Source organism: Arachis hypogaea, chromosome 14 (assembly GCF_003086295.3).
Source record: "Arachis hypogaea cultivar Tifrunner chromosome 14, arahy.Tifrunner.gnm2.J5K5, whole genome shotgun sequence".
NCBI classification, from domain to species: Eukaryota; Viridiplantae; Streptophyta; class Magnoliopsida; order Fabales; family Fabaceae; genus Arachis; species Arachis hypogaea.
Window position 1 is genome coordinate 120,591,933 of NC_092049.1, and position 71,408 is coordinate 120,663,340.

Below are 71,408 nucleotides of genomic sequence, written 5' to 3' on the forward strand. Positions count from 1 at the left end.
CTATCTTTATTTGTTCCTTTATTTTTTTTTCTTTCTTAACCATAAGCATCTTCTACATTGCCTTCTATTTCTAATAAATTTTTTTGCCCGTTTCACCACACACCCCATCCACCACATCCTCCCCTGTACCCTTCTCTTTCTTTTCCTTTTTCCTTATATTTTTCTTTGCTTGGGGACGAGCAAAAGCTTTAAGTTTGGTGTTGGGGCACTTCGTTTTTACATTTCCATCATCTTATACTTGGTACCCAGATCTGGAGAAACCTCTTTTAGGAAGAGAAAGGAAAAGGCTCCCACAACCGGTCCATCTGACAACAACCGATTCAGTTCCAAAATCCATGAGGATCACTTTCACGTAGTTGTGAGCAAAAAGAAAGTGATCCCGGAAGTCCGATTTGATTTGCAACCATATGAGTATCCAGAGATCAGAGAATAGATTATGAGGAGGGGTTGGCAAGTGCTATGCAACTCCGTGACTGACGTGGGTGTACTGATGGTCAGAGAGCTCTATGCCAATGCTTGGGTGACTTACAAGCATGTCAAAGGCGTGAACCCGGACTCGAAGAACTGGCGCACTATGGTCCGAGGGAAGATCCTAGAGTTCAATCTAGAGAGGGTGAGGGATGTACTATAGTTGCCACCATCCAGAGATGACCTTCACTCTTACACTCAGAGGGTCAACACTGATCAAAGACTGGATCAGGTTCTTACTGACATATGCCTCTTTGGAGCACAGTGGAGGAGAGATGCTAAAGGTCAGCCATACTAGCAGGAAAGGCATGATCTGAAGCCAATTGCTCAAGGATGGTTGGAGTTCATTCATTGATCCATCATCCCTACGAGTAACTGGTCTGAGGTTACTATTGATCAAATCGTGATGATTTACTGCATCATACTTGGTAATAAGGTGGAGGTGCATCGGGTGATCCCTCAAGAGTTATACAACATAGCGGTGAAGGCCTCCACATTTGCTAGATTGGCCTTCCCCCACCTCATCTTTCGCCTATGTGAGGTCGCCCGCATCCACATTGATAGAGAGACTCCTATTGACATTGAGCGGCCGATCATTAAGAGGGGTATGGAGTACGCTAAGGAGCTGGGGCGAGACCACCTCAGGAGCCAGTCCCCCCCTCAGCAGGAGAAGCCGGAGATGCCTCAGGGATATTATTTCCCTCTTCGTGACTATTGGGGTCAGTTGACCATATCTATTGGGGAGCTAACATCTTCTGTTGATCAGCTGAGGCTAGCGCATCAGGACCACTCTGCCCTCCTCCATCAGCTAGTGGAAAAACAACAGAGCCAGAGGCGGAAGCTAGAGGAGCTGAGGCACTATAGAGGATTCCCAAGAGGGAACAGCCACTAGGACTGAAGTGGTTGAGTTTCATTATCTACTGCTTTATTTATTTTCTATTCTTCAGTATTTTATCATGTTTCCTGTTATCTAGTTGAAAGCCTTCGCATAATCAGTAGTAGTATTTTATTGCTTTTCTAGCTTAGTTGTTTACTTTAGTATTTATGTTTATTTTAAAAAAAATGTCTCATGTATTGCTCACCGAGCTGGAAAAAAGAAAGAAAGGAAGTAGTAAAATGCATGAGACTTGAGTTATATATTATGAGTTGTAGTTACTGTGATGTGGTGGTATTATCTCCGATTCTAAATGTATGAACTGAATAGTGCATGATTGATATTGAAGTCAAGAATGTTGATTCTTGAGGTACAGGAACTTAGAGAAGTATAATGGATTCTCTAAACTCAGTAAGAAATTGATCCTTGAAGCAAAACAAACAACAAAAAAGGGAAAAAGAAAATAAAAAGCAAGGTCCAAGGCTCTAAGCATCAATGGTTAGGAAGGTCAAATATGATTAAAAGCTCAAAGTGTTATTTTTCTAACCATATGCTTGTGGTGTGAATGTGTCAAGTAACCCTTGAGACAAAGCACTAAGAGTCGAGACCAAGTGCAAATGCGGAGTATGCCAAAGGTTCTGAGCACCACTGACTGGGAAGAATTAAAAGAAAAGAATTAGAACTCAAAGAGTTTCCCAGTTAAGTACTCGTGGTGTTTGTGTGCCAAGTTAAGCTTGAGGACAAAACACTAAGAGTCACGGCTAGGCTCAAGGTGCAAAGCACCAAAGATAAGCTAAGAAAAAGCTGTGTTCAAGGATCAATCAGAGCTTAAAAAGAAAGAAAATCCATAATATCATCCGAGTTCTAGTTCTGAAGGATATCAATACTTCTAAATTTCAAAGGATAGTGACATGCCAAACCTATTCAGAATCACAGTGTCATTAACCCCACTCAGTAATTGGGCACGAGCTTAAATGAACACTCAAGTCTTGGACAATTTCTCTTCTCAGTCCTATAACTGTTTTTAGTTGCTTGAGGACAAGTAACAGTTCAAGTTTGGTGTTGTGATGCGTGAGCATCTTTCCCTTATTTTCTGTTTATCTTAAGTTAGAATTTAATGAGTTTTAATCTTATTTTAGTGTTCGAAACCTCTTTGGATACTACTTTGAGTTGCTTTGGTATTTTAATTATTTCAAGTGAAAATTGGATCAGTTTGACAGAATTTTTGTGCAAAAAAAGAGAATAATTCAATCTGCCAAGCTAGCGCTAAATGCGGACCTGGGCGTTTAGCGCCAGCAACTCAGCAGCGCTAGGGAGCTTCCTACCTACTAGGACGCTAAACGCCAAGCCTGGCATTTAGCGCTAGCAAGCCAGAGATGAATGGAAGCTTTCTGCCCACAAGGGCACTAAACACTGCAACTTGCGTTTAGCGCCAGCAATCCGGACCACATTCTCACTAATGAAGCATCTTTAGTTGGATTTAGCTTTTAATTTTATTTTATTTTAGTTATTTTTAATTACAAACAAAATCATTTAGGTTTAGAATTTATTATTTTATTTTAGTTTCAAATCAAATTAGGTTAGATATAAAAGGGATAAGATTCTACCGTGAGGGAGATCTTCTCTCTTCCGCACTTTCGCATTTTCTAAACCCTAGTTTTCTCTTTGAAACATGAGCCACTAAACCTCCTCGGTTAAGGTTATGAGTTTTGTTTATTTATATGGATTAAGACTATTATTTTCTATTTTAATTAATGTATTGATTCAGTTCAAGGATTATTTTCATTTTTCATCTTATGAACCTGGGTAGATCAGAAGAATAACCCTTATTCTATATGCGTTCTTGTGATTCTTGTAAGAGTTATCTCACTTGAACACCAGCTTGAAAGTAATTCCTTCTAAATTTCTAATTACTTAGACTTAATGAGATATGTGACATATAATCCTTTTATATCTGGGTATAATTATAATTTTTGTGGCCAATAAACTAGAATTGAACCTAACCCTCTAATCACAATTAAGTGACCAAGACATTGGTGGTTAACTAGGTTAGAGGAGACTAAATCACTAAGACATTAGAGTCTAGTCATTGACAGTTTGCCATGAAATGAATATTACATGATTAAATTAGTTGGTAAGAAAACTAAATCCAGAAGAATAAACATCTCCGATACCTTAACTGTTTTCTCATATATATTTCACACTAATTCCACTGTCTGACTTCGATTCTCTGAATTTACTGTTTAATGCAATTAAACTCTCAAAACATCACTTTCTGCTTGCCAGACTAAGGAATCACTATTGTTGCTCAGTCTATCAATTCTCGTGGGATCGACCCTCACTCACCTGAAGTATTACTTGGTACGACTCGGTGCACTTCCCAGTTAGTTTGTGGACTTTGAATTTCTGTAACCATTAGTTCATATCAAAAATCTAAATTCTAATATTCTATATTTATTTAATTTACCTTTTGGATTTAACATAAAATCTGATTTTTTTTCTATTTTAACTAGGTGAGTCAAGGTAGACAAAATGTTAAAAGTTTAGTTTAAAGTTACTGTAATTATCTTATGCATATCCAACTATTAAAACCCTAATTTTTTTTTCATTTTTTGGTGTACAAAATTTACATATATAATTTGCAAATAGTTATTGGGAAATTATATAATTCATTTCATGTACCTAATGACCAAAACAAATTTGAATAGAATAAGGTATGGTTCTAAAAACTGAATAAAATTGACAGGTTTAATCGGGTTAATTGGTTTTTTTTAGTCAATTAAATTGAAGTAAAAAATTATCTAATAAAAATCAATAAAAAAAACGATCGAATTGACAATTAATTGGTAAATCAATTGAATTGGCTGATTTTTTTAAAAGATTTTTGGTAGTTTAAATTCCTAAAAAAAAGATGTATACTGTCTGTGTAAAACAGTTTTATACGTGCATTCAATTATATAACGGCATAATGCCTTATTAGCAAAAAATAACTACCTTTTATATTGATCGCGTGAATAGTCATCTAAGAGAACAATTGTCATTGCACGATTGTGTAAAATGTTACACCGTCAGTACATCAAAATTAAATTCTATTTTTTATCCTTGAAGTTTAGCAAAAGTTTTAAAAATATTACTAAGTTTTATTTTGTTTCAATTTCGTCCAAAATTTTTTCGATTTACAGCAAATATATTCTCGACACCTAAATTTTCAAAAAGTTTAAGACCAATCCAACAAAAATGCATAAAAATTATGCTTGGTTTGCTTGCATTAAAGGTTGTTTTTAAAAAATTATTATTGAATTGGTTCTAAATTTTTTAAAAAATTATTTATTAGGAGTATATTTAATGCAAATAAAAAACTTTTGAAACAAAATTGAAATAAAATAAAACTTATGCGTATTTTTAAAATATTTACCAAATTTCAAAGGAAAAAAAAGGGGTTAAGTACGATTTTGGTCCCTAATGAATAGGTTGAAAATTTTTTTTGTCTCCTACATTTTTTTGCATACAAAATCGTCCCTAAGGTTCGAGTTGATTTTAAAATCATCCTTTGAGAAAAAAAAACTTTATAAAGATGATTTTGCCCTTGATGGTTTCTTTTCCTTCGTGTCATTCCCGCGAAATCATTTTGGCTTCCTCAAATAAATCACAATGTTTGGGAATACACTTGGTGTTTGAAACATTTGCGTCGTACCCTACAAAAGCGTTCTTGCGAGGACGATCTACGCTAGTGGTTGAAAACATTGTGTTGTTGGGAGTTCGATCGAGGTTGTGTTGTCGCATTTGTCACTCATCTTTATCGCTACAAATAGCCGTTGTTGAGGTGAGCTTGCTATCCATGCACTGTCGCTTCACCTCAACTATTTCTTGCATTTTTGTGGTTTAAGGTTTAGAACAATGTTGATACATCTAAGCTGTCTAGAGTTTAATGTAGGCTGCATTGACTGTGGATAAAGCTAGAGTTTGTGATGGTCTATTTTTTTCCTTGTTTTTTTTAGTAATGTATTGTATTGAATAATAGGGTTGTTTGAGTAGAAGATGGTGTACTTTAATATGAGGGTGCATCGTGGGGGTGTATTCGGATATGAGGACGGGGTATTTAAGTATTTAAAGGGGCAAACTATAATCATCGAAGAAATTGATGCTGGTCGGTAGTCTGTGTTTGAGGCATATGAAGAGTTAAGGCAGTTTGGATACTTAGAGTCCACCATTGCAGCATTATGGTATAAAGATCTAACTGTGGATGATTCTGAGAATAACTTGAAGATGTTGAAAGGTGACTCAGATGCAACTGCAATATGCAAAATAGTTGAGATGAGGGGCTTGGTGGATTTGTTTGTGGTGCATGATGTTGGGGATGCGGGTGAATTTCCGAAAGTTAGTTATATTGACGTAGGGGGAGATACTGGGGCATTGAAAGTGAGAAACTTAATGGTGGTGGTCTTCAGATAGTGGTATTTGAAGGAGAGCAAGAAAAGAGTGGGATAGTAAAGGATGATAACCCTGTGTGATGCAGTTGGGGATGCAGTTGAAACAGAATTTCAGAATAAGGGTGTTTTAGTAGGGTTAGGCGATGAAGGACAGATTGGAGGAGATCGCCATGAAAGTAGTAATGAAGACAGTGACGACCCTGAATATTTTCCATCTAATGAGGAGGGGGATAGTGCCAAAGACATCCACTTCATTGATAATGAGGAAGAGTATAAATATGATAGTGAATTTGGGAAAATCATTCTGTGCCAAAGCGAAATAGTGCCAAAGGTAAGAGGGTTGTTACAAGTGAGCTAAGTGATGAGGAAGGGGCAGATAGTGATGAATTGGAAGTATACCATATGATTAGTGGAGATGACTTGGGGGATGATGATGCAGAGGAGGATGCTGATGGTAGATCAGATTGTGGGGGCCAAAGATTTCCAGCCCATAAACCTCAAAAGGACATGACTAACTACAAATGGAAGGTGGGAATACTTTATGAATCTAAGCAAGAGTTTAAGGATACTATGGCAACTTATGCAGTTCAAACAACTAGGAATATCAAGTTCAAGAAGTGTGACTTAATAAGGGTGAGGGTTGTTTGTCACAAAGAGTGCCCTTTTTGGCTTTATACACACAGGGTTGTGGAGGAGTCAATATGGCAATTAAGAAGCATGAATTTATAACACACTTGCATGCAGACACACAGGGTTAGTATAATGCACTCCAAATGGCTAGGCAACCAGTTTAAGAAGAAGGTGGAATCCAATCCAAGAATCAAGATAAAGAAGTTGGTGGCAAAGGCACACAAAAAATGAGATCTGACTGTGACTAAATCAATGGTAGAAAAAACAAAGTAAGAGGCATTGAGCCAAATTCAGGGTGCATTTAGGGAGCAATATAAAAGGATTAACAATTATTGTGCTAAACTTTTAAGAGCAAATCCAAGATCATCTGTCTACCTGAAAGTGATTCGGTCTCCGGATTTTGCTCAGGAGATCCAGAACCTAAGCTTGATAAATTACTGTATATTCCAAAGACTGTATGTATGTTTTGATGCATGCAAGAAAAGCTTCCAACATTGTAGACCGTTTGTTAGTTTGGACGGATGCTTCTTAAAGACTTCTCAGGGTGGACAACTGTTGACTGCAATTGGAAGAGACCCGAACGACCAGATTCTTTCAATTGCTTATGCAGTTGTTGAAGCCTAGACAAAGGACTCCCGGGTTTGGTTTCTGCGCCATCTTGCTGAGGATTTAGGACCGGAGAAAATTACAAAATGTACCTTCATGTCTGATCAGCAGAAGGTAATGATACATTTTACACTATTGTTGTGCTTTAACAAATAATAGTTATTTGAAATTAGATGCAATAATTTATGGACTAACCAAATGCATGCTCACCTTCATTTCTTAAGGATTGTTACTGGCGTTTGAAGAGGTCATACTAGGGATGGACAACAGATTCAGCATGAGGCATCTGTATAGCAATTTCAGAAAGAAATTTTCTGGTTTGGAGCTGAAGAACATAATTGGCAATGTGCAAAGGCAACTCATTGGAGGAATTGGGAGGAGAAAATGAAATCTTTGAGACTTGTGAATGAGGGGGAATTTTGACATCTAAACGACATTCTCCCAGGTTTCGGTTATGTTTTAGATTTACTTTTCATTCAAAATGTGACACCCTTATTAATAACATGAGTGAAAGTTTTAATGTTGTCATAGTAGAGGCAAGAGAAAAACCTATTGTAACCATGTTAGAGGACATTAGAGTGTATCTGATAACTAAATGGACTGCTAATAGAGATAGGATTCAACTTTACCAGGAAAATATTATGCCAATAATTAGGAAGAAATTAGAGAAAAGGGCAAGATTAGCTAGGGATTGGAGGTCATACTGGTCACCTGCTAATAAGTATGAGTTCATGTGTGGATTAGATAAATTTGTTGTGGATCTGACTGCTGCTCAGTGTTCTTGCAGGAAGTGGCAGATGAGTGGTATTTCATGTCTTCATGCCATCAGTTGCATTAACTTCAAAGGACTTGATTTGGAATCCTATATGGATGACTGCTATAAGAAGGATGCTTACCTGAAGTTCTACCAGAAAGTGATACACCCTGTGAATGGACCGGATCTATTGGAGAGAACTCAATATGATGATGTCATGCCACCTCCATATAGGAGGCCAAGTCACGGATCTATGAAGAAGAGGAAGCGATGGCCTGGAAATAAGGAGAACAGAAACCAAAATCACCTATCACGGAGGGGTCAAATTTAAAGATGCTCCGACTGTGGTATTGTAGGACACAAGAAGGGGGCTGTACAAAGCCTAAAATGAGTATATGTGCCATTATATTCTAGGATTTAGTTCATATTATGCTATGTATATATTTTACTATTTGCTTATGTATTTAATTCTGATTCTATCTATATAGTTGTCATTACCTTCATAGGCCTAAATCTCAACACAACAAGCTGCCAAAGCTCCTAAGAGAAGGAGAAAGTCTATATCCAAACAATTTCCTGGTCAAACAGTTCAAATAGGGAGAAAGAGAAAGAATTCATCCTCACAACCCAACCTTCTAGCAACTCAACCCAAGAAACCAGCTTTTAAGCCCAAAAATCTGTTCAACTCAAGAATGCATCACTCAGCCCAACAACCAACTCCAGCCCAACCCTAAAGCACCTTCAACCCAACCATTAGATAAGAACAAGAGTGCAGTAGTAGCAATCTCTTCCAACAAGAAACAGTCACTGAGTCAACCAATTGAGAGAAAGATGTATTTTTCTGTCATCCAAATTGGTGCACTACATATTCCTTTGCAGAAGCTCAAATTAATGGCAAAATTACCTCCTAGTGAATGAAAAAATCTTTAGGTATTATTGTTTGTTATATTTTTTTATCACTGTGTTACTTAGTTGGAAACAATGTTTAGTTGAAAATAATGCTTTACGTACACTATCTTGAATCCTCTTTTTTGGTATTAGGTGTTTTAGCACACTATCTTAAATCCTGTTTTTGTCAGTGGCATGACATCCACTATAAGCTATGGTATCAACTTAGAATTGTGTAATCCATAAGTTGAATTATGTTTGTTTTAACTTGTCTTTAATTGAAATTGGCCACTAGGTCATTACTGGAGTTACAAATCTCATTTCTACATATTGGTTTACTAGTTTACTGCATTAAGATTGCAAATTAAAACAACACAAATGATACATTATTAAGGTTCAAAAAATGATACACTCCTAAACATCACTTTCCTTCATTCCTTTAAACATGTTCACAAATAATACACCATTAAACCATTATAACATCACAATTATCCTCAAAATTTACCCATAGAACACAACAATCTCCTAAAATTGCCTAACTAATCATCTATAATTTAGGTGCATTCCATATGGTTTGCCTTAACTTATATGAATTCTGCAGCAACAAAAATAAAAATCCAATCCAACCAACAATCCCTAAAACAACAACAATCCTAAACTTCCATTCAATATCCTTCAATCGTGATTTTAAGCTTGTAATTTTTTTCCTGATTCTTGCAATTTCAGTGTCTTGCTGAGCTCCTCCAGGTTCTGGATCTGCTAAAAAAAAAATCACAGCCATCCTGAACCTGATACAAGTCAGAAACGTAGGTGAAAAAACCTCAAATCTCCAAACTCAGATCGCAAATGAGGAACAACAACATACCTCATAATATACGCAATCCCAAAATCTTCGTCCTGAATTATCCTTCGTTGATGAAGTTCACAAAATTGACCTCTCTCCATATCCTCATAGCAACTCCTTCGCGGGTGAACGAAATCGAGAAGATCTTAAAGTCTGGGAAGCCATGGACGACTGAGTGTTGAACCCTATCTTTGTTTTGTTGAACCCTAACGCTGCTATTCTCAGTTGAGCTTCTGAAAAAGACAATCGTGTTATCCTCCTCTCAAACTGCTCCCTTATTTATTTGTTTTATTATTTATCTATTTATTATTATTATTATTATTATTATTATTATTATTATTATTTGTTAAAAAAAATGAGTAATGGACACTAACAAACTTAGGTCAGACAATTTTAAAACTAACTCGAACCTTAGAGACAATTTTGTTTGTAAAAAATAATTAGAAACAGATTTCAGCCTATACATTAAGGACCAAAATCGTAGTTAACCTACTTTAACCAAAAAAAGCAAAACACGCTCCCCTGGTCGCCTGGTCGGCTGCTCCCCTTCCTCTAAGGCTCTAACTCTAAAGGTTTTGAAAATCGGTTCGGACTGGCCGATTGAACCAGTTGAACCGTGAACCTCTGGAAAAAATGATTCGGACAAATGCCAAAACCGTAGATTCCAAAAACCGCAATTGAACCGATAAACCGGTTGGTTGAACCGAATCGTAACCCGACCGATTTTTTGAAAAGGCAACCAAACGTCGTCGTTTCACTCACTGGGCAGAGGCAGAGCCCTAACTCCATCCTCCCTTGCCAGATCCAGCATTCTAGACTCCAGAGCGCCTCTCACACACACTCAGTCCAGGGAGGGCTCCTCTCAATCTCATCGAGCTCCTGATCGTCCTTTACCTCTGTCCAGCCACCGCCTCGTGCCACCGCCGTCGTTTCTTCGAACAGCCACTATCTGCTCGCTCACCTCCCCTCCATCGCGCAGCAGCCATCGCAACCTTCGAAGCCACCGTCTGCTCCACCATTCTTGCATGCTCTGTCTCCCTCAGTGTCTCTGTCTCCCTTGGTCACTCGGTGTCTCTGTCTCTGTCTCTCGGTGTCTCTGTCTCCCTCCGCAACCACTGTCTCTTGCATGCTCTCTAGGTAATTTTTTTTATTAACTATGATTGAATAATTGTTTGATTCTGTGAAGTTCTGTGAACTCTGATATAGAGATATGTGATTTAGTGATTTACTGATATAGTGAAGTTCTGTGAACTCTGATTCAAGTCATTCAACTGTGAACTGATATAGTGATATAGTGATATAGTGATTGAATAATTGTTTTTCTGTGAACTGTGAAGTGTGAACTGATTCAACTGAAGTTACTGATTCAGAACTTTGAACTTGTGAACTACTAAATTTTGTCGTTTGTTGAATAATTTTGAATAATTTTAGATGTTGTTTGTTGAGAACTTGAGATTATTGGGTTGGAGTGGATTGTTGTGATATTGTAATTGAATTGCTGGTAATATTTAAGTATGGATGAAAGTCAATCACATACTTATAATTGTTGATTTTAAACTTTGTTGTTGATTATTTGAAGCATGAATAATTGTTGTTGATTAATTTTTTGGTGTTGGTTGTTAATTAAAGCATTATTAACTATTAAGTGATTAATTGTTGAAACTAATTGTTTGAAATATAATTAAATAATTAATTTTTTACTATTGATAGCTTGAAGTATTATTAAATAATTAATTATTGAAGCTGATTGCTGGAAGCATAATTAATTGTTTATAGTTAATTGTCGGACCCTCTGGTATTTGTTGATAATTGTAGGCATTCGGATAGTGTAGCTTCAAGTATTAGTAGAGATTGGAATCATAGCTACCTCCCAATGGAAATTGATTGTATTCAAATGTTTGTATTTCTGTCGTTTAATTTCCTGCTATTTGATTTGTTTAAATCTCATGACGGTGTCTTCGTATTAATATTGTTCTGTTAGTCTCAAGTCATATGCCGTTATTGAATCTGTTTATAATTTTTTCAATCAAAATTGAAATATCAAGAATATTTTGCTTGTTTTAAAAATTAAAAGGAATAAGTTCGTTCTAAGCTCATGGACATAGTATTAACTTTCAGAATGTGTAAAACTCACAAAACTCATGTATTAAGGCTTAGTTTGGGTAAATAACTTAAATAAATTTTTTTGAAAAAAAGAGCTTAAAGCATAAAATTTTTTATTAATAACAGCTTATAAATAAGTTATTTTGTGTTTGGATTTTTAGTTATAAAAGTACGTATTTTAAAGTTGTAGCGTTTGGATAAATAACTCAAAAATAATTTTTTTTACAGAAGAGAATGAATATTAAAATAACTATGATAACAAATATTTTTCAATATTAAATATTGATTTTACATAACCTAATCACTGATATTGTGTATGATATGGTAGGTGAAAATAAAAAATAAATATAAAATGTGTGTCAATATATATTTTGTTGCTGTTTTTTATTTTTTTTACTCCTATTAGAACTCCCTTCTCCTTCATTGAGGTCAAAAATTTGCTATAATTAACTATGAAAATAATAGCAAGCTATATGAAAAAAATAAAATTAAAACTAAAATTTCATACCACAGTTAAATACAAATTTAATAATAAAAATAGAGTGATAAAATGATAAAAAAATATTTAGAAGGAATATATGTAGTAAGTTGTTCAGATGCAATATTGTGTGAAAATGGTAGTGGAGGATCAATACTTCCATCAGATGAATCATTACATGAAAAAGAGGAGGTTTGGAACATCGCGTGACAATGACAGTGCTTCTAGCAGACTTTGCGTGAAAATGGTGGTGATCACAGAGTCAAGAAGGAAAGTAGATTTTTTTTTTGTTTTGAAATTAATTTTTTTTAAAGAAGTGATAGAATGACTTATTGAGAAGTAGAGAAGTCATATATTTCTACTTTTTTGAAAAACTGTAAATTAACTTTTCGAGAAGCTAAAAATTTTTCTATAATGATACAAAACACGCATATTGTGACTTCTCATAATCCAAAAATAAAAAAAAATAGCTTCTGCTACTTCCCAAAAACAGATTCTAAGTAAATTATGCTTCAAAATAATATAAGTAATAGAGAGAGCACGGTGAAGTAGTAAGAGTGCAATAAACATATTAAGGAGCTTACATTGTCACAATCCAATTCGGCCGAAAAAAACAAATAGAATTTCTCGTAATAATGGTGATGATATTAACAAAGCAAATCTGCGGGGAATTAGATGTTGGTATTTTATATTTAGTTGGTTATTGTTGTTATTTGATTTTTGAGTTTGTATTTGAATGAGATCATAATATTTTGATTTATGTAGTACTTTTAATTTAGATGATATTTTAAAGTTTATATTAGACTATAATTATATTTAATGTGTTCATTTATATTTTATTTATTATTTTATTATAAAACGGTTTTTTCAATTCAACCACAGTTGAATCGGTTAAACTTATGAACCAATAAATCAGTAACTAAAGCGATTCGATTACCGGTTCGGTTTTCAAAACCTAACTAAACCCACTCATCATCATCAAAAGTTGAAAACTCATTACCCAGCTCCCACCATCGCCCGAAGGCAGCAGCCCCCACCATCGCCGAACTCCTCTCCTCGGCGGCATTGTGACAAATAGAGGGTGTTGTCTCACCGCCGAACGTCTCTGCCACTCACCCTCTTCTCCTCGCCGTGAAACCTTTGCTTGGAGATCTTCTCTTGCCGTCGCGAACTCTGCGCACAGCGTCACTGTCTTCAAGGTCTCTGTTACCCCACCCCGCCCCTTTCTCTCTCTCTCTCTCTCTCACTGCGACAAACCCAACCCTAACGTCCTAAACCCTTCTTGGAACCCAGCCACCATCCCATCGCTGAACTCTTCTCCTCCGGTAGAGGGTGCTGTTGCCGCCGGCGGAGACAGACTGTGGGTGCCGTCGTCGCCCGTGAAAGGTCTGCTCGCTTCTCCTCACCGTCCTTCTTCGAGCTCACTCTGTCTCTCTCTGCTCGGCTGTGCCGCGCCAGCACCTTCCTTCCTCCCTCGCCGCCGGTAAGCACTGCTGCCTCAATTTATTTTTGGTTATTTTGTTAATTTTATTTATTCTGATTTCTGAGTTGCGGGTTGCTGAATTTTTTTTTATTTCTGAATTGTTGACGGTGCTAAGGTGCAATGCTTCATTACATTGTTTATGCTGGAATTTCTTATTCTGAGTTGCTTATTCTATGATTCTGATTCTTAGTTGTTTATGCTGATTTTTCTTATTCTGAGTTGTTTATGCTGACTTTTCCGATTCTGATTTGTTGAATTTGTTGAGTTGCTGAACTTTTTGATGTTGATGGTGCTATGGTGTAATGCTTCACTGCATTGTGCATTTTGATATTTGTTAGTTATAAACGTTGATATTTGAAGTTGGTTGTGAATTTTTAATGATAAATTATGGACAATTTATTATGCAAAATTGTAAAATTTTGAATTTTATCAGTTTAGAAATTGACTGGTTCGAGTCTCGCAACCTGAAAATAAGAATAAGGTCTTCACAAGCATAGCGATCATAAATAAATTTGACAACAAATTTGGATGAAGTTATGTTGAGTCACACTCTTCGCCATGCAACCTCACGTTATCGACGACGCTTCTTCCCCACCATCATCATGCAACTCTTTAGAACACACTGCACCGCCACCACCAACCTCATCTCCCACTTCGCACGCACCGGTCAAATCTCCCACGCCCACAAGGTGTTCGACCAAATTCCCCAACCGCAACGAACTACTGCTTCCTGGAACGCCCTCATATCCGGTTACTTCCAAACCCGCCAACCCCACTTGGCCCTCCAACTGTTCGACCAAATGCCCCAACGGAACACTGTGTCCTTTAACACCTTAATTTCCGGGTTCATAAAGAACAGGATGATTGTTGAATCCAGGAGAGTTTTTGACACAATGCCAGACCGGAATGTGGTTTCGTGGACTTCGATGGTCCGTGGTTATGTTCAAATGGGTATGCTTGAAGAGGCTGAAGCATTGTTTTGGCAGATGCCAGATAAGAATGTGGTGTCTTGGACTGTGATGCTTGGTGGGTTGTTGCAGAGTGGGCGTTTTGAGGATGCACGTGACATGTTTGATATGATGCCCGTTAAGGATGTTGTGGCATATACGATTATGGTTGGTGGATACTGTGAAGAGGGGCGTCTGGATGAAGCGAGGGCATTGTTTGATGAGATGCCGAAGAGGAATGTGGTGACTTGGACTAGCATGGTTGCCGGGTATGCGAGAAATGGGCGTGTGGATGTTGCAAGGAAATTGTTTGAGGTGATGCCCGAGAGGAATGAGGTGTCATGGACGGCAATGCTTATGGGGTATACTAGGAGTGGGAGGATGAGGGAGGCTTGTGAGATTTTCAAGGCAATGCCGGGGAAGCCTGTTATTGCATGTAATGAGATGATCTTGGGATTTGGACTTGATGGGGATCTGGATAAGGCAAGATGTGTGTTTGAGCAAATGAAGGAGAGGGATGAGGGGACTTGGAGTGCCATGATCAAGGTTTATGAAAGGAAAGGGTATGAGTTAGAAGCATTAGATTTGTTTGCTAGGATGCAGAGAGAAGGTGTCGCATTGAATTTTCCCTCATTAATCAGTGTTCTTTCTGTGTGTACCAGCTTAGCAAGTCTTGATCATGGGAGACAGGTTCATGCCCAGTTGGTGAGATCTAAGTTTGATCAAGATTTGTATGTTGCCTCAGTGTTGATCACAATGTATGTTAAGTGTGGTGATCTTGTGAAAGGAAAACAGATTTTTGACAGATTTCCTTTGAAAGATGTAGTTATGTGGAATTCTATGATCACAGGTTATTCCCAGCATGGTTTGGCAGAGGAAACTTTAGATGTCTTCTGTGACATGTGCTTCTTGGGAGTTCCACCAGATGATGTTACCTTTGTTGGAGTTCTTACAGCTTGTAGCTACAGTGGCATGGTAGATCAAGGGATTGAATTTTTTGAGTCAATGAAATACAAATATCAAGTGGAACCAGGAATCGAACACTATGCTTGCATGGTTGATTTGCTGGGTCGAGCAGGCAAGGTAAATGAAGCAATGAAACTAATAGAAAAGATGCCAATGGAACCAGATGCTATTGTTTGGGGTTCACTGTTAGGTGCATGCAGAACCCACATGAAGCTGGATTTGGCTGAAGTCGCAGTGGAGAAGCTTGCTCAGCTAGAGCCCAAAAATGCTGGGCCGTATGTCCTGCTCTCGCATATGTATGCCACCAAAGGAAGATGGAGGGATGTTGAAGTCCTTAGGGGAAAAATAAAAGCCAGGAGTGTTATCAAATTGCCTGGCTGCAGTTGGATTGAGGTGGAGAAGAAGGTACATATGTTCACAGGAGGAGACAGCAAGGGCCACCCCGAACAGCCAGTTATTATGAAAATGTTGGAGAAGTTAGGTGGATTGTTAAGGGAAGCCGGGTACTGTCCGGATGGTAGCTTTGTGCTACATGATGTGGATGAGGAAGAGAAGACACATAGCTTGGGTTATCATAGTGAAAAACTAGCTGTAGCATATGGTCTCCTAAAAGTGCCTAATGGGATGCCAATTAGAGTCATAAAAAATTTGCGGGTTTGTGGCGATTGCCATTCTGCAATCAAATTGATTGCTAAAGTCACTGGAAGAGAAATTATTTTGAGGGATGCTAATAGATTTCACCATTTTAAGGATGGTTACTGTTCTTGCAAGGATTATTGGTGATTCCTGGAAACAAATCTTTACATATCGCCTTGAACTTGAGGAGTCTATTGGAATAGCAAGGCTGCTTTTTCTTTGGAGGGCTTTCTCGATGGTCTGTATTTCTGAGCCAAAGAGAAGCTTTGCTACTCAGTACATTTAAGCCTTTACCTCATCTTTAACATAATAGGGGTGAGTATTATATTGCTACTTTCTGGATATTCTGTTGATGATTTCTTGTTAAAAAGGGAATTAATGCTTATATTTTCTTGCAGCTCCAAGCCTTTGTGTTGCTATTAAAATGGATGGCATGACAGTGTTCACTTTCAAAAAATTGGTCATTGATACTGAGGACCAATAATTTTAGCTGCTCAAAGAGGTTATGCATGATGTTTGTTACTGGTATGTGTATGCTATTACCCATTTACTGCTATATTTTGGGTGATCTGGCTTGTGATTATGGAGTTCCTGATGGGGTTGGAACCCTATATCATACAGGAAACATTCATTGCAAGTTAACTGTTTAGTAGCCCCTATGATACTCATCTTGTACTAGCTACGTTTTGGAGGGAAAGTGATAGAAGGGAAGGCCTTAAAATATAAAGCTTAATCCATTTTCTAATTCAAAACTTTTTCTTCCCTCTTCCCTTTTAGAATAAAAAAAAAATCATGAAGTTAAAGGATAAGAAATTGATATTTGGGTAAACCAGCATTTTGTCACTTGAAAGGTTTTAGTTCGAACAAAATAGTCCTGGAAAGATAAAAAATGTTTGACAAATTTATTCGAATGATGGTGTAAAAAATCTTTCAAGTGTCAAAATGGTGGTTTACTCTTGATACCTTGGATAAAGAGATCATAAATAGTCTTAGTGAAAAGAGTAAGTAGTTTTCCCTAGTCTTTCTTATTTTCTCTTGTACTTCAGCCACATAAGATAAAGGTTTTTTACAGTGATATCAATTAGACTGAATTAATTTTCTTACTGAAAGAGGTTGTGTCCTGTTCTTATTTCCACTCTTAAAAACCAACATTTCAAGCTACCTACGACTTTTATGTCTATTTTTCTTCTTAGTTTTGCTTGAGAGATAACTAACAAATCGGATTGTTCATTTAAAAAAGAAAAGCACATTGGATTGTTAAGGTGATTCTTATGGCTAAGAACTCGTCCTGAAAGCTGCAATTAATCTCTTGCAAAATGATCATAAAGGAATAACTTAGATTAAAGCAAATATTTTAGTGTATATAAAAGCCTAAGACTTCATTGTAGAAAATTATGTAAGGTAAATATGGCTTGTTATTTTGACATGAAGTTAGTTTTCCATTTTAGCTTTTTATGTGCGAAATCATATGTTGGTATGATAGTGTCATTAACATGCTTGCTTTCCATCTGATTATATTAAGAGATTTGACTTTGGAAACAGAGTTATTTTCATGTCAATAAAGAGAATTTGGGAGAGTCTACCATGATAGAGTGATCAGAAATTAAAAAATCTTTATGCTTCTAGAAAATGAATTGGTTATGAGATTTTCTTTATAATTTTTCTTGGTGCCAGAAAATTAATTATAAGTTGACATTCCATTATTATATTAAGCAGTTGTTTTGCCATGAAAATTTCCAAATTGTTACAATTACATACGAAATGTTTTAACTCAGAGACTTTGTCTTCTGAAATAAAAAAGGGACAGAGGGAAAACCATAAAATTCAGCACTTCAGGCAGTGACATCTCTGAGGCATCATTCCCATTGCAGAAAGTAGAAGAAGCAAGATGCCTTTTGGTTTTTCGGAATATATTTTATGATTTTATGTTGGCTGTCTCCATTGTTTAAGGTGAAATCTGTTGTGTTGTTATCTAGAAAATAGGAATAGGTAGCTGAGTTTTGAGGTCTTGCATTGAATTTATTCAAACTTCAACACATGCTAATTGAATTTATGTGTGCTTCAGATGTGTATGGTGTGGGCCATTGCTGTAGCTTTGTCGTCTACTTGTTTTATTTTCTTCCTTTTTGATAAGGGTAAATTATTTTAAGGATAAAACTATTGGCAGAATGTTAGGATAGACTTGCCAAAAAATTGTAACTATGTGATATTCTCAATAGAATATCCATTTAATTATTCATTCTTATCAAATTTTAATGAGATTTGATTTTTGTATCCGTGTAATATAATATCAGTATAAATAATTATTTTTTATATCGTCAATGTAAATAGTTGTCTAAAAAAAAGATGTAATTGGATGATGGAGTAAAACGTTTTATATTGTTTATTTGGATTAAGAATAAATTCATGTTTATTGGGATTTTATATTTTGTTTATCTTTTTTATCAATAGTAAAATACTAAAATTAACAAAAACAATGTCATCTTCAAATGAAAGAGGAACTTATTTTTCTTTATTTCATTTTGATTTTATTTTCAAGGAAAATGGTCAACTTAACTAGTGGATGTTCATTCACGAAGTTATTAATAGATAAGGATAAGAAAGAATTTGATTAAATTAGTGCTAACTATTGTTACCATTTCACACACGTTTGCATGACTTTAGTCGACCGCTGTGATTCATAGCACACGAAGAAAGTCAAGGTCCAATATATGACGGCTTGCATTGATTCAATGAATGATTTGCTTACTGCACTTGTTTGCCCTCCAACAAGTTGGGATTAATTTTGTATTATGTTTACTTGATTGAGCCACAAATATCAACATAAATTATCCCATGAGCTTATAGCTATTGGGTTTTCTTTACCCGTTTGATACCCTTCCATTACATTTCTAATCATGATAAGATGTTCTGTTTTAAGGCTTCTTTTATATATATTGATGAAGGTGAAAATAGAGCGCTATTCATTGTTATTGGAATGCTTGGTGTTTTTTTTAATTGTTATTAAGTAAACCAAATGGTCAGATTTTTTTTTTTGGTCAAGTGAATTGGACAACCCACAATTATAAGTATTACAATACATTCACACTACACACTTATCTACACAACACTTAAGGGTTCATATTCAATACTTGATAAATTTACCAAAGTTTGAATCCGGATACAACATATTAAGTGCGATAGTCAGATTTAAACGGCAAAGAAAGGTATGAAATCAGACCTCTAATTTTAGTGCATTCAATATTTTTTTGGACACTACACAAGTTGATAGGTCCGATTTTAATACTTTAAATTTTTTTATTTTTTAAAAAGTAAAATTGGATGATCCGATTTCAATATTATAAACTTTATAATTTTTTCATAACAAAATCAAATGCACCGATTCGTGGAATAGTCATATCATTGAGATACACTTTAAACTGAATATATGTGGGCATTATACGTTTTTTTCCAATAAAAAATTACTTTGTGGATTTTTAAACTCGTTTGTTTAAATTTTTAGATTATTTTTTTAAAAATAAATATTTATTTTACTTTTTGAGTCATTTGTTTATACTTTTTGAAAATGTATAAACAAAAAATTAAGTTGATTTGGTCAAAAGCAAAAACAGTTGAAGATAACAAATATAAACATTTATAATCAATATTTTTTCAAATCTAAAATATTTTGAAAAGACAAGTCTAACTTTTTAATATTAAATAAATAAATTAAAAAATATATAATAAAAGATTATCTTAGGTTGAGTTAAATATTAAATATTACTTAAAACTATTAACATTATTAGTTTTTAACTAAAATATTTAGATTATAAAGTTGTTATTAACTTTTATTTATTAATAGTTATTTATATGATTACATTATTTATCATGTGATATTAAATTGTAAAAGTATTAAATAATTCATTATTTAAAAATAATTATATAATGTAATTTTTTTTCCTAGCATAAGTATGATACATGTTGTAATCTTATAAAAAAAAGTTGTTTGTATATTATATTATATCTAATTACTTCGGTAGGAAGTATTTTTATAACAATCATGCAATGGGTACACAAATAATCAATAAGTTAATTATAGTATAAAGTATATATTAAAATATGAAATATATAAGAATGGACTTGGTAAGTAATTTTTTTTGTTTACACATAATAAATTTGTTTTCTGTAATTTCTATTTTGAATGAAGTACTTCTTTTAACCACACAACTAACATTTATATTATATGCACACTGAATTAGTTATTTATTCGTATAAAATATATATTAAAATATAAAATATATTTAAAAAAAATAAAAATATATATTTACATATAAATTCATGGTAAGTTTGGTAACTGTTTTTATATATAAATATTTTTACACAACTAAATAAGCAAATATTAAAGTCCTTGCCACTTTAATAATGGAATTTAGAAAAGCTAAAATTTCCTTTTCAGCCTCCGTCATGGAGAAAAATTGCTAGGTAGTTGATGGATACCGGAATCCAAAAAAATAGGTGTATATATTAAGTGCAACTAAATTTTAGTTAAGAAAACAATCATGCTATTTATATATAAAAAATTAACTATAAATTCAGTTCTCTATATAGAATATATGTTAAAATATAAAATATATATAAAAAATAAGTTAAATATTATATCTATTTATACTATATATATTTATACATAAAAATAATAAAGACTAATCTAATGATTATCTTTTATGTATAAATAATATTTTTAAATTCAAAAATGTTTTTTTTTTTTTTGCTTTTTCGTTTTTTTATGGTTTTTTTAGGAGTATTCATGAATTGGATTCAATTCGCATATTCGCGGTATTTATCCGAATTCGATATGAAAATTGCGAATATAGATTCGATCCACACACTAATAGAATTAGATTGCAAATTTTATGTATATACCTGCATATCCGATCTGCATATTTGCAGATATGTAAAAATAAATAAATAAATATTCTTTTATATTTTATTTTAATTAATTATAATATATGTTGTATTATTTTATTTTTATTATTTAACAAAAATATGTTTAATGTTATTTTAAGAATAAACATGTTTAAAAAAATAGAAAAAGAAATTTTATTAATTTTTTAATAAAAATAAACTTTTAAAAATATTTTTTATATTTTGCAAATCGGATCAGATTTAAGCTTAAAAACTGCATATATTAGATCTGATCTGATGATTTTAGTGTAAATCAAAAAAAAATTTCAAAGTTAAGAGTGAGACTCGAATTTGAGATTTTTAAGTGAGAATGTGGAGACTATGTCATTTGAGATATAGCTCGTTGGCCTAAAAATATTGAGAATTTAGTGTTATTAATTTTCCCATTTTCATTTACAGTTTTAGGAGAAATGAAAAAGAAACTTGGAAATATGCTACGTACCATTATTAACGTTTTAAATTAGAAATTAATGTTTTAATGCGTAAAAAAGAGTAGTTTAATTTTCATATACTACGTACCATTTTTCAATCATACATGATCATATATAATCATTTTCATTAAGATCAAAAGTTATATAAAAGGTTGATAGTGTAAAATATTAAAATATTATGCAATACTATATATTGTGTAAATTATTCTATAAAAAAAAGAGAGTTTTGCTAGGGAATTAATTTTTTTTTATTAATAATCATCTAACATAGTAACAAATAATGGATAAAAGAAGAGAAAAAGAAAATTTTAAAGAAAAAAAAATAAATGTTGACTGATTGTATGGTTCTGATATTTTTTCGTAAGAGACATATACTATGATTTGACACACAGAGAAAAATATCTAGATATATTTAAAAGATTTAGAATTTGATTTTTGGTAAACTCCAAAAATAAAAGAAATAACATAAAATAAATAAAAAAAGACTTATACAAAAATTAAACAAATTCAAAAAAAACTTTTATTTAAATAAACGTTAAAGATATAATTATTTATGTTATTTTTTATCAATTTAAATTTTAAAAAAATATATATTACGACAGTTATATATACAAGTTTTAAAGACTAAGCAGTGCTGCAAACTCTCACTTGTGCTATGAAAACTTGTAACCGTCTCAAGTAAGAGCCTGAGCTTCTGCTTCCTCATTTGAATTTTCCTTTTTTGTTTTTATATACATTTTTTTTTTCGCTGAATAAGTTATCATTGATTCAGTTCTTTATGGCTTCATGCTTTGCACCCCTAAAAGAGAAGCGATGAGCACAACCAACATGGGTACGCTATTAAACTTCACAATCATCTTTAAAATGTATATAAATTTCAATAGTTTCTTTGTACATCATAATCATTAACTAACTACTTATAGTATGAGAAATTCCTATATATTAAAGAAAAATTTCAATAATTGAATAGCTTTGAAATTTCCTTTCCACAAGCTTTGGTTTAGCTCTTATTCTATTTTGGTTAATACTATATGTTCCTTCTGCAAATAATACTGCATAGCTTGAGCTTTGGCATTTTTATTTGGTTGATTATATTAATCTTATCATTATTCAAATGTTTTAATATACTATATATTTACATGTTATTCATTTCAACTACAATTCTATTATTCTAGGTACTATGATTCCAAATTGGAGAAGGATATATGGATATGTTTTGGCTCTTTCATTTTGTTATTTAATTTCCACAACAGTGGCACAGAGCACACACCCCTCAGAAGGTGAGTTTGCAGATTTAATTATATATAATTTCAATGCGTTGACTTTGAAAATTTTCTACGTTTGGCTTCTTGCCTCCTTAGATAAAACTATGCTTGCATAACATTGAAATTAGTTTCCTTTATTTTTGGTTAAATTATTCTTCCAGTCTTTATAATTTTATTAAGTTTGTAATTAAATCTCTATAGTTTAAAAATTTTCAATTAAGTCATTATATTGTTTTGAATTTTGTAATTAGGTCCTTATATTAAAAAAAATATTAGACTTATCATAATATTCTAAAAATAGGAAGACGTTCAAGTTTAGAAATTTAGCTAGTAAGTGTGGGTATTTTTAATTTGGGGAGGAATATTCTTTTAACTCTGATATTTTTGGCACGACAAAGACTTAATTATAAAATTTAAAACAGAATAGGAACCTAATTAAAAATTTTTAAACTATAGGAACTTAATTATAAATTTGGTGAAATTATATAAATTGACAAAGTAATTTAATAGCCTCTAATTCAAGTGTCAGCAAAGTGTTTATGGTGATTAGTTAATTTGAGTGTGTTTTCTGAACTGTATATTATGACTTCTCAAATCTCAATTGAGTGAGTTTTCAGTTTATACACAAGAGCGAGATAACTTGTAGGGGAAGCTACTCCAAGGGTAGTTTAGTATTTATACTATTTAGTTACAACAGTCATTCTAGCTGGCAGAAGATAGTTACAACTATTTCAAATATTAACCTTGATCATTGGTATATGTTTGTTCCATTTGCAGTGAATGCATTGTTACAAATCAAGAAAAGTTTGATTGATCCCTTAAACCATTTGTGGAACTGGAACAAAGGTGATCCATGTACATCAAATTGGAATGGTGTCTTGTGTCCTCTAAATGTTGGGGCTGATGGTCATTTCCATGTCAAAGAGCTGTAATGACTCTTTCTTTTTTTTTCTTTTTTTTCTCCATTTTCTAATTTTTATAGATAAACTATGTGTTCTTCTAACTGTACTTCTGTTATGTTAATTTTACTGAAGCTACTTAATGACTATGAATCTCTCTGGAAATTTGACACCCCAACTTGATCAGCTATCTCAACTAGAGATAATGTAAGCAATTTAAACGAGTCGTTTTATTTGTACATATTGTGTATGGGATTTTGTGCCACGAGTTAGCACGGCGTTCTATGTCATATATGTACAAATAACATTTTTTTTATGGTAAAATATATTTTGTCCCTGAAGTTTGTCAAAAGTTTTAAAAATATCCTACTAAGTTTTATTTTGTTTCAATTTTGTTCTAGAAACTTTCGATTTGCATCAAATGGATCCTAGCAGATAATTTTTCAAAAAACTTAGGACTAATTTAGAAACAACTTCACAAGGACAACCTTTAACACTAGTAAGTCAGACGCAAAGTTCTGTTACTGATTCCTAGTTGTCAAGCATGTTGGCTGAATTGGTTATAAATTTCTTGAAAATTTAGTTGTTAGAAGTACATTTGATGTAAATAAAAAATTTTTAGAACAAAATTGAAACAGAATAAAATTTAGAAATATTTTTAAAAGTTTTGACAAATTTCAAGACAAAAAGTATATTTTTATCTAAAAATGTTATCAAAGAGTTTTAGTTAATACTCTAACAGCTCCATGTTTCTTGTTCTCCAAGGAACTTCATGTGGAATAACATAACAGGAAGTATACCCAGGGAGATAGGAAATATCACATCATTGAGACTCTTGTAAGATTGCTAAGGCTACTAAGTCTTTGTTTGAATCATTATTTTTTGTGAGAAGCTGAGATATTTGTGTGCACAGGCTCCTGAATGGAAATGCACTATCAGGTAATTTACCATATGAGCTTGGCAATCTTCAAAATCTAAACAGATTTCAAGTTGATCAAAACCAACTCTCCGGTCCAATACCGCCTTCATTCGCCAACTTGAGCTCTGTCAAGCACATGTTAGTCCATTTCCATACCGCCTTCATTCGCCGACTTGTGCAATTGTTATGCTTTATTTGTTTGTGTTCTTGCAGCCACATGAACAACAACTCATTTAGTGGTCAAATTCCTCCCAAACTTTCAAACCTATCCAACCTTCTTCACTTGTGAGTTTTTAAGTAATTTCTAGTCTATTTTCTGATTTATTCTTGTTTAAAAGTTCTTCTCACTTTCTGTTTGTTGAAATGCCTTTACAGGCTTCTGGATACCAATAATTTATCTGGCTATCTTCCACCAGAATTCTCCATGTTACCCCAGCTGCGGATACTGTATATTCTCCTGTTCCAATATAATTTAGGTTAAGATGTGGAAATCTAGGATTCATTTAGCATTCTCTTCTTGTTTGGTTTATAACAATTGGTCAATTGCATTGTTGGTATTATGCTGAAACAAAAATATCAAACTAACTGCATTGTATGATATGATAATATTGTTATGTAGCCTTTCAAATTTTATTACCACTCTAAGTAGTTCTTTGACTTTCATATGTCCAAAAACTGCATGTATTCTTTTAAGCTAATAAAAACTCCTTTGTTTGTGGAAATTTGATTCTTTAATACCTATGCAGGGCATTGCATATTTATCCTGAAATTTTCGTTGCCCGGTGCGAAGTTACTGCATCCTAACATTATGGCATGCTTCTTGTTTGTTCGTTTCTTGTTGCAGCCAACTTGATAACAATCACTTCACAGGGAGCAGAGTTCCTTCTTCCTATGCAAACTTATCTAGACTAGCAAAATTGTAAGTGCTATTAAGTACAATATAGCTTCTAAATCTTGAAGGCTTGTTTTGTTTTGGAATTAAATGTAGAGACATCAACAAAACAGCAATGAGTTAAAAGTTATTCTATGAGGAAAACATACAGAAAAGAAGAAAGAACATACCGAACGAGTAGAATATGAACTCAATCTAAAACTAGTTTAAGATTTTTTTATAACTTGAATTTATTACCTGAACTGATGTTTTTACATTTTGACATAACAGAAGTCTCAGAAACTGCAGTTTGCTAGGAGAAGTACCTGATCTCAGTTCAATACCACAGCTTTACTATCTGTATGTTTAACTATACCATACGCCTAGTGTCTTTGTTTCGTGTTAGTGTGTGATGATAGTAGGAACTGTTTACTCTTGATGATGTATTTAGTCTGCCTGCTCTTCTATTTCAGAGATCTTAGCTGGAACAATCTTACTGGACCGATACCATCAAAAAAACTTGCTGAAAATATGACTACCATGTATGATCTAGTCTGTTAGTTTAATTTCATTTTGTTAGCAATGATTTCCATTTAGTCATTTCTTGCTGTTGCAGTGATCTTTCTAATAATAATCTGAATGGATCAATTCCTGGATACTTCTCAGAGCTACCTTCTCTTCAAAGACTGTGAGAAAGTTTTCATTATAACATGGCATCTTTGAAATGATTAAATTTAGTGAATTTATTCTTTCAAGTAATTTGATATCTAATTTATTGCCAAATACAGGTCTCTTGAGAACAACAACTTTTCAGGATCAATCTCTGCTAAGATATGGCAGAAGATGACTCTCACTACTAATGCTAAATTAACAATGTAAATACTGAATCAGAAACCTACTAATTTTTCAAACTTGTGTATGTTTATGTGTTCTTCTAATTTATGCAGCGACCTACGAAACAACTCACTTTCAAGAATTTTGGGAGATCCGAGTCCTCCGCCCAACGTCACCTTAAGGTACTCTTTTAGTCTAAATCAACAATACAAGGCTTTTTGTCACCTCTTATGCATTTCATGTTAACTATGAAAATTATATGCGAAAATTGGTTTTGCCTATGTTGTCAGAATAATTTACTTTTCTTGTGTTTTGTTATTTCTTTTTCTTACAAGGCTTGGAGGAAATCCTATATGTAAGAGTTCTCAAACTAGTGGAATATTGGCCAAACAATGTGGATTTGAAGGAGAAGAAGAAGACAATCACTTAACAAATTCAACAACTACATGTCCCCCTCAAGCTTGTTCAGTGAATGATTTCTTTGAATATGTCCCAGATTCACCTATTCCTTGCTTTTGTGCATCACCTCTTAGAATTGGATACCGGCTGAAAAGCCCGAGTTTTTCTTTCTTCCCACCATACAAAGCTTCATTTAGATCATATGTTACCCATGCTTTGAACTTGGACTTCTATCAGCTATCAATAGATTCATATTCTTGGGAAGAAGAAGAAACTCGTCTTAGGATGTATTTGAAACTCTTTCCTGAGGCTAGTTATTCACACAATGAGTTCAATTCATCCGAGGTCTATCGAATGCGAAGCATATTCTCGTCGTGGAATTTTGGTGGAAGTGATTTTTATGGGCCATATGAACTTTTGAATTTCACCCTTGAAGGACCTTATGCATATTGTAAGTTTTTCTTTTTCTGTCTAGCTTCCAATTTTGCAATGTTTAGTTTTTATGTTGAATTCACATCTTATACTTTTGTTCTAGTACCATGCCACCACTTGTAGGGTCATAAAAACTCTAATAGGATTCACATTTGCTTCTCTTTGAAGTAAGTGGAGATTTTTGCAAAACAAAAGCAGAGAATCTTGTCTACATAATATGACAGCAGAAAATTCTTGTCCAAATTTCCTGTTTTAATTTTATTGTTTGATCCTTATTTTGTGCTTGTTTCCATAGTAATTACAAAATCAGAAAAGAGCAAAAGTAGTAGATTGGAAATCATTTTTGCTGTAGTAGCAGCTGTGGCAGTTGTTATAGCAATCTCAGCAATAGTCACTCTCATTATTGTAAGAAGAGATATCAAAAACCAGGACAGATTTTCGAGAAGACGTCGCTGTGAGTTATTACTATACATAAGGCCTTTTGAGATGTCTTCTAAAAGTGTACTTTTCGGTTTATAGTTAACAGTTGTGATCGAAATGCTTATTCGTTTTGCAGCCTCTAGTATTCCTATCAAAATAGATGGTGTAAAAGAATTCACTTTCAAAGAAATGGTTCTTGCCACTGATAGTTTTAGCAGTTCGAATCAAGTCGGCCGAGGAGGTTATGGAACCGTTTATAAAGGCACTCTACCTGATGAAACAATTGTTGCCATAAAGAGAGCACAAGAAGATTCCCTACAAGGAACAAGGGAATTCTTGAATGAGATTGAACTACTATCGAGGTTACATCATCGAAATCTAGTCTCCTTGATTGGATATTGTGATCAAGAAGGGGAGCAGGTATTTTGTTATAGTATGTCTATGTGATCAAAATGAAGAATTTAATGGTCCTACTGCTTGGTGTAGTCAAGAAATCTTCTGAAGTTAGAAATCATACTCATAATCTTATATAAGATTCTGTCATAACTTTTACATTTAGAGTTCCATGATATCAATTTGAGCTTGTTTTATTCACAATAAATATTTCTTCTGACTCAGATGCTTGTTTATGAATTTATGCCTAATGGCACCTTACGCGATTGGCTTTCAGGTATGAGAATTTAGTTTCTTTGAAATTTATTAGAACTAGTCTAAAAGTCAAGTACAATACAGATATCTGCTATTACCTAATTTATTTGCATTGTGAGTTCATAAGGATTAAATTTGTATGAAACTTCTATAAATTTGTTTGAAGAATCTCTCTTTCACTCCTAAAATGAGATATTGTCTTGAGTGGAAGTTTTAAAAGTCAAATCAGAAAGGAAATGCATCTGATAATCAAATTAGTAAAAGGCAAGAAAAAGGATTAAGAACAACATAGGGAAAAGAGAGTTAAATGTGAGAAATATAAGATAAGGACTTGAATACTACATTTGAATGAAATATTTATTAACAAGCATGATTAAAGGGCTAACTTTATGGATATTATAATGTGGCAGGCACAAAGGGAAACTTAACATTTGGTATGAGATTGCGCATCGCGATTGGTTCGGCCAAAGGAATACTATATCTGCATACTGAGGCGAATCCTCCGATATTCCATCGAGATATCAAAGCATCAAACATACTCCTAGACTCCAAGATGATTGTTAAAGTAGCAGATTTTGGACTGTCGCGGCTTGCACCACAACTAGATGAAGGGAATGAACCTAAATATGTGTCAACAGTTGTGAAGGGAACACCAGTAAGACTATCATTAAACTATGCAACTCATATCATTTATGCAATCATTGGCAATGCAATTAAGAAATTCCTATGCAGGCTTTTTAAGACTAATTGTTTAGAACATTCCTTAAGTTGTTAGTTTTGTTGCAGGGTTATCTGGATCCAGAGTACTTGTTAACTCATAAATTGACAGATAAGAGCGATGTCTATAGTCTTGGAGTTGTGTTTATGGAGCTTTTGACTGGCATGCAGCCAATATCACATGGGAAAAACATTGTTCGCGAGGTACTTGTTTATACGAAGATGATAAGTGAGAACTGTTAGATGATTTGAGATGTTGGAAAGACATCTTCATTGAGTTATTGAACCAAGAAAATGCAAATCAATAAGCTCTTTCCATGACACAAAGATTGTTTCATTGCTTCAGGTGAATATGGCTTATAATTCAGGCATGATATTTTCCATCATAGACAGTAAGATGGGTTCCTACCCCTCAGATTGTGTTGAGAGATTCTCAACTCTGGCCATAAATTGTTGCCATGATGTTACTCAGAAGAGACCAGCAATGCTTGATGTGGTGAGGGAGCTCGAAAACATCGCCGCAATGCTGCCGGGAACAGAAACTTCTTTCTCAAATATCATTTCCCATAATGACAGTTCAGTGCAATCATCATCATCATCATCATTCATGCCAAGTAAGGACCATCAAGGATCTTCATCTGCTTCAGAAATTTGCCTTGTTAGTGGTCCCATTTCAACAATACTTCCACGTTGATGCCAAACAAGTGATAGAAATCATTTTCTCGCAACTAAATAGGACCATTTGTGAATTTATCATTTCCATTATGTAAATTTGACAATACCAGAATATTTTAATGTAAAAGTACACTTTTGTTAATATACAAAAAATCGGCTACTAAAAATGTATAAAACAATACATGTATATCTGATTTTTTTGCATAATATTTCTGTAATTCTTATCGGTCCCCACAGTAGATAAACATGGAACTGGTTACTCATTCTAATTAACTGCTAACTATAGCTTAATTTTACTTAGCATAGTGACTAGTTGAGATGTTAGAATGGTGTTTTGAGTTATTGTTGTAATGCTTTTTAGAAGTGTAAAATAATAAATAAATTCTTAAAAATTTACATTTTGGATCGAATAATTATTAAAAGAAAACAAGTATTAATAAAGTCTTTTAAGATAGTAAATCAAAATATATTATTTTTAAATTAATCTTTATGATTAGAATAAAAGGTCTTAATATAATTTAAACTAATTTATTTATGTTTGTTATTATGGAGGATTTTATTGATATTTTTTTTTGGATTAATTTATCTGAAACGTAAATCCTCATAAGTTTATTTGTCACTTTTCTTTTTTTAAAATAGATTTAATTATTTTATTAGTCTTTATAATTTTATTAAATTTTTAATTAAGTCTTTATATTTTTTATTTTTAATTGGTCCCTACACTGATTTTAATGTTATAATTAAGTCCTTTTTATATTAAAAACGTTAAAATTAATAAAATATTTTTTTTTAAAATATATGCGATGAAAAATTGATTTTTAATTATGAATATTTTTAATTTATAAAAAATATTCAGTTAATTCTAATATTTTTTATATTAAAAAATTTAATTATAAAATTAAAAATAATATAAAAATTCAACTAAAAAATATATAAAAATTTAATTAAAATTTTAATAACGATAAAAACTAATAAAATAATTAAACCTTTAAAATATTATGCGAATAGTATCTATTAGGATTAACACTATAACAAGTGAATACATATCCTTTTGCAACCTCAAACATCTATTAATATATAATGGTTAACTAGCCAAACAATAAATTCTCACACTATTTAGCACTGTTAAATGATATCAGAAAAAGTGACAAGTGTTCTAGATAATTTTGTTTTTTTCCTCCTCATAATAGGAGATATTGGTAGCATTTGATTGGCTGTTAATACCATCACACAGATTGTCTTTCGTTGATCAGCCAAATGCTTTGATTTCAAATACTAAGCAACACTCGTTAGCAGGAATTTTTCCCAAAAAAAATTTCGAATGAGTTTTAAACTTTTAGTCTTCTTCAAATGAAATTTCGAATTTATCATTTCTCTCTCTCCCTCTCTCTTTCCTCAATTTGTTTCTCTCTCAATTCAATCTCATACACATGATTGGTCGGTGAGAAATCGGTGCCAGAGATGGTGATGCGAAGCGCGACAGCGATGCGCACAAAATATGTTGCAGGGACAACCCAACCCCCACTGTTCTGAATCGGATAGCTTTGCTCAGGAAAGACCAAGTCGTGCAGCGGCTCACTCCACCCTCAAATGACTTAAAGTTTCTCTGCTTAATGTTTTCCACTAATCTTTTTATGTTTCTGGTGTGTAGGTATGGCGAGTTAAAAATTTTGGATGTGGGGTGTAATCTATAATGTAAGTTATCAAAAACACAGCTACTAATGCTACCAATTTAGATTCTTCATCGCACCCCCTTCAAGCAACTTCCTTTCTGTTGCTGCGCGTAACTACTCTCCCTCTAACTCTCCCAAAGCTTTCTCCTTTTATGTTATTTATATCTTCACCTTATACTTTTTTAACAATTCAGGCTTACATTTACTCCGCTTGAATATCCGGTGTGCACAACTGATGGGAGTATTTTCGATGTTAATGTCAGTTACTGTAAGCCATCACAAGTGTTCTTTTTTTTAATCGAAAGTTAATGGGTTGTTATATGATAAATTGGGTTTGCAAATTGGGTGCAGGAACATAATCCCGTATAATAAATATGGGTAACACCCCATCACTGGAGCTCCCCTCAAGTATCATTCCACTAACTTTCAACAAGAATTCTGAAGGTTTGTCTTTGGAAGGTTTTTGTCGTCGCACACTCTCTCTCACTTTCACTGCATTAAAGCACGTTGAGTTGCACCGGGAATAAAAAATGGTTTCACCCCAACTTTATAGTGTGTGTTTGGATTGTGGTTGGTCAAACTAGAGTTTGAATAAAAGTGATTTTATAGAATTGATTTTGGATAGAAGTAAGTTTGTGTCAACATGATTTATGTTTGGCAATTTTTTACCAAAATTGATTTTGATAAAATAAATATTGTTTGAATAATATTAGTTAAAATCACTTTTAGATAGATAATTACTTAAAAGGACATGACATTAAATTATAATATTTTTTTTTATACATGTTTAATTTTTTTTATACTTTTTTCTTATATGTTTTTTATATAGTATATTTTTAATACTCTTAGTACTCTTTTTTAGTACATTATAATTTTTAACTATTATTATTATTTATGATTAATTTTTTTATTTAATTTATTTTACTTAATAGGATCAATAAATTCTATTATAAAAAGATAATAATAAATATAATACACAAAAATTATAACTATAAAAATATATAATGTCAAATAAAAAATTAATAAAAAATATAAATAATAAATAATAAAAAAAGAGTTCAAAATGAGAGAAATAATAAGAATTCTATAAATAATGCAATAACATGTATAAAGGATAAAGTTGGTAAAATAAAAATAAATATTGAAGGTATTGGCTAAAAGCACGTTAGTGCAACGGAGAAGCTAGAAATTGTTGCTTCTTGTAAACGTGATTTTATGAACAAAATCACTTCTGCGTTTGTAGAGAAGAAATTTAGCCAAACAAAAAAGTGAAGCTTTCAAGAAGCTCTAACGTGCTTTTTACCATTCATGTTATGTACAAAAACTATACCTAATATATCTTAATTAAAAATAATTATTGAAATTATTGTAACAGTGGAATTTCAGGCATATGTAAACAATTTTTAGAAATTTATTTTGTCAAAATAATAATATATTAAATTATTCATAGCAAATTATATTGTATTAAACTGAATACTTAATAAGTTACTGTATTAAACTGAATATTGTTATAAATTATTAAAAATAAGTAAAAGATTAAGTTTTAATTTGTCATGTCAGAAGAAGAAAAAAAAAAAAGTAATTTTTAGAAAAGAGGAAGTAAAGATCTTTTTCTTATCTCCTAAACAAAAAGAGTCATCATTACTATTGTCTGCATGCTTAGTGATGGATGTGATTGTATTAATTTAGTAAGTATTAAAGAATCCTCATTGAGCACCGATTACATTTAGGGTTTAGGATTTAGGGTTTAGTAGAGCGATAGAGCCGGAGGGACATTCATTAAGGTTTAAGAACAAAAAGTATCAATTTTTTTATAGAAAATAAAATTTTAAAGTTCCTAATGACGTTAAGCGCATCAAGAGAATTTATTTTATTTTTTGGAAAAACTACCATTTGTACCAATGAATTTTGCGAATGCTGACAAAAGTACCTATCAAACAAGAAAACTAATGTTGTACTCATGAAAGATGGATTCCGTGTGACAATAGTACCCAAACCGTAATTTTTCGTTGATTTTTTAATAAAATTTCTAAATTACCCCTTCTATCTTCTTCTCGAAATTCCAAATTTCACAATCCTCATCCTCCGTCTTCCTCCTCTGCTGCTGCCAGCCACTAGACATGATCTCTTTGGCGCTTGAGAACATCAGCAGCAAGAAGCTGTTGTTGTTGGATAGAGGCGAGTTGCTGCTGCCTCTCGCGGCACTTGAAAGTGGGAACCGAAGTGCTCTTGACATGGGTTTGGCAATCGAAGCCACGACTCTTGCAGCATGTCCTGCACCGCATGTGAGGGCAATCCTTTTTCACCTGGTTCCCACAGTCCTGGCAGCTAATCTTACCTGCTCCACTTTCTGCTCCACTTCCTGCTCCGCTCCCCACGGCCGACGCCGTCACCAGGAAGGCCGATCTCGAGGGTGACTGATCGTCGGACACGGTGGTTGGACCCACTCCTAGAGCAGTCGCGGAACTGTAAAAATTTTGGTGGAAGAGAGGCCTTGTTTGAGGTATGAGATTGTGTTCCGGTTGGTGATGATGATGATGATGGTTCCACAGCTCCAAGCCACCTCGGTACGAGGAAACGTCTTCATTCTTGTACCAGTAAAAGGTGTCGGAGGGAGAAAACGTCTTCATGCCTAGTGGCTGGCAGCAGCAAAGGAGGAAGACGAAAGATGAGAGTTGTGAAATTTGGAATTTGGGAAAGAAGATAGAAGGGGTAATTTGGGAATTTTATTAAAAAGTCAACGAAAAATCACGGTTTGGGTACTATTGTCACACGGAACCCATCTTTTATGGGTACAACGTTAATTTTCTTGTTTGATGGGTACTTTTGTCAGCGTTCTCAAAATTCATGGATACAAATAGTAGTTTTTTTTTTTTTTTAATTTTAGTATCCTTAACAAGTATCTATAGGACCACATTTATCAAAATTGAATTGGTAATTAAACTAGTTATTATTTAATCATTGGTTTAACCACTAGAGATTGAGCCAACTGAACTTATGAAAATTGTAATATGAATTCGATACTAAATAATAAAAATAATGAAATCTAAATTATAGCTTACAATTTAAAATATGGCATAAATACATCTATATTAATTTAATATCAATTTTTATATAATATAAATAGATTTTATACCATATTATTAGTAGATATATTTTACATTACCTTTAATACAATGAAATATATATACCAAATATTTTAGTTTTACTTATTTTTATTAGCTTATATATTTATTTATTTATTTAAATGATGAATGTTTATTTCTCATTTTTTTAATGATACTTATTTTTGTATAATCTTTTATAAATTATACATATTTATTTTATAATTGATATTTATCTTCAGTATAAATATAAGCATGCACTAAATATGTCATTTTCCCATAGAATTAGAAAAGCTATGTTTAGTGCAAAGTAATTCACTAATAATTATAGTTTAGGCGTTTACTATCACCAACCATGTTAAGATACAACTAGCTTTGAGGATTATTTATACATTTCTTATTGGCAAAGCATCAAATTTAGTTCAGGGAATATTCTAACAGGATTTTTTTTAAATAAATAAAATAAACAATTTATAACGTTTTTACTAAAATGCATTTGACTCTTATTTGGTTAGTATAAATGAGATAAGGCATTGGATGATGTGGCTATCACATTTATATACTAACGCTTTTATCTTGTTTACCCGAGATATTTGTAGTCTTATTTTTTTTTACACTGTAAATATAATATCGTAATTATTTATGTATCTCGTTTATCGTGTAAATAAAATAATATTATATGTATCTTATTTATACTGTAAATAAAATATATATGTCTTTTTATACTGTAAATAAGATAAAATATTTAATATATTATGATAAAAACGCTATAAATTATTTGTTTTAGTAAAATAAAATTTGTTTTTTTATTTTAAAAAAAATCCTATTCCAACATGGATAAGGAGAGTAGAAAAATAACATATTCACATTTAATAATTTTGGACTTTTTAATTACCAAACATAATGAGGAGAAAAGAGGTAGAGAAAAAGAATAAGAAATGTATTATGGCTGTATTAATAGCTAGATTTGACCTGTTGACTATTAGTTTGGTACATATTTAGTAGTACAATTATGAGAGTATTTTATTTGACAAATGGTAGTGCGAAATTGATTAGGATTATTGGCAGAATTAGAACTAGAAGTAACATCACATGTTGATGTTATTTATTAGTTATTATTTTAAGTGGAACATGGCTTATCATTTCTGGCTTAATATTTATTTTTTTCATTACACACAACATAATGGGTGCCACATTACACATTACGTACAAATTAACTATTCAACCGTCATTAGATATCTAAATTAGCCACTATCTATATAAATATTTATATATCAATCATGATAAGTGTATAAAAATTACTAGACATTTTAATTTACACATTATTCCATATATATATATATATATATATATATATATATATATATATATATATATATATATATATAAATTGGTACACTACACAAAGAAACTAATCTCCTAATTATCTTATCATACATACTAATTTGCACAACATATAATGTCATATTTATTTTATAATTTCTCATAGTTACATATATTTAAATTTTTTGTTTTTTAAATCATATAATAATATTCATTATTTAAATATATTTTGATTAACCTATTATATTTATATAATAATATTTACATTTTTAAAAAATTAAATTTAATAATATTTTATTTTTTGCATAAATAATATAAAGAATGATATAAATGATGTTCTTTTTAGTAATTTTATATTTTAACGTGATTTTAGTTAATATAATCTAAACATGATTCGTCAATGAGTTATAGTTCAAATGACATAATTTTTCTATACTCATTTAGAGGTTGCGGATTCAAATTTCTCTATCTTTAGTAAAAAAAAATCTAAACATGAATCATTTTCTCGAAATCACATTTGACAAAAAAATATTCAAACTCAAATTACATTGACACCAATCTAATTTTCATCAAAATTAATTTTGTAAAAATACGTTTATATTGATATCTGTTTGCAAACATTAATCTAAATACACACTTAGTTTTTTTTTTTTTTTTACCAAAGATAAGAAACTCGAACTCGCAATCTCTTAGTATGGAGAGACTATGCCAGTTGAGCTATTACTCATTGGCCCAAATACACACTTAGTTGTTTTATGCTTTTGTTAAAATTTTATCATTAATTGAATCCACAACATGTTGCATAGGGAATTTTAGTTAAAAATTTATTATTAACTAATAAATTACTACATGTATCAAGCAAAAGTAGAAGAGAAAATATAGAGAATAACGTTTTTTTTAAGGTGAATGCTACCCAACCCTCCTCTAAAATAACATGTAAGTTACCTTTCATTATGTGTCACATTGTAATTGGTTCTTATCTTAACCATAGTTGGGGCGCCAACGTTATCGCCATCTACTGCCCTCCCACACAACCTCTCTTCCCAGTATAGCCAGCGCCTCTTTTTGCCATGGATCACTTCTTACCCACATAATTAATGGTTAATTTGGTTATTAAATTTTTTTATTAAAAAAATATATCTTTATTTAATTACGTGATGGAACATATATTTATATGTAAAATATAATTAAATAATAAAGTACGAATAAATTAAAAATTAAAAGAATAAAAATACTATAAAAAATACTTGTAAAAAAGTTAGATTTTATCATTTTAAACTTGTGTTATTAATTTTAACAATTTATTTTTTTTAAAAATAATTTATGTACGATAAAAAATATGTTTTTTCTGATTTTAATTATACTTTTAAGTACTCTAAATAGAGTTATTATATTATATTTTACATATAAATATATGTTCTATCGTGTAATTAAATAAAGATTTGTTTTAATAAAAAAATTTAATAACCAAACTAAACATTACTTAGGTATGTATTTCATATTTATCTCTTAAATATTTATATAATTTATTTTTTAAATTGTTATATTGGTCTCTTCTCTAATATAATACAAAAAATAAAATTTCATAAAAATAATTTGTTTAATTATTAATTAAATAATAAAGTACTAATAAATTAAAAAATAAAAAAATAAAAATACTATAAAAAATACGGTAAAAAAAGTTGAATTTTATCATTTTAAATTTCTGTTATTAATTTTAATAATATATTTATTTTTTAAATAATATATGTATGATAAAAAAATATGTTTATTTGTTTGGAGTATAAATTTTATTATTATATTTGTATGTTCATAATTTTAATTATACTTTTAAATACTTTGAATAGATTTATTTTATTATATTATATTTTACATATAAATATATGTTCCATCACGTAATTAAATAAAGATATATTTTTTTAATAAAAAAATTTAATAACCAAATTAACCATTAATTATGTGGGTAAGAAGTGATCCATGACAAAAAGAGATGCTGGCTATACTGGGAAGAGAGGTTGTGTGGGAGGGCAGTAGATGGCGATGACGTTGGCGCCCCAACTATGGTTAAGATAAGGACCAATTACAATGTAACACATAATGAAGGGTAACTTACATGTTATTTTGGAGGGGTTGGATAGCATTCACCTTTTTTTAATAACATAAATAATAGGTTAAAAAAAAGTTAATTTTAATTTTAAAATTCAAATTTTGAATTAATTAAGTTTATTCATATTTAGTTGATCTAAAATATAGTCCATTGTTCATATTATTTACAATTTTTATTGTCTATCTAACAAAATTAAAATTGGAATTCTCAAGCTAAAAAGTCAATCGAATTTATTATTTTTTATTAGTAATTAATCAATAATATTTAAAAATATAGCGTAAAATATATTAAATTAAAAAATTAAATTTATGACTAAAATATAGAAAAAAGCAATAAATTTTATTGGTTTTAATTTTGTTTTCATTCTCACTATTTATTTAAGCGGAGGAATAAATTAAGCAATTGACTAATCCAAGTTTGATATATAATAATGTTTTAGTTTATGGTTAGAGAAATAAGACAAGACAGCGTATAAGCTTGCAAATTGAAATGCATTGGTTTTCCGCGTGCGTTAAGTCGCTGGTTTTGAGAACCCCCTGAAACTGAAATTTAATTTCCCTTTCCCTTTATTCTTTCAATTGTTGACAAAACACCCTCTTCTCTCTTTCAATTCCTTCCTTTTTAACCCCAATTCTCACAATTCTCCCTACTTCTACTCAATCAGGGTTCCATTTTTTCCACTCTTCTTATTTTTACCCTCTCACTTCTTTTTAATCCTATTTCATCTCCTTTTATCTGCCTCTTTCCAGCAATGGCCCAATCATGTATGTGATTCTCACTTTTCTTCACCTTCTGCAAATAGAGCTTGAAATTTACATCCATTTTAGAAGGAATTTTTTTTTTTGAAATTGTCTTGGGGGGCTGGGGGGGATGTTTGAGATAATGATTATGTCAAATTTTGGGTTTTAATTGGGTTTTGGATATGAATTGTATATGATATGATATGATATTATTGGTTCTTCTATTTGGGAAATAAATTACACTGCTTGTCCATGCTATTATAGATTTGAATGTGTGTTAATAATTCATTTTTATTTTCTTGTATGTGTAGGTAGGATGGCCTTGAATTTCTAGTACCCTGTATCAATTTTGAGCTGCATTATGCATTTCAGGTGACTTTTTGAATTGCATTGACTTTGATGATGATATCAACAACTGCTTCCTCAATTAAGCTGGTTGAAGAAGCTTGTGTTGTGCTTCCTCCATTGGCTATGGAGTTGTAGCTTTTGGAGGATTTTGATTTGGGGCTAGTGGCATAAAGAGTGTGACAGTTTATTTGGGTAGAGGGGTTATATGTTGCGCATGGCTCCAAATCTAAAGCTTAGGTTATGTGTTACCTTGTTGTTTTTAGTCTTAAGTGTTCTTCTGTTTGGCATTTCAAACGCGGAATCTGAAGGAGTTTCACAAATAGTCAGATCTGCCCCGGATAAGGATGTAGGAGCCAATGTATTTGATGGAACTGGTGTAGAGGGTTCCTTTAAGTTTGAGGATGGTAATACTATGAAGACTAATAGGAAGGGTGGAAATAATAGAGTTTCTATTTCTACGGTCGCATTATTTACATTGGCGATGGCAGCTGCCACTGGTTTAGGTGCTGTGCCCTTCTTCTTTGTGGAGCTTGATCCGCAGTGGGCTGGATTGTGCAATGGAATGGCTGCAGGTGTCATGTTGGCTGCAAGCTTTGACCTCATACAGGAAGGGCAGGAATTTGGTGCGGGAAATTGGGTTGTCACTGGGATTCTATCTGGTGGAATCTTTATTTGGCTATGCAAGAAGGTGATAATCAAATTTTTTGTTAATCAGTTCATATCATATCATGGGAGCAGATTCTCTCGGTTGGAAAATCTTGACCATGTCAAGGGTGAGATTTCAACTTTTATTGACAATGTCGGCCCTGGTATGATCAATGGAGGAAATCTACACTTGACATATACCAATTGAGAGGATCCATTCCGATTGTTATCACTATCTTTCTACTTTTAGCATAAAAAAAATATATATGCCTGGTGTAGCTGTGTGCCTCTGTGTACTGATACCTATCTTGATACTCAATGCTGAATTGCTGAGGCTCAAATGATAGATTGATAAATTGATCATTAGTAAAAAGTATCATGGCCAGCTTCTTTCGATTTCCCGTTCTTCTCAGATGCTCTTTTCTTTTGTTACAGTTTTCTTGAATTTACCTTAGTGGTTTATCTTGGTTTTATAATGATCTTATTTGTGTCTTGTATAATCTCTTGGGTTTCAGTTTCTTGAGCAATATGGGGATGTAAGCATGCTGGATTTAAAAGGTGCAGATGCAGCTAAAGTTGTTCTTGTGATTGGAATAATGACTCTCCATTCTTTTGGGGAGGGATCTGGGGTTGGCGTCTCTTTTGCTGGCTCAAAGGGTTTTTCTCAAGGCCTGTTGGTAACTTTGGCTATTGCTGTCCACAACATCCCAGAGGGATTAGCGGTGAGCATGGTGCTGGCATCAAGGGGTGTCTCTCCACAAAATGCTATGTTGTGGAGTGTAATCACTTCTTTACCTCAGGTGCTTCTTAAAGATAACTTTTTATTTATATTACTTTTTGAAGTAAACAAAATATTGAGTTAAGTCAGCAGTTGAAGAGCTGCTTTTCTGAATTATATAATATAACTTTGCTTTTAATTGTGGTTCTTGGTACACTCTCTCTGTTGAAGTCAGAAAAGAATAGGCATATAGAAGTATGCAATTCTCGTGTCTAGCAGATGTTTAACCTTGTCTTTGACTTTAGTTTAGTTGGTTAACTTCTTATTCATATGTTGATGCAGCCAATTGTAGCTGTTCCTTCATTTATTTGTGCTGATGCATTCAGCAAGTTCCTTCCTTTTTGTACGGGATTTGCTGCTGGATGCATGATTTGGATGGTTGTTGCAGAAGTTCTTCCTGATGCATTCAAGGTTATTAGCAATTTATTATTTTACACAATAGATATTTTCATCTGCCTTATCCTTTTTTTCGGGATGCGGGTGTCATCAACGGAGTCTCCTAAAACCTAAGCAATTAGATGAAGGTTCGACTAGCTCATGAGATTTTTAGTAGTGTTCAAGCTTGCACTGACTAGAAATTTATGGGGGAAAGATGAAAAAGGGACAAGAGAAGCCCTGAATTATTGATGTGAGATGATTTGTTACTATAATATAATTCTTTTCTTTATACTAACAAATAATGTAGGTCAAGTTCAAATCAGCCTACTAGCATAACATCTCTATACAAATGAGGGCTCCAAATATTTCGATAGGAAGCATAAAATGTGCTGGGGATGGCAAATGGGATCTGTCCTTCAAGTCCAACATGCTTTTTAGATATGCAATATTAATTTCTCTTCTCTTTTCGGTTTCAGGAAGCCTCAGCTTCACAGGTTGCATCGGCGGCAACCCTTTCTGTAGCATTCATGGAAGCTCTCAGCACCTTATTTCAGAATTTCACTCATGACTACAAGTGAGTTTGCTGAATTTTTTATTTTTTCCCATCTTTTTCAGGGGACAGGTTTCTTTTGGGGTATCAACTGTATTATTTTGTTTGGATTCTGGCTTGGACAATTAGTATTGATCATCCATCCTTTGCTAAAATTTGAAAAAGAAAAATACTGCAGAATACTGGAATTTCTTTCGTATTCCTTCTGATATAGACTTTTTCGTTTTCCTTCCCTGAATTTTGATTTCTTTTATTACAGCTCTGAGGATGCTTCTGGCTTCTTTGTCTCACTACTTTTTGGCCTGGGGCCATTACTTGGTGGAGTTATCCTGGTTGCATTTGCTCTTGCATTTCATCTCCAGCATGCTCTCCTTATGGGCACGGGTTGTGGCATTGCCTTTGTTCTTGGAGCCTGGCGACCAATGCAGCTTATTTTGTCTTTGAAATTAGGACTTATTCCCATTATGTTACTCCTTGCAATGGGGGCTGCATTGGTCCATTTTATCTCCTCAAGTGTATTGAAGATGGCATCTAAAAAGACCTCGGGTGGTGACTTGCCTACACTTACAGGTTTTCCACTTAGTGTTCACACCCTTCAATCATTCATATCATGCGGCACAGTCGCTTTTCACGCATTAGCAGAAGGACTAGCATTGGGAGTGGCTGCACCAAAAGCATACGGACTTGGTCGTCACATGGTCCTTCCGGTCTCCCTACATGGGCTCCCTCGAGGCGCAGCTGTGGCTAGCTGCATCTTCGGTGCCACAGATAGCTGGCATGGTTCCCTTGCCTCTGCTGCCATAATCGGATTTATGGGTCCAATATCAGCAATAGGGGCTATCCTCACCGGTATTGACTATAGTGGCCTTGATCACATAATGGTTCTTGCTTGTGGTGGATTGTTCCCTAGCTTTGTAACTATAGTTAAAAGAGCACTTAGTTTGGATAAGAGGAAGAGCACATGTGGCCTCATTCTCGGTATGGGGTTTGCTACTCTCTGTCTAACTTTCACTAGGTTGGTTTGCTTGCATACACCTTACTGCAATTCTGCACCTGAAGCTGTAAGATAAGAGCACAACTATGCTTCATTTCGTGGAAGATTGATTTCTAATGTTCCTGCAACTGTAATATGCATTTCTTTAGTTCAATCTCTGAAGACATAGCTTCACAAATTTGGAGAGATTGTCAATGAAGGATGTGGAAAGAGAGAATCAGATTTACAATTCAACGAAGTTTTTGTTTAGAACATGTGCCTTATGTGTCGTACATGAGTTTTTACTTGTATATATAGTTTTACCAAAGGTGGAAATGGTAAGATTTTTTTTTTTCTTTTTTTAATCCTCTCTCAATAGGTGTTGTGACATATAGATCTGATATTTCATGGTGCTGTTGGCCCATTTTCTAATACATATAGCATCTTGTGACTTTTGATATATCATCATATATGAATTCTCTTGTTTTCTTGACCATGTTCAACAAGATCTATGAAGTAGTTTGTTACTGTGTAACAATACATAAAACAAATTAATAAATTGTATACCAACCAAATGCCAGACTTCACTTAATAGAATAAGGCTTTTGTTGTTCTTGTAGTATACCAACCAAAGGTGTTATATATGCACAATTATTTCCCCAAGTACCTATGTGAATGTGCACTTGCTGGAATTGCTGCTGCAAATTTGGAATTTTCCTTTTAAATTTGTTCTGAAGATAATACTCCTACCACAGTAATGAAAGAGTATATTTTTGTTGGTTGTGTTGATAAAATGATGATATAGAATTGGTGCCTTAAAGACAAATTAAGTTATAGGGGTTGTAAAATAAATAAATAAGAAAGAGAAAATAAATATAAAATAAAAAAATATAAATAAAAAATTCTAGTATTAATATTCACATATATTAACTAATTCTTATGTTGATAAGAGTACATATATGGAAAGAAGTGCTTTTATGCTTGTGTTGTGTATTTTGTTTCAAGTCTTGCTTTCCCTATTTATATACGTACTTAACTTTTCAAACTTCATTAATTAAATATCTTAAAAAGGTAATTCCTTTAATATCGAAAAGCTGAGCTGTCCATTTGATAAAGCAAGTTATACTTTATTAATAGACATTCATATCACAAAACTAGGTAGGTAGATTTTTCTTTAAGTCCAAAAAATTCATCTAAAGTTGATTTCAAGGGAACAATGTTAATTGAATATGCTAAAAAAAAAAATGATATACACACTAAAAATTAGTTATTAAATTAGTTATCATGTAATTGTGTATAAATAAATAAATATATATATATATATATATATTATTTAACATATTTTAATATATATTTTATATTTTTATATATATTTTATACAAATAACTATTTTTCTTTTATACTGACTTAGTGAGTAATAATTAAAAAAACCATTGAAATATCTACAGTTTTTTGGTTTTGGCCTTTTTTTGTGACAATGCATTTTGAGTTTCTCTTTTTGTGACAATTCATTTTGAGTTTCTCTGCTCAGCTGTCATTTTCTCCATGTACAACTATGACATGCATTCCAAGCATAACTACCTACTTCGGTGAATGAGACAAAACTACTCACTCACATGTCCTCATAGGAATAATTGTGATTAGAATTAATTTGGGTATATAGTAATCTTCCTAGACATTTGATTTCTGCGTTGTAGTGATTAATTTCTATTCAAAAGAGAAGACATTATGCCAAAATATAGAAAATAAAATAAGGGTGTCATTAGAAAATAACCTAAAAATAATCTAAATTTTGTCGAAATTTTAAAATACAGTTGAAATAAGACAATCTTTTATTGCCAATTATCTTTGTTTTAAAAAAAATAATAATAACAAAAATAAAACCCTGATAATTTCCTTCTCTTACAACAGAGATGATAGACAATCAACTTGCCTTTATTTGTCCAATTCCAACAGGAGTTAAACTTGAAAATATGCCAAAATGAGTAAATGACTTGATAAATTATTATTATTATTATTATTATTAACTATAAGTTTAAACCATTTTGCCGGCTCTAATACTCATCAAGGCCTTTATACTTGTCCTACTTAAGAGAATTATTCTCCAACAAATTTGGTGGAAATTTCTGCAGAAACTAGATTTCTCAGATTATTTTAATACAATAATTGATCTAGCAACCGACAAGAAAAGCCTACAAAATGAACAGAAACAAAATCAGAACCAGCTGCTTGACCTGATGACCATAATGTTTTGGCATGTCATTATTGTTTCAGGTATCACAAGCCGCCGTGACCAAATCCTATGTTGTTCCTTTTCCATCAGTTTTTCACCAAAAATATACAATCAAAATGCCACAAAATTTGGATCACCATTACCAATATCTCAAATCTACCCTTTTTCATTTACTCACTTATTTTTGGTGCTGCCTCAATAGTTTTCTCAAAAGTTATGACATTAGAATGATAATAACAATAATAAGAAAAGAAGAAAATCAAAAGGACCTAAAGAAAACTTAGAAGAAAAGCCTCACCCAACAACCCTTCACAAAGGGTTTAAAAAAGATAGATAAACTATTAGGAAAACAAGCAATAACATAAGAGTGATTTTTCAAAATCACTTTGATGACGCTGATTGGTTACTGCTCTGAAATTCCTCTTCCCTTTCCACCAACTTCTCCTTCTCAGAAGCAAATCCAATCTCCACAGTAGCTTGTTCCTTCTGGTGTTCGCCACCACCAACACTTTGTGCTCCTGTTAGCCTTGCCAACACCACAAAGGACATTCCTCCAAGGACATTGTTGACCATCCTCAGAACCAACACTGAGGACTTGAACAAAAATGGGTTGAGCCCTCTCTCCAACAAGAACTCAATTCCATTCAATGTTTGGTACCTAAAGTTGCTGCTGAATCCCATGTGTGCTGCCCATGTTAGAGCATTCAACATCGTAGGGGGAGGCTTATTTGGGGTCTCAAATTCGGGGTCCATCTTCTTCCTCATCGCAATCAACCCATTTGAGAGAGCAGTTCCAGCTAGTCCAGCTGCGAATCCGACGGCAGCAAAGATGGTTCCTTTGTACACCAAGGTTCCAAGCCGTTCGAACAGACCGTATGCGCCAGGTTCAAACATGTGACTCTTGGGGCAAGACGCGAAAATTGATGGTAATTGTGATGAGGAAGTTGACATGGTTGGTGCCAATAGGTACATGAGTGTGAAATTGAGGATTGAACCAACAACAAGGGTTGAGAAAACAAAGTCAAGCTCATTCAACCCGAAATTAGGCCTTGAAGCCATGTCACCAAGAACACAAGCACTAACACCAACCAACTCCTCCATCAGAACCTTGAATGGAAATTGGGGATCAGCAGCTACCCTTGATCTCCATCCATTAAGAAAAAAACCAAGAGGCCCAAAAGATGATGAATCACTATGATCTCCTTCATGACCCCAACTTCCACCATCACTACCACTGCCGCCACCACTTCCACCATGTCCAATCCCGTTTCCCCCATCACCTCCAGCAGAGGAAAGTTTCAATCTTGGTGGTAGTAGTTTGATGGGATACAAAGATTGATTCTGGGGCTGAGATGATGATGATGTTGGGAAAACAGAGGCATGGTAGTGACCAGAGAGAGGCGAAAAACGAAGCTGCGCCATGGCTGCCATTTGATCTGAGACACTAATATTAACATAAAAAAATTAATATAAAATAAAAAACACTTTTTGGCAACAGAAAAGTGGAACAAATATCAAATAATCCCCTCATATATGATCATCATCACAGCAAGAAATCATTCATTCATTCACCCATGATCATGCACAAGATATTCCAGAAATCAAAATTTTGGTAAATGAAAAGGATGATTCGTGGAGATTTTACCTGGATCTGAACTCTAGAGTGAGTGCAGAAAAACCCTTGTTATTGTGACTAGTGAGTCCAAGAAGGAATACTGAAACCTTGAAATAGAAAAACCCTTCTCTTTTCCTCCTTCAACTTTATGATATTTTCTGGAGAAACCAAAGTGACAGGGAGTAGTGTAAGCCTAAGGTGAGTAATTAATGTGAGAACATGGAGAGAGTGACGGATTAACGAAGAAAGAGAATCAAATTATTAAATTTTGTATTGTATATTGTAAATGTGGCAATCCCTCAGTGAGAGAAAAGAAAAGAAAAAAAAAATGGGGAGTGAAAGGAAATGGAGATGGTGGAAAAATTAGGTTAGTTGGGAAGGTGGCAGTGACACATGGTGAATGAATGGGGCAAGAATTTGGACGGAAAATGGGACTGGGTTGGTGAGAAATTGAAAATTGGGCTCCATCAAAAACCCTAATTACGATTTTGTAAATTTGGAATTAACGCCAAAAAATTAAATAAAAATAAAGCAAAAGAATACATTCCTTAATAAAAAGTTGTATCCTTTTCTTTCAGCTTTGCTCTTTTATTTCATTTGACGAATTTTAAGCTTTAGTTTAGGAGCATACATTTGTACGGTTAAGCATTACATCCTAAAGAATATATAGCAATAAACTCGGAAAATTGTTACAAAAACAGTTTGAAAATTTTAATTATTAAAAAAAATTTTAATATTAAAATTATTAAGAATAATTAATCTTTATAATATTTAAAAAGAAGTTTTTTCAAAAGCATTTTGAAGGTGGGTGAGGATGTTGAGCAACCATTCCATCTTGTCAAAATACCAGTGATATGTAACATGAGTGAGAGAGAGAGAGTGAAAGACCCGGGAGTAAATCCTCTCCAGTGGAAAAAAAACTGGATGATATCCAGTGTTTAATCTTACTATTCATTGTTCTCTCTCTCCTATTTATTTTTTATCCCACTTATAGAATTAAAGGTGAGAGATCACACTTTATTTTCTCAAGTGTTAAAAAAATAGAGAGGATCCATTTCCGGGAGGAGGGGGTAGGATTAAGGAATACGGCAAAGATCTCAGGGTTTGGAATGGAGAAGAGTATCGACATTTGGAATATGAATTTTTTTCCGTTTTTGTGGATAATCTTTCTGAAGACATATCAAAGCGAGAGTTATTCCAGTTGTTCAATTGGGCTGGGCGCATCAACGATATATATCTATCCCGAAAACAAAAAAATGGTGGCATGTACTTTTTTACCTTCATACGATACACGATGAAGGAAGGGGCATTGAAAGCTATAGCGGAAATGAATCGGCTGAGAGTGAGAGGTAAAGCTGTTTTTGTGGGTGAAGCTAAGTACAGACAAATGTCGAGAACCATGAAAAATGACATAAATAAGGGAAGACAAGGAGGGATAACCATAACCCATCAACTTGGCAGTCGCATCGGGAAGTATGTGACGATGGATCCTTGTCAACGGGACAGAATTTACGTAGGAAGGAGATCGACCAAAACCTGCATGGGAATGGCAAGCCGAAGAAGGTGGAAGCTGCAGTGGCGGCAGAAAATCTAGAATGGTTGCAGCGAAGCCTGGTGGGGGTTACTACGCAGCCTTTTGAGTTCATCTCCTTGAAGGAAACAATAGTGAAGATTCTGCCTTCTGTCGCTCATATTTGGAAAATGGGAGCATACAAAGTCCTGTTGACCTTTGATAGTGACCAGCATGCTGACGAAGCTTACACCTTTAAGTTGAATTGTCTCTTATAAGTTTTTCACAGGGTCCAGGTGGGAGGAGTCGAAGCGTAGTGGAATTAGAAGGGTGTGGCTCGAATGTTTCGGAGTCCCGTTACTTGTATGGTCAGTTGACACTTTCAATACGATAGGAGGCTAGTGGGGGACAGTAGTTGGATGTGCGAGGAAGACAGAATTGTGTAGCTCGTTCACTGTAGGTTGTGTGCTAATTGATACGAGTGTAATAGAAGTTATTCAGGAAAGAATTCATCTCTCCTTTGGCTCCAGGGGTTATGATGTTTTGTTAAAGAGGTTGGTTCTGAAGAGTGTAACATGCAGTGTAAGGGGAATTTTTTTGATAATGGAAGCAAAAACTGTGAGATCTTGAATCATGGTATAGCAAGCACGAGTGCAAAAAGGGATAAAGGCAGAGTAGGCAACCGGAGCTGTCGAAGGGGGGTGACCAGGATGAAGGTTTGTTAATGGTGGTGGATCGGAGAAAGGAAGATGACAAGGGTAGAATAGTAATTTCTGATGATATTTTGAATAAATGGGTTGAAGGCAAAATTAATCACAATCTCGAAAATTTAGTAACGTATCAAGCCGTTGAGGGCGCCATTCAAGGAAATGCTATTTTGATGGGTGAAAATGGCATTAGCTATGATGCTGATTCTGATAGAACAATTACATGTGGGTTTAGTTCTATGTGTAATGGGCTGAAAAGGGTCTCAACTAAGAAAAAACAAAAAAAAAAAAGGGAGGATGCACTAAGAAAAAACAAAAAAAGCAAGGCTGCATTAAGGAATGGGCTAGGCCCAAAATAAGGGAGGTGGAAGGGAGCTCTAGCTATTTAGGCCCATCCCTATCAACTATTGGGCAAGCTGCTCTTGGACCGAAGCTGGGTGGTCCGGGTCGGGTGGAGATAATGCAGTAAGATAGCAGATCCTTCTCTGCGGCGCGCAGGAGAGAGGCTCAGGCTATTGATGGCGTGACCATTCTTGAGGGTGACAGTGACACCTGCGCTGGGGATGGACACGGAGGGAGGTGGCGGACAGCAGCCTTGGGGAGCCGGCAGACTAGCGGTGGAGAAGACCTCGACCGAACCTGTGGAGTCACTGCCGATGGGTCTGGTTTCGCCGATAGTCTAGCGGTTCTTTCTGACAGGGTTGCCGTTGTGAAGGCACGCGCCAAAGCAGAGCAGACAGTGATGGGAGATGGTGATAGTAGTGATGCTCCTGCTGGTGTGGAGGACGGCAACTTGCACCTCGTTGGTGGTCATCCGTGTAAGCTTGATGCTGCGATCGGGTCTGTGGAGGCAGACGGGAACCGGTTTGGACTCAGGCCTGGTCGAGTTACATCGCTTGATCAGAATGAAGGAAGGGTGGATGCTGGACATGATGGGGAGAGCATTGAAGGAGTGGTGTCCGGGCAGGGTGCTATTGAGCAAGAGAAGGGGGACAGTGATACTCAATGCTTGGAGGAGCAGATGTTGGAAAATAAAAAGACTTGGGAGCTAGCAATAGAATCAGGTGCTATGTTATGCAATGAAGAAGATGACATAATGGCAATCCTTCAAGCACAGAATGAAGAAATAGCACAAAGGAGGAAGCTGGCAAAACAGAAGGCAAAGATAAGGCGGTGCAGACTCAAAAATATAAAACAGGTGTGTCAAAATAACTATAAATAAATTTTAGTTCTTGGAATGTTAGGGGGTTACGGGGTGATGGAAAAATAAGAATGGTGAAGGACCTAAAAATTAAGCATAGCTTAAATATGATAGGTTTGATTGAGACTAAAAGGCGGATAGTGATGAGGTTCGACGCTGCAAGGATTTGGGGGAATGATGGGGGCAGGGTGGGAATATGTGGGCTCGGATGGTGCATCTGGGGGACTATTGTTAATATGGGATGAAACGATTTTTAAAATAAATAGTTGCTATAAGGGGGAAAGGTGGTTGTGTGTTAAAGGAGTCTTGATTGAGAATAAGTTCAACTGTGAATTTTATTTGGTTTATGGTGCGCATAATAGAGAAGAGAAGATTCATGTGTGGGAGGAGTTGAGTTACATAGCTGGGTTATGTCAGATCCCTTGTTGTTTCATGGGAGACTTTAATGAGATAGTGCATGTGGAGGAACGAAAAGGTATGGCTAGTTTACCTCTATCGGCAGAAGAATTCAAGATTTGGATACAAGATATGCACTTAGTGGATTTGCCACTTTCTGATTACAAGTTTACGTGGTTTCGAGGCCGTTCATGCAGTCGTATTAATAGAGATCTGGTTAGTGTGGAATGGCTAGAAGAGTTTCCTGAGACTCGGTTAAGAGGCGGTCCGAGGGGCTTGTCAGATTACTGTCCTATAATAATAGAGGATAAGAAGATGAAGGGAGGTCCTAGGCCGTTTCGTAGCCTTGACTCGTGGTTCACACATGAAGGTTTTCTCAGAATGGTTAAGGAGCAATGGAGAGGTTTAGGGGAGATGCAGTTCACAGATAAGTTGAAGGCGTTGACGGTTTCCTTGGGGAGATGGCATAAAGACAACTTTGGAGAGATAGATAAAAAGATTAAGCAGTTCGAGGAAGAGATCAAGACGATTGATGAAATGGTAGGTAATGGAGTGTATGATGGAACTATGGAGGCTAGAAGAAAGGCGTTAGTTACTTGCTGTGAGAGGTGGTATGTGAGAAAAGAAATTCACTGGAAGCAGATGTCTCGGTCTCGACAAGCGAAAGATATGGACAAAAATACAAGATACTTCCACAATATAGCCTCGTCAAGAAGGAGGAATAATCGGATTGATACTCTGTTAGTCAATGGTAGACTGGTAAGGAACCAACCTCGAATAAAAATAGCTATCAGAGAGTTTTACAAAGATCTATATCAGCAGGAGGCCTCCCCTATGTTGGGATTCAAAGATGGTCTGGTCGGAAGGATTGATGAGGAAGACTCGGTGACCCTGGAGGCGATGCCATTGCCTGCGGAGATTAGAGAGGCAGTGTGAGATTGTGAGTCATCTAAGTCGCCAGGCTATGGTGGATATAACATGAATTTTATCAAGAGGTTCTGGGATGAGATTAGGTCTGAGTTCACGGCAGCTGTGATGGGATTCTTTCAGACAGCTAGATTACCAACAGATTACAACATAACCTGGGTGGCCTTGGTACCTAAGTTCGTTGGTGCGAAGGAGATTAAAGACCTGAGACCTATCAGTATGGTTGGATGTGTGTATAAGGTTATCTCGAAGGTTTTAGTTAGGAGGATGAGATCTATGATGCCGAGTTTAGTAGGGGAGACGTAGAGTGCTTTTGTGAAGGGTAGGAAAATTCATGATGGGGCTCTCATTGCGTGTGAAACTGTACACTGGCTAAAATAGAGGAAAAATGAGGCAACAATTATCAAGCTAGATTTCCAAATAGCATATAATAGAGTCAAGTGGAGCTTTATGGATATTGTGTTGCAAAAGATGGGATTTGGGTGCAGGAGGAGGGCGTGGATTATGGAGTGCGTGACTACAGCTTCTATGTTAGTCTTGATAAATGGTGCGCCAACTAGGCCGTTCAAAATGGAAAGGGGGCTGAGACAAGGCAATCCACTTTCTCCTTTCTTGTTTGTACTGGTTGTGGATGTTCTGCATAGAATGGTGGGTGAGGCGGTTAGGAATGGGCGTATATCACCTTTGGTAGTTGGGCGAGACAGAGTAGAGTTGTCACATCTTCAGTTTGCTGATGACACGATTTTATTTTGCCTACCAGAAGAGGAGACAATGAAGAATTACAAGCGACTTCTGTGGTGCTTTGAGTTGATGTCATGGATAAATATTAATTTCGATAAGTCCAGCTTGATTCCAATCAATTATGAAGAGCAGTGGGTACAATGTATGTGCAGCTTGTTAGGTTGTAAGGAAGGAGCCCTCCCAGTTAAATACTTTGGAATCACCTTAGGAGAAAATTCGAGGTTGGTAAAGACATGAAATCCTATAATTGACAAGGTAGAAGAAAAACTCAGCCTTTGGAAAGCTAAGGTCCTAAACAAAGCTGGGAAGTTGGTGCTTATCAAATCAGTTTTGAATAGCTTGCTAGTGTATTACTTGAGCTTATATAAGATGCCGAAAGCTGTTGCTGAAAAATTGATTTCTTTACAGAGAAGGTTCTTTTGGAGAAAAGAGGATGGGAGGAATGGTATGGCTTTGGTGAGATGGAAATTGGTGTAGGCTCCTAAGAAATTAGGTGGGCTAGGAGTTGGGGATGTTATGGTTTGTAACACGGCACTTTTGTTTAAGTAGTGGTGGCGGTTTGCAAAGGAAGAGTGCCCACTGTGGAATAAAGTAGTTTGCTCCTATAATAATCTGAATCCGAATGAATTACCGTCCACTCAAGTGCTACCTACTAGAAGAGGCCCATGGAAAGGTATATGCTAGATTCAAATTAAGGAGCAATATATATAGGAGAAGATGATGGCAGGCCTATCCATAGAGAATGGTGACAGGCGACGGACTCGATTTTGGGAGGATGTATGGTTACGTTGTGGATCCTTAAAAGATCGATTCCCTAGGTTATTCTCTGTTTCAAACCAATGTGGATTGGTGATAGGGGATTGCGGATTTTGGGATGGGTTAGAGTAGATTTGGAACTTCCAATGGAGGCGAGAGCCCTTTCAGTGGGAGTTGGATCTTCTGAATCAGTTACATGAGGCTTTGAGACCTCTGAGGCTAGTGAATAATAGAGAGGACAGGGTCGTGTGGAAGTATGATAAACTAGGTATTTTTTCAACTAACTCATTTGTGCAGGTGCTCCAGGAGGCACAACCTTTAGAGGATGTATCCAGTTACAGCTTCACTAAGACCATCTGGAAAGGTTTAGTTCCACTAAGAGTGGAGCTGTTTGCTTGGTTTGTCTTGATAGGGAGGGTGAATACTAAGGAAAGGCTAAGTCGGCTCAGAATTATTAGCCAGGATGATAAGAGTTGTGTTTTATGTAACAAGGATGTTGAGCAGGTCCATCACTTATTTCTTGGTTGTAATTTTGCCTGGCAGGTGTGGTGTGCGTGGATATCTATGATTGGCTGCCCTTGGTCAACTCCGGGTTCGATGAAGGCCCACTTTCTAAGCTGGACAGAAGGGCCGCGTAGAAAAGAAGATCGAAAGCAATCGTTGATATGTTTCTGTGCGATCATCTGGAACATTTGGTTGGAAAGGAATAGGAAGATATTTTAGAATAAAAGCAAAGGTGTAGAAGAAATCATCAACATGACTATGCTTAGCTGCAATGAGTGGAGAGGGGTAAATCCCTAATATTGTTGATGGCTTTGTTGGTTATGACATAGGAAAATTTCTTTTGTGATTGTTTTTCTTTCTTGAGTTGTCTGTTTGAGTTGAACGTCTGTCTCTGTATGCTCCACTTTAATGTGTCGAGCTCTTTTGTTTTCGAAAAAAAAATATTTAAAAAGAATGATCAATTTTTTTTTTGTAAAAAGACAAATATATCTTTAAGTTATTTTCTCATTTATTCTTTTTTTGTAAAGATATTTTTTTTAATTGTCTATCATACTCAATTTTTATTGATATAAATTCATCTTATTGATACACATTCATCTATAATTCATAAAAGAGATTTTTTGTTGTTGTGAATCACAAAGTCATCATTAATCGATGTGATCAGAACAGTCATAATCGTGCTAAATGTAAAAATTTCAATATCAGTTTTTTTCTTAACTCATGCACATGTGGTGATTCTGATTTTAGTTGTATTTGTGCAATCCAACACTTGATTTTGTAATTTTATTTTGATTTTAGTTGTATATGTATAAATGGATGGACACTTGATTTTAGTTGTATTTTTGAATATTAATTCAAATAGTTAGCTTTTAAAAAAATAATATACTAGTCAAATCATTATTTTTGAATTAAAAAATTAAAATTGATATTATTATATTAGAGAGATAATTTACAAAAAAATTTAATTTTTTAAAATTAGATTAATTAAAAAGTAATAATTAAACTGATATTATTTTAATCATAATTTTTTATATAATAATAAACAAAATAAATGAATGTGATGTAAATTAGTGTGTAGCATTCAAAAGACATACAAATATGCCATTTATTCTAGGCCTCTCCTGCTATCAAGTTCATCTTTAACTCTAATTAACAATACTACAATAGCACTAGCAAAGCCAGTAGCATTAGACCCATCTTTAACTCCAAAAGTTGCAACATTAAGGCCAACAACAATTCTAGCCTAAACTCCATTTATGGCTCCCAACCCAATTTCCAGTCAATTATATCATGTCTTCTCAAAGCCAACATCCCTCTCCAGCTCCACCCCCATACTTAGTCTCAAGTGCCTCCAATTAGAGCTGGTTATGGGTAAGGTAATGTAAGACTTAGATTCCACCCTAATTCTACTAGTAAGCGAGTTAAAAATCTCTCAACTCTAATCCTATTCGCATCCTAAAGTTTCGCATCCAACCTGACTTGCAACAAATAAATTTTTCAATCAAACATATTATTTAATTATTTCATAGTTTATAAACATACTGATAAAAAAATAAAATTAAGTCCATATTAAAATTAAAAGCAACAAAATCATAATAAAATTCATGTCAAAATTACAAAAGAAAGAGGATGTGAATTCAATCTTCATCAACTTCATTATATATGCATAATATTTAACTACATACTATAATATATTAAGGATGTGGATATGTCGAGTAAAATTAGGTCTAAATCCACATGCGACCCTACGGTCGGGTTGTCATCCCTATTCGAATGGATTGGATTGAATTGGATATCTGTAAATAAGATTAGTATTGTCGTCCTTACCTCTAATAGTATCAGCATAAATCACTACAAAGTCTAGTAAAAAAATAACTAAAGAGACTTTGTCAGAAGCAAACAGAAGTATAATAAAATTTTTAAATTTATCCCTACTCTAAGCTTCAACTATACAAAGAAGTGATGCATGACTGATTAATGATGAAGAGTATCATTCTCTTATTTTGGAAATAAATATATGGTTGTAACAATTATGGGCAGTTTCAGTGAGTCTTTTAAGTTAATTTTTTGGTAAATTTGTTTATATACATTCTAGTTTTTTATAACAACAAACTTGTGCTTAGTATCATATACCTAATATTTACAAACTTTGTTGTGTTAGGTGACTATGAATAGGATTATAAACTTATAATCCTTTTAACCCTTAATTTCTTTTGTTTGGTTGTTTAAGAAACCAAAACGAATATTTTTTTAAAAAGTTTGATTAGATATTTTTTAATCTTTTATTCCATGTTATACAAGGATTTTTAAAATTTAAAAGACATGAAATTATATAAATAGCTAAATGACATAATTCTTCGTAATAAAGTTTATTGAAAATTGTTAGAACATAATTAGGATCAATTAGGATGAGTTAGAATTATTTAGTATATCTGAATATTTATTATAGAATATTACGTCTTTATAATTACGATTCTCTTAGGCCCTATAAATACCCTTCTATATTGTATCATTCGAGACAACTTGAGTAGACAACTTCAATACACTTAATAATACACAAATCCTTTCTCCAATCTAGTCTCTTCTTTCTAACATGGTATCAGAGCCATGGTATCCTCCTTGAAGAGGATAGGTTGTTTTCCTTGCGGTGAAATCACCGTAGTTTTTGTACTTTTTTTCTATGCCATTGTTCTTTCCCTTTTGTCACTCCTTTAATACTTTTTTCACCTCACCGACTAGCCTATTTTCTCAGTCTTGTATTTTTTCGAGTAAAATGATCAAACACCATTGTCATCCGCTGCTTACCTATTCTCATGAAAAAATCATATATTTTTCGCTCTCTTTCGGCAATTCTGTCTACGTTCTCTCGTAGCAGTTCCGTCTGCGTTCTCTCGTGGCAGTTCCATCTGCGTTCTCTTGTGGCAGTTCTATTTGTATTCTCTCGTGGCGATTCCGTCTGCGTTCTCTCGTGACAGTTCTGTCTGTGTTTTCTCGTGACAGTTCCGTCTGTGTTTCATCTGTGTTTCCTTGTGGCAGTTCTGTCTACGTTTCTTTCCGGCAGTTTCGTCTGCGCTTCCTTCATATAGCGGCAATTCCATCTACGCTTCCTTCAGACAAGCGGTAGTTCCGTCTGCGCTTCCTTCAGACTAGCTGCAGTTCCGTCTGCGCTTCCTTCAGACAAGCGGCAGTTCCGTCTGTGCTTCCTTCAGACTAGCGGCAGTTCCGTCTGCGCTTCCTTCAGACAAGCGGCAGTTCCGTCTGCGCTTCCTTCAGACTAGCGGCAGTTCCGTCTGCGCTTCCTTCAGACAAGCGGCAGTTCCGTCTGCGCTTCCTTCAGACAAGTGGCAGTTTCATCTACGCTTCCTTCTGACAGTTCCGTCTGCACCCGTTTTATCAGTTTATGTAGTTTTTTTCTTTTATTTCGTTGTTTTAAATAAGTTTCAAACTCAAGTTGTCACTTGAGTTTGAGGGGGGATGTTAGAATATAATTAGAATCAATTAGGATGAGTTAGAATTATTTAGTATATCTGAATATTTATTATAGAATATTACGTCTTTATTATTACGATTCTCTTAGTCCCTATAAATACCCTTCTATATTGTATCATTCGAGACAACTTGAGTAGACAACTTCAATACACTTAATAATACACAAATCCTTTCTCCAATCTAGTCTCTTGTTTTCAACAAAAATGACTTACTCTAAGAAGCCATTGCGCTTTCTAAATTATTAGCTCATATTTGAATCATTACACACAAAAATCGCAACGCATGCAAGAATAAAATCTACATTACATAATACATTTAGATTTTTTTTTATCTCTAAAGAAATCATTGTCTTCTTCAAAGCAATCACTCTATTTTTCAGTTCATGCTTCACAAAGTGCTATTTGTTGAGCTCAAAGGAAAACTAACTTGATGATGACTAATATTTCATAAAACAAATGTTATTCTTTCTTTTTATTTTAAGTGTTGTAGATCAATGATATCAATATTAAAAAGTATTTAAAGGCCAATTATTCAGCAGCAATATCTTAGGTATATCAACTACAATCAAAGAATATCCTCCAACATTATATCAAGCCTAACAAAATAAAAAATATTGCATATTATTATCAAGTAGGGGAGTTTATGAGTTGGGTGAAATCACGTTTATCCTGACTCAGACTTGGTCCTAAATAGATACCGAGTCTATTTTTTAGACCATAACCCGACACTAAACCCGATGAAACCTAAACATTTTTGGACCATAAATATACCGGGTCCAAATCGGGTGAAAATCGGGTCTTTAAAGCTTTAACAATAATTTATAAAGAAACTTATTTATGATGCACTTATTTATAAAGAAGAAACTTGTTACCAAAAAGTTGATATCCATATTTGAACTTGAATTTGTCCATAAATTCTAATTTGATGCTTCTTTGATCTATTTTCTAATTCAACAAGTGTGTTTAAAAATAAAATAATAAGCTTATAATTAATATAACATAATATTAAAATTAATTTAAAATGTATATATCTTTTTTAGTTTCTTTAAGGTGCATATGGGCCGGGTGAAGTCGGGTTCGTCTTGACTCAGATTTGATCTGAAATAATGACCGAGTCTATTTCTGATACCCTTACCCGGTCCTAGACCCGATGAAATCACACCAAATTAATCCTTAAAATGTTCGAGATCGAGCCAGATCTTCGAGTCGAGTCAGACCATGTACACCCCTATTATCAAGTAAAAAAAGAAAAGATTCTCATTCATTGCCAACGGTCATAACAATAATGCAACAACAATCTGCAGAATAAAATAGAAAAATTTTTTCATTCAATGCAAATAGTCACAACATTATTGTCTCCCTAACGGGATTCTTATTTTTAAAGATTGACCACCATTATATAATTGACAACCCTCCAAAAATAAAGAAAAAAGAAACAAACACAAAATATTCATATTTCATCTTTTCCTTTCCAAATCTTACTTGAATAATCTTATTTTTATATTTTTCTATTCTATTTTTTTGTAATTGAAAAAAAAAATTGATTTATTCTTGAGAGAGGAATAATAGAAAAAGCTAAGAATGATAAAAAAGCAAGAGAGATAATTTTGAAAAAAATATAATATTCATTATTTTTGTAATAAAATTTTTAATTGTTTGAATTAGGATTAATTAATTCTCCTTTTTTAAGTTGGGTTAACACTTAGAGGTTGCTAACTTTGGTTTGAGTTTAGTAGTGTTTCAGAGGTGTGAGTTCGGGTAGAGTTCATACAATTTTCCTTTCTCTAAGTTGGATGAGTGCTTAGAGGTGTTCTAAGCTAAATAGAGCTTAAGTGTGAAAGATTTAGTTTGAACTCTTGGATTGGTGATTGTAATTAAGTTGATTATAGTAGAAATTTTACCATAATTAGTTTGCAGTGGATGTAAAACTAGTAAATCTATTTTGGTAACATGCTAAATAAAAGGTGATAAACACCCATGATTTTTAACTATTGAATTTTAATGGTGAAGAGAGAGAGAGAAATTATCTACTTCTAATTGATGAATAGTTTATGTTAAAGAAGTGCATCTATAAATTGAGCCTTTTTAATTCATTTTATTCAATTCATCTAACAAGAATAATAGTAACATTGAGCTATATAGAGAATTTTTTTTTGAGAGGTTTTATCCTATATTTAGAAAAAGGTGTATTTTCCTTTTGTTAAGAAGAGTGTTATTATAATCTACTTGTGATAGAGAAAAGTTGTAATTCTCAAAGAAAGTTATTTTATTCAAATTTTTTTATTTTTCATCTCTATATTTTACTACGCTATTTGTCTAGTATCTAACAGTGGTATCAAAACCAAAGATTGTTGATTAATAATTTTTTCTTCCACTGCGAGTTACCAAGTATAAAAAATAGTAGCAAAATATGAGATCTAAAATTCAATAGAAGTAATTTTTTCGTATAGAAATTGAAGATAAAAACAATTATGAGGAAAGACAATTGTGTGGCAGCAATTAAAGGTAGACTTACTGAAATTATAGATGAAAAATAAAAGGATATGCACAACAATGTTGTTGCAAACTTACACTTGGCACTAGTTGACTCAATCTTATCAAGTGTAGTAGAGAAAAAGATAGCAAAAAAATTTGAGATGCTCTCATCAAATTATATGAAGTCAAATCATTTTACAACAACATATTCTTGAAGAGAAACTTTATACTCTTTGAATGAGTGAATCCACATCGGCAACGGATCATATCAACAATCTAAATATGCTATTTTTTCAACTCTCATCGTTAGAATACTACATAGAAAAAAACAAACGTGCAGAACTTCTACTTCAAGCTCTACTAAATTCATAATATCAACTCATCATTAACTTAACTAATAATACTTTGACTGATTATCTTTCCTTTGATGTCATGGCTTCTACAATTTTTGAAGAAGAATCTAGATGCAAGAATAAAGAAGATAGATTAGAGAGCTCAAAGAAAGCACAGACTTTGTTGATGACAAGAGGAAGATCAATGGAGTGTGATTTTAGTGGGAGCCAAAATAGACCAAAGTCACAAGGAAAGAAGCAGTTTAAATGCTATAATTGTGGCAAGAGAGGACACTTCAAGAAAGATTATTGGAATAAGAGTATATAGAAGGTTCCAAAATGATCAAGTCCTCAACGATGTGTTGCGAGTACTTCTGATGATGGAGAAATCATGTATGGCGAAGCAACAATTGGTTCTAAAAGTAGCAAATAGCTAACTGATGTCTGGATTGTTGATTCAAGAGCAACTTGGCAGATGACTCCTTATCATGATTGGTTTTATACATATGAACTTGTCTTAGAAGGATCTGTATTTATGAAAAATGATCATGCCTTAAAAATTGTTGGGTACTGTCAAAATAAAAATGTTTGATAGTTCTATTTGTTCACTTCAAGGGTTAAGACACGTAAAAGACTTGAAGAAAAAATTGTTGTCGATTGGATAAATTAATGAACTTGTTTGCAAAAATCATATTGAATGTGGGATCTTGAAAGTTTTTAAAGGTGTTCTTGTGGTAATTAAAGCAGAAAAGATTGTAACAAATCTATACATACTTATGGGAGATACTTTGCAAGAGGCAAATACATCAGTTGTTTCAGTAAGCCAAGAAGAAATGACAATGACATTACATCACAAACTAGGCCACATGTCAGAACAAGACTTGAAGATTCTTGTAGAATGTAATCTCATTTCCAAGCTCAAATCAGTAAACTTACCGTTTTGTAAGGACTGGGTAACAAGCAAGAAATATAGATTGACCTTTGGTAGATCAACTTCTCGGAGTAAGCACATATTGAAACAATGCTAACTATATTACATTTTTTGCACAGTTTCTTAAAGAAATACACATGACAGAACTATGTTTATATTAAACCTATTCAGATTCATCATCTTCTTCCTTTGGTTCACTATCTTCTTCTTCCGAGGTAGTTTCCTAGTTATCATTGAACTCGTCTTCCTCATCTTCGCCGCCATTGACCCTGTTTTCTTCTTGATGATTGTTGTCCTCTGGTGGAAGTGCGTCAGCATCTATTCCAAGGTCAATGATGTCATCATCCATAACAGTGGACCTAAGGGTGATCGGCTCACCGATACCAACCACCGTTTTCGAAGGAGTTGGGTCGTCAATCTAGTAAGATTCTTAACCTTCTGTCCTATCATCAAACTCGATACTACCTCTTGGCTTAGTTTTAACCACAACCACCCAACTCGACTTGCATGAACCCAGATCAGGCAAATAGTATACTTGTTGTGCATTTTTAGGTATAATAAAAAGATCGTAGTGCCTATATTTTCTGGTTACATTAATTTTAGTGATATCGTAGTCCTTTCGTGTTTCTTGTCGCAAAATTGGATCATACCATTCACATTATTCACATTTAAATACGTACACCTTGTACATAGTACGACAAAAATACTCTAATTTAATTATGTTATGCAACACACCAAACCAATCAGAATGACCCCTTCCTGAATCCCCACGAACTGATACTCTGAAGTTATCTATTTTCTTTTCAATCATTCACTGTAAGGTATGGAACCAATATCCATTAACATTGTATATCGGATAGCTAGTGCCCTTATTCATTGGGCCCCAACTAAGTGCAACTAGTTTCGTATCTATTGTGCAATTAGTTGCACGCTGATGTGTTCTCTGAACTAACGTAAAAAATTGTTCAATGAGGTATCAGGATTTGTCTCTTGGAATAACATATATGATTAATCATAGGATAAAGAAGTTTTAATTAGATTAAGAACTTAGTTATTGATTGAAGTATTTACGAAGACTTAAAAAACTCACATGAAGTAGGGTAAAATTTGATCACAGTTAAGCAACACATACAGATGTACGATATCGATTTTCTTCTGCTCTAACCAGTAGTCACTGCCTGCACCTATTACAGCTCCTTCCGGCAAAAAGATTGGATATGTTATTCCATTTGACGAGGATTCTCTCCTCTCATCGTTCCTTGTAACCCTTATTCTACATGACTCAACATGACGCTAAGGGTATTCATAGACCAGATCCAATCAGCATATCCGCGGTGTTTATCCAAATCCGATCCAAAAATTGCTGATATAGATCCGATCCGCGCACTAATAGGATCGAATTGCGGATTTTATGTAAGTATCCGCATATTCGATCCGCATATCCACAAAAATAAATAAATAAATAAATATTCTTTTTATATTTTATTTTAACTAATAATTATTATATATGTTGTATTATTTTAATTTTATTATTTAAGAAAAGTATGTTTAATATTATTTTAAGAGTAAACATATTTAAAAGAGTAGAAAAAAGGGATTTTATTGATATTTTTTAATAAAAATAAGCTTTTAAAAATATTTTTGTATTTTGTGGATATATCTAATCCTCAAATTTGCAGATCGGATCAGATTGGATCCAAGGTTAAAAACTATAAATATTAGATCCGATCCGACCCGATGATTTCAGTGTGGATCGGATCGAGATTTTGGCCATATCCGATATGATCCGATCCACGTTCAGCCCTACATGAGGCTGAAAATAAAATGAGCAAAACGCGGATGTTTCTTAGTTAGGAGTGCTTCGCATATGCTGCCCTCAATCCAAGCTCTGTTCTTCACGGTGCACTTGAGTGAACAGATCATCCTCTTAAATAGGTATATCCACCGAAATTAGACCAGACCCAGCAAGCCTACCTTGTGGCACGTTTGCACACTTCCTCAAGTTAGAGGCATAACCATCAGGAAACCTCAATCCCCACCTACAAATATTTTGCCTCTAGTCCTTTGTTAGAGCAAGCACCACCTTTGGTCTAGCCCGCCGCTTGTTATCAAGTCTCGTTAAGTTCAGATATGGCCGCTTGCAAATATCCACCAAGTCTAACTTAGTCTTGTCGTTATCTTTTGTTCGCTCATCATCCATTACTGTGTGCATGATATTATCAAACACGTTTTTTTTTATGTGCATCACATCAAGACAATGTCGAACCAAGTTGTCTTTCTAATAAGGCAACTCCCATAATATACTTTGTTTTATCCAATTATGCTCCCTGCCACATCTCAGAGGTCTCATACCTGCCCTATTATCGATGATCCTTGGGATTCTACTAACACGATGCCAAACTTGCCTACCACCCAACCTTACGGGTGCCTCTTGTTATTCAGTTACATTCTTTTTTAACGAGTCTTTGTTGCACCAAAAATGTTGATCCATATTGAGGAATCTTCGATGGCAATCAAATAACAAATTCTTACCACCATTCGGCAACCAAAATGCCTTTGTATCCTCCATACAAATAAAACATGCCATTCTGCCGTGAGTGGACCAACCTGACAGTATCCCAGCACACAGTTGGAAGTTTGTCTTCGTCGAAATATTATACATTTTTATACCATGGATCCACAGCTCCTTTAACTCATCCACCAAGGACTGCAAGAAGACATCTATTTTAGTCTTTGGATTGCTGGGACCAAGTATGATGCAAGTAAGGAACATGTATGGGTCCTTCATGCACATTTCGAGACTTAGGCTATAAGGTGTCATGACTACAGGCCAACAAGAGTACGCATTACAAAAACTGGAATTAGGTGCAAACCCGTCAAAGTACAAAGCTAGTCTAACGTTTCTCAGCTTGCTCACAAATGTAGGATGGACCCGATCAAAATGCTTCTATGCTTCTCCGTGTGACGGATGCGTTATCATTTCATCATCTCTCTTGTTGTTACTATGTCAGGTCATGCAAGGGGCCGAACTCATCGATGCATACAATCGTTTCATCCTAGGGATTAACGGCAAGTAATGCATCCGTTTCATTGGAACTTTCTTTAACCGGTGTTTACCACTCTGTTCTCTCTTGACTTGGAACCTTGGTGATCTACAGAATCTACATTCAGTTAGGTCTGTATTACTCTTGTAAAATAGTATACAACCATTCAAACAACAATCAATTTTCACTGAATTTAGACCCAATTTCGAAACTACCTTTTTTGCTTCGTATTGGTTTCGGGGGATGCTGGTGGTCCCGAAAGGTACCAATTTGTTTCAAAGGGCGGCCCACTTATCAAAAGACACTTATGTATGATTTGATTCCGACTTAATACTCATAATTCTAACATATGCAGACAACTCTGAATGAACACACGCCTCGAACAATAGTCTCGCTGCAGATTCTAACAGATGATAAAATCTCTTTACCTCTACGTTAAGCTCTTGTTCTGCCTCTTCCAATTCCGTAACACTTGTTGCATTAAACATCATCTTGTTGTATCTCTCTTGGTTACCCTCGCAAATCATTTCTTCCATGTATAGTTCTCTCACCACCCAATCCCTCGTTGATCGACAGTCAGACCTATTCAAATTCGAGACAGACTGGTTAATTCCCTGATTGTTCACTTCTTTATGTTCCGTCCACATCTAATACCCATCCTTGACCTATTATGGTAGAGGTGAATCATTATATCTATAAGTCCTAACCACTTAGTCAGCCGACACTTTTCATCTAGACACCTAGATACCTCTTCAAACCTAAACGGTTCCATGTTGAACACATGCGCAACAAACGCGTTAAACCCCTCAAAGAATCCAGGTTTTAAACACCCCGGCCACCGTTATCCCTCTCATACATCAATAGACGATGACTTGGAATCATATTAAAATACACACCCTAGAATTCAACGAACAAGACGGATTATTAATTTGTTTAGAAAATTTGGCAAAGTGTGCCCTATAATTAGAATATTCTGCTAAATACAATTATCATTTTCTACAAACCAAAGATGTTTTACAACAAATTAAACGGAATTTTGGTAAAACATTCCTTTAATTTAGAGACATTCAGCAAATAAATTAATAGTTTTGACAGAGAAAACAGTTGCATGCATAAATTAGAACAAACACGAATTTAATAACACATCAAATCTTAACCATTCTAATGCGCAACCCCTTATAACTCCACAATTTTTCAGCAAACAAGGATTTTGAGAAGACGCCTCTACACGACCTTCTCTGACTTCCGTCCTAAAATGCTATCCTAAGAAAAGTAAGTCCAACATACAATTTAAATAATTGATTATTATTAGAGATAGAAAACCTACCTGGAACACTGATGCACAGAATACGGAAGAAGCGAAATCCAATTGATCTCAGAGAAATTGCACCGTTCTAATAAAAAAGAAAACTTATTAAACTCACAACGTAAAACTAATTAATTCAACAAACAAGACAAAGTCTTCCAACAATGTTGAGCACTCTTAATCTCACCCTACTTAACCTATCTTAACTTAATGTAATTTCTATTTATATTAAATTAACATAAGAAATCCTAATCACAAACTTTATTACCGTAGTTTAATCAATGATTTAATCATAAAATACATAACGAAACCCTAAACTAAAAAAAATTGAAAAAACTAAAAATCCTAAAACAAAACCCTAACCACAAACTTTGCTACCTAATTTAATCAATAGTTTGATAATATACCTACAGAAATACTAAACTCACAACAAAATCTGAAAAACCCTAAAATAAACTATACAAAATCCTAATCACAAATTTTGTTACACTAATTTAATCAATAATTTCATAAACTACTTAACAAAAAATCCTAAACTCACATAAAAAAAGTATGCCAAAATTACTTTTGATGGTGGCTGCATGATGCTGGAGGCGTGGTGGTAATAGGAGGTAGCAGTGACGACAACAACATCACTATCACTGATGGTAGTCTCCACGAAGAACAGTGACGGCATTCCCGACGGCTCAAGCGGTGATCGACAGCTCCAGCAATGAGAAAGTCCAGTAGCGGCAACAGCGAAGGTTCCAGTGGGTGGCAGTGACACCAGCAACTTCTCCCCCGATGAAAGATCACGAGAGGAGAGAGAGAAGGGAGAGAGTGAACTTGCCGAAGTGAGGGGCAGGGGATTCGTGTTTGAATTTTAACCCAATATTACCATCGGATTTACTAGCGGAATGTTCTGCTGGTAATTTGCTTAAACGTAGCATTTCACTAAAGCGAGTTACTGTCGGTAAAATCTGACGGTAGATTCGCTGGTAAAGTTGGCACCACTAAAATAATATTTTGCACTACTTATCACCGTCAGAACATAAAATCCGAAGGTAATCAATTCGTGGAACCAAATCTACCTTGTATCCGACGCAAAAACCTACACTCAATTTGACGGGAATGGACACTATTAAATCCGATGGTAAATCTAACGGCATTCAGCGTATTTTTTGTAGTGATATTCACCTCAAGAAAATAGTGTAGTAGAGCGAATGAATTGGACTCTCCTAGAAAGAGCATGAGCTTTGTTGCAAACTGCAGGTTTAGCCAAGTCTTTTTGGACAAAAGCTGTTAAAACTGCTTGCTATGTGATAAATCAGTCACAATCAACTACAATTAAATTAAAGACACCAATAGAGATCTGGCAAGGTAAGCCACCTAATTATTCTTCTTTACATATATTTGATTGTCCTATATACGTGGTGTACAATTCTCAAGAAAGAACAAAGTTGGACCCAAAGTCTAAGAAATGTGTATTCTATGGTTATGCTGACAGAGTTAAGGGGTATCGCATGTAGGATCCCACTGCTCGCAAGGTAGTTGTCAGTAGAGATAGAATATTTGTAGAAGATAAATTTCAAAGAGAACAAGAAAATGACAGCACTATTAAAGAGATAACCACTGTTCAAATAGATGAGAAATATAAAGAAGGTGATTTTTCTGAAGCAGAACCAGAGCACGAAGAACAAAAAGTAGATGCCAATCACATAGAAGTTCATCGATCCACTAAATAAAGAAAAACACCATCATGACACTCAAATTATGTTTTGACAAGCCATGAAGCATATTGTCTTCTGACAAAAGATGGAAAGCCAACGACTTTTATGGAGGCTATGCGCAATCCAGATGCTTCTATGTGGATGATAGCAATACAAGAAGAAATTGAGGCATTATATAGGAACTATACCTGAAAACTTGTTGCACTTCTAGCAGGTCAGAAAGTCATTGGTAACAAATGGGTTTACAAGATCAAATGATTGATCAGGTAGAATGATATCGTACAAGATTAGTTGTCAAAGGATATGATTAGAAAGAAGGCGTTAACTTCAATGAAATAGTTTTTCCAATGATGAGACTAACTACTATGAGAGTAGTTTTAGTTATGTGTACTGTATTTGATTTACATCTAGAGCAACTAGATGTAAATACTATTTTTTTTATGGAGAACTTAAAGAAGAGATATATAGCTCCAACCAAAAGGTTTTAAAGAACATACAGGTTGACTAAATCTCTGTACGGTCTAAAGCAAGTGCCAAGGTGTTGGTATAAGAGATTTGATTCTTTTATTATTAGCCTTGGATACAATAGACTTAGTTCAGATTATTGTACCTATTACAAGAGGTCTGGTGTTGAAGAAGAGATATATAGCTCCAACCAAAAGGTCTTAAACAACAAGGAAAAGAAAAATTGATTTGCAAATTGACTAAATCTCTGTATGGTCTAAAGCAGGTGCCAAGGTATTGGTACAAGAGTTTGATTCTTTCATTATTAGCTTTGGATACAAAAGACTTAGTTCAGATTATTGCACTTATTACAAGAGGTCTGGTAATAATAATTTCATTATTTTACTGTTGTATGTGGATGACATGTTGGTGGTAGGCCCCAACAAAGATTAAATCTAAGAATCGAAGACACAGTTGGCTATGGAGTTTGATATGAAGGACTTGGGACCAGCAGACAAGATTTTAGGGATGCAAATCCACTAAGACAAAAAGGATAGGAAGATTTAGCTATTGTAAAAGAATTATTTGAGGAAGATCTTATGACGCTTCATCATGAAAGAATGTAAGCCAATTTCAACTTCACTTCCTATGAATTTTAAATTATCTTCAAGTATGTGTCCTAGTAAGAATAATTGATAATACATTCAATTGGTGATTGTGTGTTGTGTATAAGAGTGATGTAAACAAGTATATGGTGGGAGGATATCTAGATGTAGGTGGAGAAAAAGTGAGGTGTTATATGGGTGAGATGGTACAAGAAAGTTCAATAGGTGTGGCTAGTATAAGTGGCATACAAATAATGCTACAATTCTTATTGAAAGAAGTGGGAATTAAAGAAGAGGACATCAAGTTGGTGACTAATAATAAGAATATAGTGGAGTGGATAAAGGATAAAAAAAAGTGGGATGGGAGCAAAGGTATTTAAAAAACAAAACAGTGAACATGAAACCATGCATTCAAAACCTGAGTGTGGAGTTTTGATGTGACAAAGACTTTTAAAGTCAAAGCATAATGGACAAATATGGCATTCATGGGAGCAGAGTCATGGAAAAAATGGGCGCGTTAATTAACAAGGACTGAATTGAGCAAAGCAAGAACAACATAAATAGAAAGATATATGGAAGGAACTGATTGTTGTTAATATTTTGTTTTGCTACAATTTTATTTATGTTTGTTTCTTTATTGTTGTTTGAGTTTCTTTGTTGGTTGTAACTGAGTGGTCGGTCGTTGACTCTTAATGGCAATGCCAAAGGAGGTCTAATGGTGGGTCCCGTAACTTATACTTCTCCCTTTTGGGTCAAGTATTTTCAACGATCTAAAAAAAAGTATGTGTCCTACTAGTGAAGTAGAGAGGATGAAAATATCTTGAGTACCGTATGTATCAGCGTTGTAAAGCCTTATGTATGTCATGGTCCGTACAAGGTCAGATATTGCTCAAGCAGTTGTGACGATAAGTTGATTTATGGCAGATTCGGGTAAAGAGCATTAAAATGCTATTAAAAGGATCCTAAGATACATCAAAGGGACCTCGAATGTTGCATAATATTTTGGAGGATCAGAGCTCATTGTCAATGGATATGTTGATTCAAACTTTATAGGTGATTTTGATAAATGAAAATCTACTACAGGATGCATGTGTGTTTGTTGTTGCAGAAGGCACTATGAGATGGCTATCTAAGTTACAAATTGTTGTAGCTCTATCTAATACAGAAGCTGAATATATAGTAGCTACATAAGCATGCAAGGAAGCTATTTAGATCCAAAGGTTAACGAAGAAACTTGAACATAAACAATAGAAGATTCTTGTTTATTGTGATAGTAGAGTGCCTTGCACGTTGCAAGAAAACCTGTCTTTTATTCGAGAACAAAATACATCGGAGTATAATATCATTTTGTTTGAAAAGTAGTAGAACAAAAGAGTGTGGATATGCAAAAGATTCATACTAAAAATAACTTAGCAAATACTATGACAAAACTAATTAACACTAATAAGTTTGAATGGTGTATATCCTATTTTGGCTTATTGGATATATGAGCAATATGGATTTATAAAATTTACTAAAATTAGTTTTAAGTGAGAGATTGTAAAATTAGTAAAGCTAATTTATTAGAAAAGGAAAAAAAAAGCAAAAGAAACCTAAATAATGAAAGGGAAAAAATACTCCTACGTAATAGCCATCAAATTTTGATGGTAGAAAGAGAGGAGGAATAGTAATCTCATGTTACGAGTGATTTACGTAATAGATGGTCGCTTCTAAATTTAAAACTTTTTTATTTTCAATCAATTCAATCCAACAAGAGTAATAGAATCATTTTAGGTTCTGAGATTTTTTTTTCTCTTTTTCTTTGAGAGGTATTCTCCTATCTATTTAGAAAAAAGTGTATTCTCTTTTTATCAAATGAGAGTATTATTGTAATTTCTTTGTGATAGAGAGAAGTTGTAATTTTTAAAGATAGATATTCAGTTATTTTTATATTTTATATAAATTTCTAATTTTTTATCTCTATATATTTTAACTACGTCAATTGTCTGGTACCTAACAATGAAGACTGAATATAGATCTCATCTCACTTGAAAACTGAACCAAGATACATCACTTTGTCATCTTTTTCTTTTATCTTTAGTAATGCATTTTTTAAAGAAGACAAAAAAACCAAAATAATCTCTTGATTTATCAGTTCTGTTGTACTAACTATTTTAAGTTACAATTTTTTTTCTTTAACTCAGCTCTCTTCTTAAATCTATAAAAAAACCTTCACTCTACAACATCTTTACCATCATTATTACCTAAATACTTTGCCTCCATGCCTCTATGCCTCCAATATTTTCGATATAGACATCAAGCTACACAAAGAATTACAATATGATAGTTTATACTGTCTCAAAAGCCACATAACCAAAAATTATACTCAATTTCAATTTCATCAAAATAAATAACATTATGAACCAATCTTATAGAATGGACACCTAAAAAATAGTACGTACATATTGGTAGTTATGCTTAACATGTACAATAAGGCATATACTCTACATAAATACATAGGAAAAATGTCACTTTTCTCAACTCTTTGCATAATACTTGGGTCATAATTCCAACAGATCTTTCTTGTCTTCTTTCACTTCTACCTGGACTTGTGCTTAATGAAGTTTCTGTCACTAGTAGCTACATCAATCCACGGCGTTATGGTTCAGGAAGAAAAATGGAAAGAGAGAGGTGTTTCGTATTTTAAGTAGTCAATAATAGTTTTATATTTTTCATTTATCACGAGATTAATTTGATTTTATGATGAAATATCAGAGATCTATTTATTATTTTCTCTTGCTTTTATATGTTTTCTTTAATTAGTAAGTATTGATTTGGATTGGTTTATTTGAGTGAAAAATATTTTTTATAAAAAATAAAATAATTTTATTAAATTTTAAACACGTTTAGATGCATCTTTTTTAAAAATTATTAAATTTTCTTAAAAACTAATAATATTTTGTTTTTAAAAAATACAAAGACAAAAATCGTTTTTAATATTAAAAAAAATTAAAAAGTTTATCCAAATATAAAATAGCTTTTATCTATTAAAAAAAGGGTTAAGTATGATTTTGGTCCCCAATGTAGAGGCTGAAAATCGATTTCGTCTCCGGTCTTTTTTCGCTACAAAATGGTCCCCAAGGTTTCAATTTATTTTATTACCAAATTACCCCTCATTAAAAAAATTATAAAATAAAATAAATATAAAACAAATAAAAAAAAGAAAGAAAGGGATACAGAGAATCGGGAGAGAGAAAGAAAGGGGGGTGGGGCGCGAGAAACGGGGGGAGGGAGGAGAGAAGGGAAGAAGGGGGAAGCACCACCGTATCGCCGCACCGCCATACCGCCGCACCACCGCACCGTCGCACCGCCATCCTGCCGCCTGTGATCTGCCAATGCTCCCTACACTAATGGCAAGAGAGGAGAGAGCAGAGGGAGAGAGAAAGAGAAGAGAGGAACGAAGCCCTCCACAGCGCCACCCCTCCTCCTCCTCCACATCGTCGTTCACCACCGCAGCCCCTCCTCCACCACCACCGCCGCAACACTTTTCCTCTATTTCAATTTTTTATTCTTTTTTCTTTAATTTTTCAGATTTAAAGGATTCTATTGTTGTTGTTGTTGATGATGCTTCTCGTAACTTCTATTTATTCCTTTTATTCCATTGTTGTTGTTGATGCTTTGGTTGCTTCTGTTTTTGTTTCTACTTCTGGTTTTGTTTTTGTTGTCGCTCTAATTCCATTATCCATTGTTACTGTTGTTGTTGTTCTGCTGATTGTTATCCATTGTTGTCTTTTTTTATTTTTGTGTTTGTGCATCTCTTCTGCTTCTGGTTAATGTTGAGGAAGAAGAGGGGTGTTGAGGAAGAAGAGGGGAGGGAGGGGTATTTTCGTCCGAATAACGATTTTAAAACTAAGTTAAACCTTGGGACCATTTTGTAACGAAAAAAAGGTTGGGGACGAAATTGATTTTCGACGTCTACGTTGGGGACCAAAATCATACTTAACCCTTAAAAAAATATCTATTTAAAAAAATAAAATAAATAAATATTTTTTTTTTCAAAATCCAATCAAAATTTATCCTAAATATAGAATTTTAGAGAATTATTAGCACAATATTAAAGAATTGGTAGATTTCATGGGTTTATGTTAATGTTTAATTATGAAACCTATATTTTAACATCTAGACAAGAAGAGGTTTGAGAGGAGAATAATTAGCTGAAAAGAAAGGAGGGTCATTTTTTTGTAAAAATAAATACATAATAAATAAAAAAATAAAACATTTTTTTATTTGATCAATTTTTTCATAAATAATAAAAAAGAATAAACAGA

The 71,408-nt window shown here is 33.8% G+C and overlaps 6 protein-coding genes and 1 long non-coding RNA gene across 13 annotated transcripts; 5 read left to right on the forward strand and 2 right to left on the reverse strand.

Moving 5' to 3' along the window:
* The first annotated feature begins 13,062 nt into the window (after nt 1–13,062).
* On the forward strand, nt 13,063–18,383 carry LOC112743883 (pentatricopeptide repeat-containing protein At1g56690, mitochondrial). Of its 4 annotated transcripts, XM_072214782.1 has the most exons (5): nt 13,078–13,558; nt 13,992–15,068; nt 15,168–16,422; nt 16,506–16,632; nt 17,909–18,383. In XM_072214782.1, exons 2-3 carry the CDS (start codon nt 14,095–14,097, stop codon nt 16,252–16,254), a joined length of 2,061 nt encoding a protein of 686 aa, XP_072070883.1. In that variant the 5' UTR covers nt 13,078–13,558; nt 13,992–14,094; the 3' UTR covers nt 16,255–16,422; nt 16,506–16,632; nt 17,909–18,383. The 4 variants fall into 4 exon arrangements, with proteins under 4 accessions (XP_025649078.1, XP_072070882.1, XP_025649077.1 ...); XM_025793293.3 differs by having other exon boundaries at nt 13,063–13,558; nt 13,992–16,422; XM_072214781.1 differs by having other exon boundaries at nt 13,065–13,558; nt 13,997–16,422.
* A 3,639-nt stretch (nt 18,384–22,022) lies between these two features.
* On the forward strand, nt 22,023–29,772 carry LOC112743884 (probable LRR receptor-like serine/threonine-protein kinase At1g06840). Of its 2 annotated transcripts, XM_025793296.3 has the most exons (22): nt 22,023–22,157; nt 22,252–22,311; nt 22,655–22,759; nt 23,522–23,672; nt 23,779–23,850; nt 24,409–24,480; nt 24,557–24,700; nt 24,776–24,847; nt 24,938–25,009; nt 25,407–25,481; nt 25,725–25,793; nt 25,907–25,975; nt 26,050–26,121; nt 26,222–26,308; nt 26,381–26,449; nt 26,603–27,117; nt 27,394–27,552; nt 27,655–27,938; nt 28,137–28,188; nt 28,577–28,821; nt 28,953–29,087; nt 29,230–29,772. In XM_025793296.3, the coding sequence occupies exons 2-22, from the start codon at nt 22,266–22,268 to the stop codon at nt 29,575–29,577; spliced, it is 2,913 nt and encodes a 970-aa protein (XP_025649081.1). In that variant the 5' UTR covers nt 22,023–22,157; nt 22,252–22,265; the 3' UTR covers nt 29,578–29,772. The 2 variants fall into 2 exon arrangements, with proteins under 2 accessions (XP_025649081.1, XP_072070884.1); XM_072214783.1 differs by lacking the exon at nt 23,779–23,850 and having other exon boundaries at nt 22,080–22,157.
* Nucleotides 29,773–30,770: 998 nt separating this feature from the next.
* Nucleotides 30,771–31,932, forward strand: LOC112740561 (uncharacterized). The gene is made up of 3 exons (XR_003171223.3): nt 30,771–31,341; nt 31,426–31,489; nt 31,583–31,932. It is a non-coding gene; the product is annotated as an uncharacterized lncRNA (long non-coding RNA).
* A 1,413-nt stretch (nt 31,933–33,345) lies between these two features.
* LOC112740562 (protein SHORT INTERNODES-like) lies at nt 33,346–33,861 on the reverse strand. Its single transcript, XM_025789217.3, has one exon. It carries the CDS (start codon nt 33,859–33,861, stop codon nt 33,346–33,348), a length of 516 nt encoding a protein of 171 aa, XP_025645002.1.
* Nucleotides 33,862–38,209: 4,348 nt separating this feature from the next.
* LOC112743885 (putative zinc transporter At3g08650) lies at nt 38,210–42,637 on the forward strand. 2 transcript variants are annotated; one of them, XM_025793298.3, is made up of 6 exons: nt 38,210–38,529; nt 38,878–39,541; nt 40,014–40,298; nt 40,559–40,687; nt 41,131–41,228; nt 41,464–42,637. In XM_025793298.3, the coding sequence occupies exons 2-6, from the start codon at nt 39,059–39,061 to the stop codon at nt 42,272–42,274; spliced, it is 1,806 nt and encodes a 601-aa protein (XP_025649083.1). In that variant the 5' UTR covers nt 38,210–38,529; nt 38,878–39,058; the 3' UTR covers nt 42,275–42,637. The 2 variants fall into 2 exon arrangements, with proteins under 2 accessions (XP_025649083.1, XP_025649082.1); XM_025793297.3 differs by having other exon boundaries at nt 38,217–38,529; nt 38,817–39,541.
* A 1,919-nt stretch (nt 42,638–44,556) lies between these two features.
* On the reverse strand, nt 44,557–46,664 carry LOC112743886 (protein RETICULATA-RELATED 2, chloroplastic). 2 transcript variants are annotated; one of them, XM_025793301.3, is made up of 2 exons: nt 46,056–46,664; nt 44,557–45,846 (listed from the first exon to the last, which is right to left on the reverse strand). In XM_025793301.3, the coding sequence occupies exon 2, from the start codon at nt 45,839–45,841 to the stop codon at nt 44,792–44,794; it is 1,050 nt and encodes a 349-aa protein (XP_025649086.1). In that variant the 5' UTR covers nt 45,842–45,846; nt 46,056–46,664; the 3' UTR covers nt 44,557–44,791. The 2 variants fall into 2 exon arrangements, with proteins under 2 accessions (XP_025649086.1, XP_025649085.1); XM_025793300.3 differs by having other exon boundaries at nt 44,557–45,854.
* A 495-nt stretch (nt 46,665–47,159) lies between these two features.
* On the forward strand, nt 47,160–53,357 carry LOC112743887 (uncharacterized). Its single transcript, XM_025793302.2, has 2 exons — nt 47,160–49,440; nt 52,807–53,357. The coding sequence occupies exons 1-2, from the start codon at nt 48,985–48,987 to the stop codon at nt 52,984–52,986; spliced, it is 636 nt and encodes a 211-aa protein (XP_025649087.1). The 5' UTR covers nt 47,160–48,984; the 3' UTR covers nt 52,987–53,357.
* The last annotated feature ends 18,051 nt before the right edge of the window (nt 53,358–71,408 follow it).

Excerpts from the sequence above, each read along its gene's own strand:
- LOC112743883 (XM_025793293.3), top strand. The coding sequence starts at position 14,095 with ATGTTGAGTCACACTCTTCGCCATGCAACCTCACGTTATCGACGACGC.
- LOC112743884 (XM_025793296.3), top strand. The coding sequence starts at position 22,266 with ATGCTTTGCACCCCTAAAAGAGAAGCGATGAGCACAACCAACATGG. Across the intron at positions 28,189-28,576 it reads CTTACGCGATTGGCTTTCAG|GCACAAAGGGAAACTTAACA; the intron begins GTATGAGAATTT and ends ATAATGTGGCAG. Across the intron at positions 28,822-28,952 it reads CAGTTGTGAAGGGAACACCA|GGTTATCTGGATCCAGAGTA; the intron begins GTAAGACTATCA and ends GTTTTGTTGCAG.
- LOC112740562 (XM_025789217.3), bottom strand. The coding sequence starts at position 33,861 with ATGAAGACGTTTTCTCCCTCCGACACCTTTTACTGGTACAAGAATGAA.
- LOC112743885 (XM_025793298.3), top strand. The coding sequence starts at position 39,059 with ATGTTGCGCATGGCTCCAAATCTAAAGCTTAGGTTATGTGTTACCTTG. Across the intron at positions 39,542-40,013 it reads TTATTTGGCTATGCAAGAAG|TTTCTTGAGCAATATGGGGA; the intron begins GTGATAATCAAA and ends CTTGGGTTTCAG. Across the intron at positions 40,299-40,558 it reads TAATCACTTCTTTACCTCAG|CCAATTGTAGCTGTTCCTTC; the intron begins GTGCTTCTTAAA and ends ATGTTGATGCAG.
- LOC112743886 (XM_025793301.3), bottom strand. The coding sequence starts at position 45,841 with ATGGCAGCCATGGCGCAGCTTCGTTTTTCGCCTCTCTCTGGTCACTAC.
- LOC112743887 (XM_025793302.2), top strand. The coding sequence starts at position 48,985 with ATGGGAGATGGTGATAGTAGTGATGCTCCTGCTGGTGTGGAGGACGGC. Across the intron at positions 49,441-52,806 it reads GACTCAAAAATATAAAACAG|GTGTGGTGTGCGTGGATATC; the intron begins GTGTGTCAAAAT and ends TTTGCCTGGCAG.